Source organism: Lycium barbarum, chromosome 1 (assembly GCF_019175385.1).
Source record: "Lycium barbarum isolate Lr01 chromosome 1, ASM1917538v2, whole genome shotgun sequence".
In the NCBI taxonomy this organism is placed as follows: Eukaryota; Viridiplantae; Streptophyta; class Magnoliopsida; order Solanales; family Solanaceae; genus Lycium; species Lycium barbarum.
In genome coordinates, this window is record NC_083337.1 from 124,850,768 (window position 1) to 124,920,349 (window position 69,582).

General features: G+C 39.3%; 2 protein-coding genes across 8 annotated transcripts; one reads left to right on the forward strand and one right to left on the reverse strand.

Moving 5' to 3' along the window:
* Positions 1–20,787: 20,787 nt before the first annotated feature.
* On the forward strand, positions 20,788–27,114 carry LOC132637383 (3-phosphoinositide-dependent protein kinase 2-like). Of its 4 annotated transcripts, none has more exons than XM_060354483.1 (12): positions 20,790–21,171; positions 21,555–21,830; positions 22,690–22,870; positions 23,010–23,062; positions 23,464–23,565; positions 23,645–23,753; positions 23,862–23,940; positions 24,209–24,374; positions 25,068–25,202; positions 25,305–25,471; positions 26,379–26,592; positions 26,772–27,114. In XM_060354483.1, exons 2-12 carry the CDS (start codon positions 21,675–21,677, stop codon positions 26,853–26,855), a joined length of 1,446 nt encoding a protein of 481 aa, XP_060210466.1. In that variant the 5' UTR covers positions 20,790–21,171; positions 21,555–21,674; the 3' UTR covers positions 26,856–27,114. The 4 variants fall into 4 exon arrangements, with proteins under 4 accessions (XP_060210473.1, XP_060210466.1, XP_060210462.1 ...); XM_060354479.1 differs by having other exon boundaries at positions 20,792–21,171; positions 26,379–26,601; XM_060354487.1 differs by lacking the exon at positions 20,790–21,171 and adding an exon at positions 22,465–22,539 and having other exon boundaries at positions 21,692–21,830; positions 26,379–26,601.
* Positions 27,115–32,091: 4,977 nt separating this feature from the next.
* LOC132637405 (uncharacterized) lies at positions 32,092–36,534 on the reverse strand. 4 transcript variants are annotated; one of them, XR_009581551.1, is made up of 2 exons: positions 32,394–36,534; positions 32,092–32,318 (listed from the first exon to the last, which is right to left on the reverse strand). XR_009581551.1 is itself a non-coding variant. In XM_060354507.1 (2 exons), exon 2 carries the CDS (start codon positions 33,591–33,593, stop codon positions 32,505–32,507), a length of 1,089 nt encoding a protein of 362 aa, XP_060210490.1. In that variant the 5' UTR covers positions 33,594–33,603; positions 36,241–36,534; the 3' UTR covers positions 32,092–32,504. The 4 variants fall into 4 exon arrangements, 3 of the variants coding, with proteins under 3 accessions (XP_060210490.1, XP_060210486.1, XP_060210479.1); XM_060354507.1 differs by having other exon boundaries at positions 32,092–33,603; positions 36,241–36,534; XM_060354503.1 differs by having other exon boundaries at positions 32,092–33,603; positions 33,983–36,534.
* Positions 36,535–69,582: the final 33,048 nt, after the last annotated feature.

A 69,582-nucleotide genomic window follows, 5' to 3' on the forward strand; every position in this document is an offset into this window, starting at 1 on the left:
TCAGCTTCAGTGTTTCAGCCTCCGACATCTAGATCTTTCTATGTTTGTGGTGATCCCGGGCACATTGCGAGAGAATGCACCAGATCGAGACAGGGTGGGACCCAGTAGGGTTTCAGTTCCAAACCTCGAGGACTCCAGCATCTTCTATTAGCCAGGATAGTTCTTCAGGTAAAGATGGTGCTCCTACAGGCTGTGGTGGTTCGCATTCCTCTAGGGGTGGATATCAGTTTGGTAGAGGTGGTTTTCAGGCCTCCAAGGGAAGAGCTCAGTTCAGCCAGAGAAGCAGCGGTGGTGCTTATTGTTATGCTTTTCCCAGTAGGTCAGAGGCCGAGGCATCAGATTTTGTGATCACAGGCACCATTTCTGTTTGTCATCGGGCAGCGTCAGTCTTATTTGAACCAGGGTCTACTTTCTCTTATGTGTCTTTCTACCATTCTGTGGGTTGGGATTTGACTTGTGAACGACTTGATGTACCTATTCACGTGTCTACTTCGGTTGGAGATTTGGTAGTAGTTGATCAAGTCTATCGATCTTGCTTGGTTACTTTATGGGTTATGACACGCGGGTAGACTTGGCGATTTTGGATATGGTAGATTTCGACATTATTTTGGGCATGAGTTGATTGTCCCCTTACCATGCGATCTAGAACTGTCATGCCAAGATAGTCATGTTAGCCATGCCAGGTATTCCTAGACTTGAGTGGAGGGGTACTCTTAGTTCCGCCCCGAAGAAGATCATTTCCTATCTCCGCGCGAAGAAGTTAGTTGATAAGGGGTGCTTGTCCTACTTGTCCCATTTTGTGATACTAGTCTTGATTCCCTGCCACTTAAGTCTGTGCATGTTATGTGTGAGTTCGCGGAGGTACTCCCTTCAGATTTGCCGGGTATGCGACCCGATCGTGACATTGACTTCTGTATCGATCTAGAGCCGGCCACTAGCCCTATTTCCATTCCCCCATAAGGATTGCAATGGCCGAGTTGAGAGAGTTAAAGGAACAGTTGTAGGATCTTTTGAGTAATGGTTTCATCAGACTGAGTGTCTCTCCTCGTTGCGCTCCCGTGGTATTTGTGAAGAAGAAAGATGGGACGATACAGATGTGTATTGATTATCGCCAGTTCAACAAGGTCACCATTCGAAATAAGATTCCTATTCCCCGCATTGATGACTTGTTCGACTAGCTTCAGGGTGCTTCTGTGTTCTCTAAGATTGATTGGAGGTCAGGTTATCACCAGCTGAAGATTCTGACTGAAGATATTCCGAAGATGACCTTTAAGACTTGTTACGGCCATTACGAGTTCCTTGTTAGCTTACGAATGCCCCGATAGCTTTCATGGATTTGATGAATGGCATTTTCAAGTCATGCCTGGATTCCTTCGTCTTAGTCTTCATCGATGATATTCATGTTTATTCGAAGAGTAAGGAAGAGCATGAGCGTCATTTGAGGATTTTCCTTGGGTTATTGAAAGAAAAGAAGCTTTATGCCAAGTTTTCTCAGTGTGAGTTTTGGCTCGATTCAGTGGAATTCTTGGGCCATGTGGTGTCAAAGGACGGAACTATGGTTGATCCTAGGAAGATTGTGGCTGCTAGAGATTGGGCGAGGCCCACTTCTGTGATAGAGATTCGTAGCTTCGTGGGTTTGGCTAGTTACTACCGTCAGTTTGTGAAACGGTTTGCTTCAATTGCTTCTCACCTGACTCGATTGACTCAAAAGAAGGTACCTTTCCAGTGGTCCGATGCTTGTGAAGAGAGCTTCCAAAAGCTCAAGACCTTGTTGACTACATCCCCGATTTTGGTATTACCCGGGAGGGTAAGGATTTCTCAGTATATTGTGATGCGTCTCGTGTTGGTTTGGGAGTCGTGTTGATGTAAGAGGGCAAGGTTATTTCTTATGCTTCTAGGCAGTTGAAGATTCATGAGAAGAACTAACCTACTCATGATTTAGAGTTGGCAACGGTAGTCTTCGTTTTGAAGATTTAGAGGTATTATTTGTATGGGTTCCATTGTGAGGTATTGATCTATCACCGCAGTCTACAACATGTGTTCAACCAGAAGGATCTCAATTCTAGACAACGTACATAGATGGAGCTGCTTAAGGATTATGATATCACCATTCTATACCATTCGGGCAATGCTAATATGGTAGCTGATGCATTGAGCCGAAAGGCAGTGAGTATGGGCATTTTAGCTTGGTTGATTGCTTCAGAGCTTCCTTTAGCCATGGAGGTTCAGAATCTGGCTAACAATCTTGTGCGACTTGATATTTTGGATCCGGTCAGGGTTTTAGCATGTGTTGAGGCGAGATCGTCTCTCTTGGAGTAGATCAGGGCGCAGCAGTTTGATGATGCTTAGTTATGTATGATTCGTGATAAGGTGTTAAGTGGTGAGGCCAAGGAGGCCATGCTTGATGATGAGGGAGTCCTGAGGATCAAGGGACGTATGTGCGTTCCTCGTGTAGGTGGTCTGATTCGTTTGATTTCAGAAGAGGCTCATAGTTCTCGATATTCTATTCATCCAGGTACGACTAAGATGTATCGTGATTTGAGATAACACTACTAGTGGGGCAGGATGAAGAGAGATATTATAGATTTCATTGCTCAGTGTTTGAATTGCTAGCAAGTAAAGTATGAGCACCAGAGACTTGGTTGTGTGCTTCAGAGGATGCCCATCCCGGGTGGAAGTGGGAGAGGATTGCCATGGATTTTGTTATGGGTCTTCCGAAGAGCTTGGAAAAGTTTGACTTAGTTTGGGTTATCATTGATAGGTTGACTAAGTCTACTCATTTCATCCCAGTTCAAATTACTTATAATACAGAGAAGTTGGCCAGGATTTACAACCGAGAGATAGTGCGATCGGACGGGGTTCCAATTTCCAATATTTCAAATCGAGGTACTCAATTAACCTCCTATTCTGGAGGACTTTTTAGAATAAGTTGGGTACCTAGTTAGACCTTAACACCGCGTTTTATCCAGAGACGGATGGTCAGTCCGAGAGGACTATTCAGGTGCTTGATGATATGTTGAGTGCTTGTGTTATTGATTTTGGTGGTCATTGGGACTAATTCTTACCCTTGGCAGAGTCCGCGTACAATAATAGCTTCCACTTGAGTATTGATATGGCACCATTTGAGGCTTGGTAGGAGGTGTCGTTAGCCTATTGGGTGGTTTTATGCTTTTAAAGTGAGACCTTGGGTATAGATTTGCTGAGGGAGTCTTTGGACAAGGTGAAGCTAATTCAGGAAAAGCTTCTGGCAGCTCAAAGTCGGCAAAAATAGGGACAAAGTGAAGCTAATTCAGGAAAAGCTTCAGGTTCTTCTGAAGATTTCACCTATGAAGGGTGTCATGCGATTTGGGAAGAGGAGCAAGTTGAGCCCGAGGTACATTGGTCCCTTTAAGATTCTCCGTCATGTTGGTGTAATAGCTTATGAGTTAGCTTTGCCATCAGGCCTGTCAGGTGTTCATCCGGTATTTCATGTTTCCATTCTGAAGCGGTACCATTCAGACGGTTCTTATATCATTCGTTGGGACTCTGTGTTGCTTGATGATAATCTGTCTTATGAGGAAGAGTCTATAGCTATCTTGGATAGACAAGTGCGAAAGTTGAGGTCAAAAGAGATAGCTTTAGTTACGGTGCAATGGAAGCATTGTCCTGTTGAGGAGACCACATAGGAGACCGAGTCCGATAAGCGTACCAGATATCCCCAGTTGTTTACTGACTCAGGTAATTTTCCCCATTCTTTTCCTTTGTCGTTTGAGGACGAACGATTGTTTAATTGGTATCTGATGTAACGACCTGTTTGGTCGTTATAGTGCTTTCAACCCATTTACCTCCGTTGACCCTTCCCCAAGCCCTGTTAGTATGATTTTGACCCACGGGGATAGGTGGAATGGTTCCCGAGGTAATCAGGCAAGGTTTTATGATGACTTGTGAGAAATAGAGCCATAAAGTGAAAAACGATTGACCGATAGTTGACTTTTGGATAAACAGATCTTTTTGGAAATTTGTCGATTCTGAGAGGTTTGGATGGTCGATTATGACTTGGAGGGATGTCCAGTTCGGTTCCCGAGGCACTTGGGAGCATTTTGGGTTATTGGTTGGAAAGTTGGTATTTGGCCATTGGGTGTTGACCCGGTCAAATAGACCTCTGTTGGGAATTTCGAGACCACAACTGAGTCTGTAGCATGTTTTTATGTATTTTTACATGCTGGTTTGCATCTGGAAGGTCTAGGGTGATTGCCGGATTTTGGGAAGAAATTGGTGAAAAAATAGAAAGTTCTGGTGTTTGATGTCCCGCCCCAGCAAGACATTGTGCGCCACAGCGGACCCTCCTTGGCGAGGCCTGGTCCTATGGCGCATGATCTTTAGGTTCTTGAGGAATCCGCTCTAGCGAAAGGTTTTCTGCTTGAGCGGATGCGCTGAAGCGGGTGTGAACCGCTGCGGCGGAAAACGCTGATTCAGAATATATTTAATGCTAAGTTAAACCCTTTATCTCCCATTACCAAAATTATTTCTCCAAAGTGTCTTTAAGTCCATTTGAAAAGGTTCTAGGTGGATTCTTCTTGGGGTAAGTCTCTCAAACCTTGCTTTCCTTTAATTACCTTTCCTAAGCTTGAATATATGGAAGAAAATCTATAAAACAAAAGGAAGAAGATGAGTTTTGACCTATATCTTGTTAATTGAATTTTAGTCTTGCAATACGAGACTAATTGATGGATTTGACTAATCTAAGCATGGAATTACATGAATTAGTAACCAATAGGCTCGAATCTCGAATCTTCCATTCTAGTTGAGAAATTGAAATGCTAAAAGTTAGGGTTTATACCCAAATTGGGGTTTGGCCTTGAATGATGGAATTGATCAATACTTGAGCTAATTTAACAATTGAGGAGTAGAATTGAACTTCTAGAAAATTGGTTTGTCGATTTCGCCTTTAAAATACCCGTTTTATCCTTGTGGGCCCATTTTCCCTTTTTTACTTAGTTGATTTTGATTCAAACGAATGTATACCAGTATGGGTACCGTTGTTCCGCGTTCCTAACTTAAAATTTGATAATGGCTAGACTTTGAGTATTTCGAGGCTCTTCGGAGATGCAAGGCTCAGATCTGATTGTTCGTGGCTCCAGCTTGGCGGCGAGGTAGGTTACGGCTTACCTTTTGGTTAGACTCCGGTTAGCGAAGCATATGTAGATTTAGTTATTGTCAGGGAAAGCATGTTACGCCTTCGGGTATTGAAGTTGGGATGGATTACTTAGGATTGGTATTGTTGTTGATTTGTGGGCTTGTCGCCTCTTGTTGTGTATTGTCTTGTTGCCACATGTGTGATATTGGACTTGTTACTTAGTTGCCATATTGTGGTTGTGATACGTTTATCTCCCACTTATCTTGACATTATTATGGATAGAGGAAAGAGCTTGATTTGATATTGACATTGTGATATGTGTCCATGTATGGCACGATTGGGATTGATATGATTTCACTTGATATTGTTATTATGCATTGCATTCATCCTCATTTTCATGATACATTGATACTACCTGTGATTGCTGCTGATGATGATAAGTGAGAAGGAAACATTTGACATTCTTTCGACATACTTGATATAGTAGCCATCTCTGGGTTGTGTGCGAAATGGCTAGTGATATGGAACCACCTCTGGGCTGTGTGCGGAGTGGTTGGTATAGTAGAGTCATCTCTGGGCTGTATGCGGAGTGACTCGTACAAGGACATCACGGGTTCCCCATGGGTAATGACGATCGAGACTTGGAGGTATTCCGTCCTCGTGTGTACGGAGAAAGGCATTTGGCCAATGCATATCATCTCATTGCATATGCACTCAATACTTCATCCATACATCACATTGATTCCGTTGATATTCCTATTCACTAGCGTTACCTGATTCTGGGATTGTGTTGTAATTGTACTTGATTTCTAGCATGTCTATTCTTCAGTTCCTTTCTTTGTTATGTTATCTAACTATTGTTGACCTATGATACCTATCAGTACATAGTGTTTGTACTGATACTACCTTCCTGTACACTTTTTCTGAGTGCAGAGTTCTTGACAGGCTTCACTTCTACTCCTCGCGAGTGATCATTCCGAGGCCAGGCATTCGAGTGTCTACGGGAGCATCTGACGAGCCGCTGCTTGGAGACTCATCTATCTTTTTCTTTACTTACTTCCATTCAGGCAGATATTTTTCACTTTTGGACTTGTATTTCTAGACATTTACTTAGATGCTCTTGTATGATTCAGACCAGATCTGGGTGGTTGAATTTAGATTCTGCACTTATATATATATCTATGATTTAGACTTCTACTGCTTCTATTAATCTTAATTGTTTTTTTGGATTAATGATTAAGGGACGGGTTCATCTACCAGGTGGGAATGGATAGGTGCCCGCACGACTAGTGATTTGGGTCATGACACAAATCTACCCCATATAAGGTCAAATTTGAAACATAAGTTCCAAATTCTTAAAGAACAAACCACAATAATCAATTTGTCAAAATAACAACAAATATAACAAACTTATTTTGCAATAATGGTGTCAATATTTTCAAGCTTTTCCAATAACACCCACTTGATTAAAACTTGCTTTTCATATTTGCAATTCAAGACTCATTTCTTCATGATACTTCAATTGCTATAAATTCATAAATAGAAGAAGAAAGAGGAGGAGGAGATGAGGAGGATAAGGAGTTATAGAGAAGAAGAAGTTGTTTCTGTTTAAATTACTGATACTTTAAGTACCGGTTAAATGTTTTGAAAAAATGGATGTAGATTACATAAGGGTGACCAAATAGGACGCCCAGTGAAATTTTTACTATTCAAAAATATTTGGTTGGTCACTTTATTTAAGTTCTCACATTCTTTTATTCTGTTTCAATGTGAATCTTCTCACTTGTCAAAAGTACAAACTATTCCAACACAATAATGAATAATAACAGTATCGTATTGCCACAATCTAAATTTGTGAGCAATGACGGGCACCTGAAAATCCACTATCCCATAGGCGAATCCTCCAAGTAAACAACTCAAGCCTTCTCAAATCAAGAGAACTCATAACACAACGAATAATATCAATAGTACTTCATAAGATAACAAAAGTTAATAGTTTAATGGTATAAGTGTGAAATAATACCCATTATACAATCACGGGCAACTAAAGTAAATTGAGTACCAGAATTCAGGGCATGACTGATGACGTCCAAATTCACTCTTCAAAGGGAAAGTGTACACGATCGTCGTAATATAATTTGTCCAATTAAAAGTCAGAGTCGAATCCATAGGGAACAATATACTAGGGCAATTAAGCTAGTTATGACATTGTCACCAATTAAGCTAAACCAAATAATTTTCAGATATTTGATTTTATTTGAAAATGAATACAGATAAAACTAACTAATGAGAATGTAACGACCCGTTAGGTTGACCATTTTACCCCTGTTGACCAATTTTTGAGACTACGAGCGAGCCTAGTGAAAACTGAAGGATTTAGAATCCTTAAGTGTAAGTATTTGACCAATAGTTGACTTTTGAGTAAACGGACCTTTTTCTGATTTTCGTTGACTCCGTGAGGTCCGGAGGGTCGATTATAGCTTGGTGGGGTGAGTGTTTAGGTTCCAGAGGCGTTAGTTGTATTTTGAGTACTTGTTTTATTCCGTTTGGAGGTTGACTTGGTAATTTAGACCTCAGTTCATAATTCTGAGGCCACGGGTGAGTCCGTAGCTTGTTTTTACATATGGGTGCATATCAGGTTTTTGTGTGTGGGGCCTCAAATTGATGTCGGGATTTCAAAAAGGTTGGTGAAAAACCAGAAGTTTCTAGTTCTGGCGTGACCGCCGTAGTCGGTTTGGTGCAGCTACAGCGGGACCGCCATGGCAGGGTATCAATCGCCATATCGATGATCTAGGAGTAGGGAATGTCCGCCATAGAGGATAGTGGGTCGCCATAGCGGGACCGCTACGGCGCAGTCTTGAATGCTATGGCGAGTGGTGTCTTTTAATGAATACAGCTATAGCGGTAGCCCGACCACTACGGCGGGATAGCTGGGGCGATCTGGTGATCGCTGTAGCGATCGACGGGAAACAGAAATCCATTTTTATATTGTTAAGTTCGAGTCATTAGTTAAAAACTCCCAAAAACAGTTCGTAAGAGCAAAAGAGGCAATTTATTCAATAACTTGGTGGAATCATCCTTGAGGGTAAGTTCTAACCATCACTTTGTTCATTTTCCTTTCTCCCTTAGGTTCTCATTTTAGTTCTAGGTTCTTTAATGGTGTCTGAAAATCCTAGAACCCTAAATTCATGAAACCTTTATTTAAGTTATAGAATGTTGATTAGCTTACTATTTATATCATCTAGAAATGTAGGTTGTCACCTTCTAGGGTTGAATTGCTTGATAGTCCAAGAATCTAATTATAAGACTTAAGGTGTTACACCCCGTAGTTTCGTATATTGAGATACGAGCTACCTTTCAAGAGGTATGTGAGATGATATGTGTTTATCTTATGGTTATGAGGGTTTAAGTTCATATAATAAGCCATGAGAGGATTGGGAGAAAGAATATCTTTTAATATATGTGAAGTTTTGAAAGGTACAACTATGGGAAGCACGTAGCAATGAAGTAAAGGATGAATTACGACCTCTCAAGTTATAACCAGGAAGGACAACCTTGGAACCAAAGGACATGACCATTATCAAGTATGATTAATGATAAATATCATGTACGGAGAGTTTCGGAAGATTCCGGGACCAATAAAATCGAAGAAAATAAATTTGTCGAAAATTTGGAAAACGTTGGCAGAATTTTGGGTCAACTTTGGAGGGGTATACCTCTGGGTATATTAGGAGTTTTAAGGTGTTTCAAAAGCCTAAAATGAAGTTCGTCGAGTCTAGTTTCCAACGCAACAAACCGCTTATCGATACAACATCGGAGTAGAGAATTATGGACGTTACAAGTTAGGCTGATAGAGTAGAAACGCTGCTACAGTAACCGAACTTCTACAGTAACCGAGCTGCTACAGTGCTGCCACAGTACCCGAACACTCTAGGTCGGTCCAAACCGACCCTAGAGCTATATAAAAGGGGTTTTACCCCTCATTTTCATCCAAACACCCTCCACAAACATCCCCAAACCTCTGGAATGTTCTCCCAACTTTCATCCACTAAATTTGAGTTAAGTGAAATCCCCGAATTTGGGTCTGGACAGCATATAGTTGTGATTATAATATCATATTGTGGCGAAAATTGGCTTGGATTCAAGGTGATAATCGAAGATATTGCAGTTCTAGCGGGTGAAAGGTATGAATCTTTCTATATTAATATTGAATTAAGCTTATTTACGGAGGAAAGGCTATTATGTGATCGTATAATGAATTTTTTAATTGAGAAATTTGGAAAACATCGTGTGGGATGTTTTATGGAATATATTGGTATTGCTAATATTGTTGTTAATGTTGGTATGGTTGTTGCTGTTGTTGGTTGTTGGATTGTGATTTCGGGCTAGGCATATAAACAGGGGAGATGCTGCTCGAATTTCGGCAGATTCTAAATGGATTTAAATTAAAGGCTTGAGACAAGTGTATGATGGTGAGCCTGAAAATAGTATGAATGGTTTTATATGTAGATTACGAGACTATAAACGATCTTAAGTAGATTGCAAGACAAGAGGTAGGTTGGAAAGTCGGGAAGTGAGCTTCCAGGTATGTTAAGGCTAAACCTTTCTTTCTTAAGGCGTGATTCCTTTGTTGTGAACCTATACATGATATCTTCAATAACCCTGTTACTAAAAGTACCAAAACTTATAGTTCCCGATGTTCTTATGATATCATTGAACTCGTTTCATGACTATAGATGTTATTCATTGTTCTTGATCTCATCTTATGATCTTGTTCCTTCAAGGTAAGATATGCTTATGATGACAGTTCCATAATGTTAATCGGAGGTTTACCGACCTTATGTCACTCTGATGCGTTTAGAAATGTGTACTTAGGTAATGTTTTGTGGGATATGAATAGAGTGCTAGCAAAGGATCCTCAATAAGTATTTGATGCTAGAAGAGAGGCCTATGATTTGTCTCAAAATTTAGTTAATGTTTAGTTAAGCGGTAAGAGGTCCTTATGGCCCAGAACTGTGCTTATAAGACTTATGTGATTGTGTATGCTATAACGGATAAGTGATGACCATAAGAAGTGTATAGAGATTACTCAGGGAGGCCAGGTCATGATGTTGATTATATTTACCACTGGTCCACGACCAGTTGGGCAGCTATGTATTTACCACCATACTACGACTGGTTGGGCAATTATTACCACTGTGCTACGACCGGTCGGGCAGTTACCACTGATCAGTCGGGCAGTTGCGCTCTACCGTCAGACGATAATCGGACAGGCAGTTACCGCCGTGCTACGGCCGGTCGGGCAGTTACCACTGATCAGTTGGCAGTTAGCACCAGGGCGATAAGTAAGTTAGAGACACAGTATTTTACATAGATGTAGTTAAAGATATGAGAGTATAGAGAGATATGCATACTAGATTCTCATTAGTAAGTTAGATGTGCCAGGTTGATTCTTATCCTTCTTGTTTGCAACATATATTTATTGTGTTATATTTTCGCCTTACATACTCGGTAAATTATTCGTATTGACGTCCTTTCTTGTGGACACTGCCTTCATGCCCGCAGGTGTAGACAGACGGGACGAGGATCTTCCCCGATAGGTTGCTCAGGTACCAGTTTTGATTGGTGGGCTCCGCTTCTTCCGGGAGCATTACCAGGCCTAAGTCTATATATATGTATATATGAATTAATTTCTCATTTTGCCTTCGTGACTCGTTAGGGGTATTTTGAGTAACCTTTCCCGAATTGATTTCTCGTTCGATTAGTTGGTTGTCGTGGACATTTACTTATTTGCGAGGTTATTTACTAGACTAAAATCATTCTGAGGCGCTTTGGAAATAGAAGGCTCGTGTGGAGTAGTTCGTGGCTCTTGTTCTGCATTCGAGGTAGATTACGGCTTACCTTAGTTAGACTTTGATTAGCGAAACACATATATTGCGTAGAATTGACGGGAGAAAGCATGATTAGGTCTTCGAACATGATGTCTGGTTGGATATTACTTAGGTTGGTATGACTTCTGATTATGTGGGCTTGTCGCCGTTATTTACGCTTTGTGATGGTATATTTGTATTCGTACTGTGGTGATTTGGGATGGTATTCTATTAGGTTGGTTGATTGTGGCTTGTTGACTTGTTATTTTTATTAGGCTTGTGGCCTTGATTGCTGTGTTGTGATATGTGTTGCACTTATTTCTCTCTCGTTGTGTCATTTATCATCGGAGAAAGGAAGGATAATGAGATTAGGCTTGAATCGTGTTGTCTAATTATGATAATATACGGTTGAAATCTTGATTATGATTTACTGTTAATGATGATATCATGCATGGCATACATTCTCATTTCACATGTATATTGATATCGAATTATGACTTGGTACTGATAATAATAAAAGAGAAAATGGAGCACTTTGGGACACAAGACTTAGTTGTGAGGTATACTTGCTATATTTGGAAGTAAAGGGTGTCGTAGAATTTTTATGCTGATTGAGATGGTTTGTATGATTCATTTCATGATTGAATTGATTTATCTAAATCCTGATATGGCTTACGGCATTGTGACTTGCAATTTTATTGGCATTTGATTTCATTGATTTATCATGCTTACTTTTGAGTTGATGTTTCATCTTGGGGTTCTAGACTTGAACCATATTTTGAATACTCATCTTGCATACAATATATGTACAAAAGGCACATCTGAAAAGGGGTGAAGATGTGGCCTATCCTGATATATATATATATATATATAAGTCACATTTGACAAGGGGTAAGGATGTGGCCTGTTTGTGAACTCATGATCCGAGGTCTGTTCCAGAGCGAGTGGACTCGTGATCCAAGGTATATTCCAGAGCGAGGGGTACATGGACTTTGCGGGTCCCCCGTGGGTCATGACTATTGTGTGAACAATGCTTTTAGCATTTGTGTACAGGTTTGAGGTATTTGGCTAGTGCATTGCATTGCATTGTACATCATTACATTTTATTCTGCATCATCACATAGCTCTTCACGTCTGATTTGGTATGATCTGTTCGTATCATTGTGGTGGCATAGATCGGATTATGGATTGGGTCAGATTGTGGAGTAGTGACTCTGCCTAGGTTCAGAACTTGGATTTGTGATTATCGTTGAGATTACTGACACTCGACAGACTTGTAGTTTAGAAGCTTCATCTTAGGTCGTATTAGGTTTTGGGATATTTTGTGATCTTGGTATGGGTATTATATGCCTATCTGCTTATCTTGTTGATGTTATGCTTATATGCGTGAACTAATCTTAGTCGTCCTATATTGCTTACTCAATATGTGTTGTTTGTACTGATGCTACTCTTGTTGTACTCTTCTTTTGAGTGCAGAGTCTGTTATTAGATCCAGTTCCCGTCGTCGAGAATGATCCGAGTCTACGTGACAGCAATTCCAGGGTGAGCTTTGGGCTAGATCCGCACTCGAAGACTCTTCTTGTATTTAACTGTCTACTTTGTATTCTTGAGACAGTATTGACATTTGAGATTTGTACTTCCTATCAGACTTGTATCTATGTAATAGTGTCTCTCGCACTAGTCCAGACTAGATTTTGGGGTTATTACTACTTCAACACTATTATTCATATGATTTGAATTTGTTGGCTAAATTGTTCATTTCTGTATAATTCTTATAAATGACTAAAATGATTTGGGAATGGTTCGCCTACCTGGGGGAACAGTGTAGGTATTATATCCCGCATTTTGTACATTCGAATAATTCAAGATAATTGCGAGAAGTTAATAGCAAGACTATATTTTTTATCTTGTTTAACACACAAGTTGTTTATGAAAGTTATTGATGTGGAAATAATAAGAGAGGCTAGGGGTAAAAAGGAAAATTCGCAAGATGGCTCACAGAAATATGGAGGAAGGCTAAGGGCAAACTTGGAATTTGGAAAAATAAATTTTCATGAATTACAAAACAAAACAAAAAAGAGTGGGCTTGAATTAATGGGGCAAGTGGCCGGCCAAGTGGGGTGGGCCTTGGCCCATATGGGAGCTTAATATTAATGCATACAAGATGATTAAGAGAGCCCATTTTTCATTCTTCATCCTTAGAGTATTCAAGAAACTTGGAGAAAGACCAAAACATAAGGGCCATTCGGCCAAGAAGCAAGAAAATTGAAGACTTCAATTTTGATCCAAAAAAATATTTTCTTCAAGCATTCCTACTAATTTGAAAGTCCTCTTTAACGTGGTATAATTGTTAGAGCAAGTAGACCCCTCTTTGTTGCAAGTTCATAACCATAGCCAAGTGAGAAGTTAAGGGAAAAAGGTAAGAATTAATCTTCTTTTATATGTTATGGATGGTTGTGTATGTTGTAGTATGTAGAGATGGATGAAATTTATGAAAATATGGATGTTATGTTGTGGCCGTGTATATATAGTATTGTGGCCGTGTGGTTGTTGTGTGGTATATAAGAGAATGAATCAATTTTATCTAGTGTTTTGGTTGTTATTGTTGTGGATTCTATATTGATAATGAAAGTTTGATGATTCTAGTTGAAGTTGTAAGTGTTGGAGAGTTATTTTAGAAGCCAATGTAATTTGAATATATACTTCTTGTATTTGTGGAAGATAATGTTGTTAGTGTGTGAATTGTTGATGTAGTTCATGAATTTGAAAGAAGGAAATATGTTGTTATTGTTTTGTTGAATTTGGAAGGTTTCGGGTGGAGTGGAATATCGGTTAGATTATTTTGAATATTGTGCGGATTGTTTGAAGCGTTCTTAATTATTGTTTGAATGGTTTCGGATTAGTACTTGAATATGTGAGCAAATACGAATTGAATATAAGTGAAACGCCGTTGAAGTTTGTAGAAAGAATGTTGCTAACGTTGGAATGTGTTTTGAATTGACTGTTGGTATTGTTGTTGATAATTTGGCCGAGTTGAATTCTCGGATTTGTTGTTGTATTTTTGGCCGAGTTGAATTCTCGGGGTTGTTGTATTTACAGGGGAGATGCTGCCGAAATTTCTGTAAATAAAGTGTTGGTTTAGAATTGGACTCTTAAGTGGTTATGGCTAATGTTTGGTATGTACGAATATTGTTGTAGATCTTGCGAAGCCAAAGACTTAAGTTCGGATTAGCGTAGGAAGCGAGCAAGGTATGTAAGGCTTACCCTTTCTTTCTTTCTTTCTTTTGGCATGATCCTTGTGAAACGAACAAGACGATATGTATATGATTCCAAAGAAACTCCCATTCTTAGAGCCACTAGCATGGCTAACGTTCTTGATTTCCATAAGCTATTTCGTATGGTTTTGATGCGTATCTATGATGTCCGAAGTTCTGTTTGATATGTTTCCGAATGGCATTCGAGAAATAATTGATATGACTAATGTCTTGATTTTCAAATGATAGCACGTTTGATTATTCCATTGAGTCTTCGATATATTTTGATACGTACATATGGTTCCAAAAGTTCTATTTGATTTGATCCATAACGATATTCGAAAGGTACCTAACATGATTGTTGCTTTGATTTTCCAAAAATGGCTTCTGAAACGTTCGTGGAAGGTTCTGTACTAAAACGTCCATAACTTTTTCATACTAACTCGGATTGACTTGAAACGTGTTTATGAACCTCAAGTGTCGACCTAAGCACTTATTCATCGAGTCTAAAAGTTGTTTTATATGCATTAGATGAGGTTTAAAGTCTCAAATCATTATAATTAATCTAATCCAACTTTGATTTGCCTCTCTTGAGTTTAAATCAAAGTAAATGAGCAAGTCCTAGTGTTAGCTAATCCCTTTGAAAACATTCAAGAACAAGATTTATTCAAGCAACAACATGATTTCTTCATAAATAATTGTAAATAAAATGTTACATAAGCAACATGAATCAAATACAAAGTACTAGTCAACATGTCTTTCAACTTTGTGTCCAAAGTCATCACCTACACTAAATATTACAATATAAAACAAGAAAATAAAGTGATAAAGTTTTAAGAAATGCTTGTTAATGGCTTCAAATCTTCACTTTCAAGGTGATGGGTATGAAACCCTAGCTTTCAAAGCTTGTTCTCCGTCTTTTACGCTCTCAAAATGTGTTGGAGAATGAGTTGTTGTGAGTTGGTATGAGTTTGTGGGGCTAAAGTTCTATTTATAGCCCAAAAATAATATTTTACAAAATCCACCAAAAATACCCTTTTCCCAATTCGCTACCCATTCAGCAGCCGACAGAATGGTCAGCAGAATGGGTCAGAGGTAGCAAAATGGTTTAAACTTTTTGTCCGATTCCGCTACGCATTCTACAGTCACCAAACCGGTTCCGCGACCAGCAAAATAGTCTTTTTCTCAATTTTTGCAATTCTTGACGCTTCAACTCCAAATTCTTAAATACACAAAATAAACATAAGAAATGACATTAAAATTATTTAAAATGCTAGCAGAGCTTAAGAAAAGGGTATAAAAAACACGTAATTTCACAGTACATCAATGACCCAACTATTACTAAAACAAAATCGAAAGATAGAGCATAGATGCCACCATGTTCTAAAAGCGGTTGGCTCATCTTAACTAGATCTCAAACTACCTCGAACGGGATCAAGGATGTCATACAACTATACTAGTACTAGGATCTGTATAAACAAAAACAACAGTAAGGATGATGTCACGACCCGACTAGGGGGCCGCGACGAGCACCCGGTGCTAGCCCACCCGGGCACCCTCTTAGCTCTCTTATGCTTACATCTAGGTGAGCCACATAATTAAACATGCATTTCCATTCATTCATCAAACTAGTCCCATTGGACGACATTACCATTATATCATAATTGGAATTTATGCCACATCAATGTACATGGGCCAACGTGGCCGACAAAATGATATACAACATATAGGCCGACAAGGCCAAACATAACTAACGACATACACGTGACTACGAGCCTCTAAGAATAGTATGATATATCACATGAGTGGGACAGGACCCCGCTATGCCCATAATTATATACACAAAAGAATAGGTACCCCAAAAGGTATGGCTCCGAAGGAAGTGGAGCTCTCTATGCAATCTTAGAATAAGCAGCTATGGATCAAGTCTGTCTCCCTGTGCACCTGCGGGCATGACGCAGCGTCCACAAACAAAAGGACGTCAGTATGAAGAATGTACTGAGTATGTAAAGCATGATCAACATCGATATAGAAACATAATAAACAACATATGAAGTAGCATAGGAGGGGAGACAATAATATCATCGTCATAGCACTTACTTGCCTTTCATAGGGACTTCCCATTTCTCACACATACTCGTGCCATATTTGTGCTCGTATTCGTATCCATATACATGTCCTTATCTGTATTCTTATACATAGTCTTATCACATTCATATTCATATTATAAACATAGTCATTTTATATACATAACATTTACATAGCATACCCGACCTCATAGGATCGGTGTTTCATACATGCTTGGCCAACCAAGGCTCAAGGTCATACATACCTGGCCCTACCAAGGCATCAGGGTTATCCGTACCATCTGCAGAGGTGTGCACGCGTTACGTAATCCTATGCATACTTTATACATATTCATATGCATATATTCTTACCCGGCATTATAAGCTCGGGGTTTCATTATCGCCCTTCATAGGCACATATAAGTATACTAGCCCGTAGGCACCTTTAACATCATTATTATTACCATCGTCATCACTATCATCATCATTTTCGCTACATTTGTATCTTAGGCTTACTCGTCATATGAGGGGCGTAGTACAATCGTAATACATATCAAGGATCGTGAGCTTATGAGCTCGGAATATCAATCATTTGGAAACAACATACTCATATAGAGGAATTAGGAATTTGGCCAAGAAACCATGCCTTATGAAAGAAGGGTTAGCCTTACATACCTTATCGTCGGACTACTCTACACTTGCACGTACTCCTTCGATGCTCACGTTTCTACCTTCATTAGGGTCATACTATCATTAGCACCGATAACTAGTACACATGGCTAAAGCTAGAGAAAATCGGACAGCATCTCCTTTATTTATACAACATTTGTCCATATCGTAATTCAACTCCCAAACGTCAATAATACATTCATAATGTCATATCAATGGCCATTAATCATCTACATTATCCACAATCATGATTCAATTCAAACTATTTCTCGAAACGTCACTATTCATCATTCATAACCCATTTTTCTATTCTCTTCTAATGACCAAGCATTTCAACTCTCAAATACCTTAAACAACATATAAATATCATGAATATTACCTTAGAAGTTGTAGGAACAAGCCTTAGTCGATAATAATCCACTTTGATCAAAACCCTAGTTTTCTTCCATTTGGATTTCTTGACTTTGGATGATCTTTGATGGGTTCTTACTCTTGATTCACTTGTTTATGTTGTTAATCACTACAAACCCTTGAAAACTTATGAAATAGATGTAGAGAGATGTTTTAGAGAGAGGGGGTGTGGAAGGAAAATGAAATGAAATAACCTTGGTCCCTTACATTTATTGAGCAAATCTGTCCCGACCAAAATATACGGACCAACATACGGTTCGTATAAATTGTACGGGCCATATGTCTGGCCGTACTTTTGGTCCAGAAACTTTTGGCCATTCTGGGTTGATTATACGGTCCAGACTTACGGACCGTATAAATTATACGGCCAGTATGTTTGGTCGTATAATCCCCAGTGATTCCGAACTTCGATTCGTCGATTCGTTTTGTCTCCAATCCCTATGGAACCTTCTTAACACTTGTTCAACACTTCATTAGCAATCTAAGGGACGTTATCATACTTCTCCGAAACATCATTAAGTGCCCATTAAGTCGTTACTCGTATTTCCTTCCCGATACTTATCAAATACTTTGCCTTCTCTTGGCAATCCTCTTCCCTCATCTCTAACATCTTTAAAATCTTATCTAGAGTTGTCGAATGCCATCGCTTACCCATGAACATATTGTGTACTCGTACCCCTTACTAGTTCATTCACTTGCGTACCAACGGAAGATTTCCCGAGGTGTAACAGATGAGCCCAAGCTCAGCAAGTTCACTAACCCGCCCGTCGTCATACCTGGTGGAGCAAATCTTTAAAATACTATACGTTTTATGTACGTAGTATAACATCTAATAAAATTACAAATTCATGTTAAATTAACACAACATATATACATGATCATATCAATCTAATGTCACAGTGGCACCTATGCATTGCAATAGCTCGTCCATAAATCACACTCTTACATACATTGAACTTTGCGTTTGAATAGACAGTCCATAGTCAGCATTACCTCATTAAAAACCTAACCAACTATGCGTATCACCAGTTCGTCCACAACAATGGCTACCCCGAACTATGCGTGAATTGAGTACTTCCTGTAGCTGGTATGATGCTAGCACCATCTCAACTCATAAATCATATGCACATAAGGTATAATAGTGCAGTCATAATAATATCAATTGATAAAATTGAAACTATGTTATGAATCTCAATACATCATAACATGCATCCTGATTAATGATTATTGTATGCCATGTTCGATTTAGCAAATATGATGTAAATCATGTTGTGATATCGTAGCATTATCATATCAAAGCATACAATTTCATAGAAGAAATGTTTCAAATATCACAATATTTAACCCAAAATATCATATATGCCCTTCTACGCGATCGTCCCACAACGTACTAGGTATTTGAAAGCCAATAATGCAAGTTCTAAATTATGACGTTAGAAAAACAAGTAATCAAGAGGTTAAATCTCACTTGCCTTAAACACAATAAAACTTTTCTAACCTGGCATGGTCCGACCTCCAACGATCAGTTTAGGATAAACGATCAATTTCCACAATTTTAGGAAAAGTCAAATTCAAAGCCAGCCCCCCTAAAGTTAACCCTCAGTCAAAATTCCAAATAGATACATGAACGGGTTACCCATAAGCTCATGAATTCAATTTTATGATGAAGTTTTGATTTTGACTTAATTAGGTAGGTCAAATCACAAACTTCTAAATCGAAAAACTATGGCAAAAATCCTTCATTAAAGTCTTTTGAATTTGATGATTTATAGTTAAAATTCAACCAAAATTAAGTATAATAATATAAGGATATTGGGAAATCTTTACCTCAATGATTTGGATGAAACCAATCCAACCAGGAATCTCCCCATGAGATCCTTTTTGCCCAAAGAGTAATAATTAGGTGTAAAATTCAAAACTGTCCAATTTATACTCCTCATTTGCAATTAAAATTGCTACATTTATGGTCATAGCTTCGCATTGGCGAAGCTTCAGGACTCTGAGTTACGCATTTGCGGACATTACTACATTTTTTCTACCATTGCATTTGGGATCACAGGTTCGCATTTGCAGAGCTCAGTAAAATGGTAGACCTTCCCATTTGAGATAGAAGTATCGCAATTGCGGCTGCACTACATATCAAGATTTTTCAGCAACATGTTTTTAATTTTCAACTTGTTCGAAAATCATTCCGAGCCCTCGAGTCCCCTTCCAAACCATCCCCGCAAATCATAAATATTATTAATATCTTATATATATGCTCAAAACACAATAATTAAAAATTGAGGATCAAATTATCACAAGTATATCCCTGAGCGGTTTCGCACGGGCCAATAAGACGGTCAACTAATTATCTTTACATAGGGATTATCATTTCCTGTATGGCTCTCGGAGACTCAATATCAGAGGAAGATTTTTTTGCAAATTAGTCCTGCATTAGTATCTGAATTAGTCGAAGCATCATATGTTCACTTCATTTTTGAAATCTGATATTGAGAAATCGTTATCTTCACTTAAATATGTTTCAATATAATAGTTGAATGTAATTCTCCCTCTCACTTCGTTCAAGCTGAATTACATCCACCCTCTCACAGGGTATGAATTCCTAAATCCATTTACCTCGACCAGGATCAACTCCGTCTATGCCCCATAGGCACATTATTAAATATACGAGACTGATGTTGCAAAAAATTCGTGTATGAAATTTGACAAACTCCCAACATTTTTTGCCTGAAGTGTGTCCTTGTTAAGGCCAAACTTCAAACAATTTTGCTCGAAGTTTGGCTTGCTTCCAAGGACAACTTCAGACAGTTTTTACGGCAAGGCCAAACTTCAGATCTTTTTTTTTTACTGAAGTTGTTGCCTTGACAAGGCCAAACTCCAGACATATAATAGCTGCACTTCAGACATATAATGGCTTGTCAAGGCCAATTTTGATGTTCTTTCTAAATTTGGGACATTGGAAAGGTCAAATACAAACAATTTTTACTTAAGTTGTGGCTTTAGCAAGACCAATGTTTTTTTTTTTTTTTTGATAAATCCAGTTAAAAACTCATATTTCTAAAATAACAGTAAAATACAAAAAATATCAACTACATAGATGCTTCTTTTGGCGTATTTGTTTATCTCCCACAAACTACAACAAGAGAGACCAATCTTGTTGCCATTTGACACTATAGAGAGTTTCAAATAGAAAATGTTATCATTCAAGAGGTAGCAACAATATCACGTAGTTAAGTATTAAATTGACAAAACATGAATAACTTAGAGGGTGTTTTCGGTATTCTCTAATAAAAAAGACAAATTAGTCTTATCACAATTTTTTAAGATTAATAATAAATTTGTTAAAAGAATTATTATAAAGAAATTAGAACAAGGGAAACATAATAGCATATCATAAAATAGTTATTATTGCAAAATTAAACTCGAGGGGAGAATTCTACAAGAAAAGAATTTGCACCATTTACCAAATAAGGCAAATGGAGTAAAGTCTTGAAGCAAAAAAGATGGAGCCAAATTTGGAAAATCCGATGATACTGAGTCACAACTCACAAACCAAAGCCATGGCAGCATGCAATGCAATGTAACTGATGCCATTTTTGAAGGGCTCATCAATCATACACTTCTCAGATTTTCCTACTTTTCAGGCCCTTTACATTTATGCCCATTATTCTTTTTCTCACACAATTTTTTGAGGTTATTATAAGTGTTTCATCAGTTCAAAGAATTGAGATATAAAATCATCATTGAAATTGATTGGTAATGCAGTGTTATGAAATGAAAAGGTACCCCGTCATTCATTTCCATGTGTTCTTCAATCCCCAGAATTTCGTACAGCATTATATTTCATCCATGCCATTCATACCTTTCTTTATGAATTTATCTCAGCTTTGCTTTCTAGGGTTTTGAGATAAAAAAGATATTTAAAGTTCATACTTTTTTGCATATACATACATGTAGGTGGTTTTTTTTATCTTTTATATGCACAGATATCATATATGCATGTATAAGGAATCATTGTTTCTCATATGGATTGGCCTTATCAGGTTGGTCTTTCAGAAAATAAAAAAAGGAGTATAATATGAAGAAAATCTGACCTGATGTGTAATGGGTTCTCTTGTTTCTGTTATTCAATGGTAAAAATTGAATCTTGTGCCAAAATTTGCAGGGATTGAAAAAGTTTGGAGGGAGTGAAACCCCTGATTCTCTAGGGGGAAAAAGAAGGAAATAAAACAGATTAAAAGATATGAGAGAAGGAATTTTAGGGTGAAATGTTCGAGGGAAGGGGATGATGGAGCAAGAATTAGATTCAAAGCTTAGGATAGAGAAGAGTTCACCAAATCCTCAGAGATCTAAGAGCTTTGCATTCAGAGCACCTCAGGAGAATTTCACTATTCAAGATTTTGAATTGGGAAAGATCTATGGAGTTGGTTCTTATTCCAAGGTCTGATTTTTATCCCTTTTTTTCTGTTTATGTCTTTATTTGGTATTTGGAAGCAGTCTAGTCTGAGATTCTTCTTCTTCTTCTTCTTCTTCTTCTTCTTCTTCTTCTTCTTCTTCTTTTGGATTATGTGTGGTGATGTTGTCTTGTTTTTATTATCTTGCTTTATTTATTTTCTGCTCTAATGGTGTAGTGGTGTGTTGGTTTAACATGCTTCTTCTTCCACTTTTACCTTCCATGTCATTGGCCCCCCTTGGTGAGATGGAGTGGGGTTTGGTATTAGTTGGAAATGTCGACCATGAATTTTGTTTTCCAAGGTTCCATTTGTTATGTCATTACCATACTTGGTTGGGAAACTGTAAGAAATGTCACTTATACTTTTGGATAGAATGAGTTGTCTTGTTGATTTCAGGTGTCATTTATATTCTTTCAGATGTCTCTATTCATTTTCTAGCAATTTTCTCTGTGATTCACTTGTTGATAGTCAACAGCTGAAACCAGCAATATGCTTTTGTAATAAAGTATCTGCCAAATGCCCCACACAGTGGAAGATTATCTTTTTGTTGCAAACGTAGTCTCTTAGATGAGAGAAAATCTTTTTAGTGAGTAGTGAGTTCATCTTTGGAATGTGTTTTAGTTGTCAAGCAATGCTTGGTGGCATTAATTGGTGATCACACTCCTAAATCAGAGGTCCAGTTCAGGAATTGCACAGGTGAGGGTCGTCCTATTAGCCTATATCAGTAACTATCAAAAATCTTCTTATATGTGATCTTTCTTCTTTCACCCCTCTTGCTTTTCCTCTGGGGTAAATAGATCATGAATGCTAATTGAAGTTTTGGGTGCAAATTGTGTACACTACCAGGTCGTCAGAGCTAAAAAGAAAGACACGGGGAATGTTTATGCCTTGAAGATCATGGACAAAAAGTTCATCACCAAAGAAAATAAGACTGCTTATGTGAAACTAGAGAGAATTGTACTTGATCAGCTGGATCATCCTGGTATTGTGAGACTATTTTTCACCTTCCAAGACACTTTTTCACTATGTGAGTATTTTACACATTTTCTGATATGTTAGTATTTTACACATTCTCTGTTAAGAATCATTTTCCACTCTTTATGTCTGGCATTTCTTGTCGAACATTGATCTTTCTCCTTCTCATTTCATTTTACCCTCTTGTGAAGACATGGCGCTGGAGTCCTGTGAAGGTGGTGAGCTTTTTGATCAAATTACCAGGGTGAGGAAATGAAGAAACTTGCTAATAAAAAACAGTATGAAGAACCTTGATGCCTGTATTCTTTTAATTTCTGCCATAAGCATCGAAAGTCACAACATAAATCAGAAAAGAAAAATCTTATCACTAGTGAACCTCTTATAGCCTATTAGGACTTCTCTCAGTAACATATTTTCTTATTGAACTTTGTAGTGTGGTTGACTTCCTGAATCTGAAATTGTCTTCCGTTACTTCCAGAAAGAATAATCATCTCTCTAAATATTCCCCGTCCAGCTATTCTGATATCATTGCCAGCGAAGGATTTCTTATTGTGTGTGAACAATTCCACCATCCACTCCCATTCTTTTTTTGCTTGGAAAGCAAGTAAATTATATCCTATTAAACTTTTACTTTGGTTGGTGCAGAAAGGTCGTTTGTGTGAGGATGAGGCACGTTTTTATGTAGCTGAAGTTGCAGATGCTCTTGAATATATACATAGTATGGGATTGATTCATCGAGATATTAAGGTACCTTTACGATGTGACTGTTGTGGGCTTGTGGCAGCAGAATATACTAGGACAATTTTGAAAATTTTATTTATGGCAGCCAGAGAACCTGCTACTTACTGCAGATGGACATATTAAAATCGCCGACTTTGGCAGTGTAAAGCCCATGCAGGATAGCAGAATAACAGTGCTTCCAAATGCAGCATCAGGTATATCTTGCTTGCTGTGAGGTTACTTCCACAGAAATCACAATCATATAAGATAGGATATTTTGATGTCATTGTCTTTACTGAATTGGTGGCCTTTCTTTTATCCAGATGACAAGGCATGTACTTTTGTGGGGACAGCTGCATATGTCCCACCTGAAGTGTTAAATTCTTCTCCTGCAACTTTTGGGTATGGACCCTTGGAAAAGCCAAGTCTTTTACCTCATTTGTTTTGTATTAAAAGTCAGGTTGTAGGAAGCCAAATCTCGGAAATTTATATCATTCAACTAAGCCTTAGTCCAATTATATATCACCAAATGGAAACTGTATGTGCACTTTTTCTTCTTCTGAATCATAGCTGATTGGTATTAGTTTCTATACACTTCTTTGCTGGTGTTTTCTGAATTATGCATATTTGAATGAAAACGTAATTATTCCTTTTGCACATGTTCTACCAGAAATGATCTCTGGGCACTTGGCTGCACCTTGTATCAAATGCTTTCAGGAACTTCTCCATTTAAAGATGCCAGTGAATGGCTCATTTTTCAAAGAATTATTGCCAGAGATATCAGGTTTCCGAATTATTTTTCAAATGAAGCCAGAGATCTTATTGATCAGTTGCTCGTAAGCTATAATTCCTGTTTAATCTTTACTTGCATTTCCTTGTGGTTCCTCTTTTTTCTTCCCCATTCTTTCTTTTTTGTCTTTCTTTTCTGATATTCATATCAATTTATTTTATCAGTTAATTAATGATGAGCTTAAGCAAATGTTTTTGACTAATGCACTTTGCTGATGCACTAAGCTCATTCTATTCCACGAGTAGATCTTAAAGCAGGGATAAGATCTCAGATAGACTTATTTGTTTGTCTTTTCTCTTATCAGTCCTTTCAGTCAGTTCCTTTTCGGTTAGCTACTTAGGATGAATTGGCTGACACCCTTACTAAAAAAGAAGGAAAGATTTTTGCCAATAGTGGATTTTTAGCTTTATGAAACAACCAATGCTTGCGTCTGGCATCTTCTGCCATTTTGGGTTACACACTACAGTATTCTGGTCTGTAGGACTACATACCTTCTCCTTCTATCGTAGGTAGAGAACATACTGTCTCCAACATGGCACAAATGTGCCATCCTAAAATAATGCAGGATGCATTTGATAAACATCTTCAGCATTTTCAATAGAATGTAGTCTTAAAAATGTATCTTATTCCAAGTAAAAGAAGCACGTAAATTTTGCCTGTGCTTATATTTACAATAGTACACATGTTATACATTTGTGCATCTCTGTTTTCCCAACTAACTAGCATCCAAACGACACAGGATATTGATCCTAGCCGAAGACCAGGTGCTGGACCTGATGGTTACGCAGCACTGAAAAACCATCCTTTCTTTAGCGGGCTTGATTGGGATAATTTAAGGTTACAAACTCCTCCACGGCTTGCTGCAGAACCAAAAGTATTGTCAGTTCCTTTTATTTTTATCTTTGAAGCCGTATCTCACTTTGTTCAAAAAGATGATAGTTCGAAGAAGTATTAAAAGGGTATGTCGAATCTTCAGGCGCACTCTACTCGTAGCAGTGGTGAAGATCAAGATTCTTCATGGAACCCCTCACATATTGGGGATGGTTCAGTTAGAACCAATGATGGAAATAGTGGCACAACATCCTCTTCTGAAGCTAGTAGCATTACCAGGCTTGCTTCAATTGACTCTTTTGATTCAAAATGGTAGGTTCAACACCTCTGGAATATTTTAGCTGCAATTTCTTGGTATGACTTTTAACAATGACTAGCTTTATTATTTCAAAATGTCCCTGCTGCTGCTTGTTGTGGGAGCTACAAGTGTTATGTAGCAGAAAGAGCTCTAGTCAATCGGACCCAATTATGCCTTTTTTTCCATCAATGGAAAAAGGAAAAGAAACTATAGCTTATTTTCTTTGAATTGCTAGTCTACTCTGTACTTTGGTCTTTGTGTTTCAACATGTAAAAAGTGTTGTGATGCCCATGGCGGAGGGCAAGCCTCTGAAAAAGGGTGCACATTACACCTTTGGCGAATCCCGCATCGGAATGGAAGAAGAAAGTTAGGGACCTTATAAGAATGAGTTCATAATCAACTGTTGAGGTGCCTTTTGGGTAAATCCAATGGGACAAAATCCCTGCGGGCCTAAGTCCAAAGCCCAAAGCAGATAATATCTTAACAGTTGGACCGGAGCAGTTACAAGTGTTCTTTAGCTCTTGGTTGCCAGTTTCTTGCATATCTCTTCAGCTTTTGAAACTCTTTATGTTTCCTAATTGGGAAAAAAGGAAAGTAATCTTTGCTTCATTAATTAATCCGTACCAACTTGTAGTGCAAACTAATAGCCTTCAAGTATGTGGAGGAATGTCTTACATTAAGTTTCGTGTAGAAGGTTGTTATTACTCTGCTAAGCCTATGTTGATTTTCTTAAACTACTCCTCTAGAATTGTTAAGAGGGAAATGGAAACCCTAAATGCATGCTTCATTAAGGGCAGGGCTTGTGCGATAGATTGCTTTAGGCCGAATCCTGTGTTTTGTTATTTTCCTTAATTCTTTCCCTCTCTCATTCCTTGTCTATCGCTAATGCATGTCAACATGTTTCTCGTGATGCATGAACAGGAAGCAATTTTTGGAGCCTGGTGAATCCGTTCTTATGATCTCCAATGTGAAAAAGATACAGAAGCTTACAAGCAAGAAAGTGCAGCTTATCCTGACAAATAAGCCAAAGTTGATCTACGTAGACCCCTCAAAGTTAGTGGTCAAAGGGAACATTATATGGTCCGACAATTCTAACGATCTTAGTATTCAAGTCATAAGCCCCTCACAGTTCAAGGTTTGCACAGTTAAGTCGTGCTGCTTTCTCTGCAAACCTAATTGGCTGTTTTTATATTCTTAAGAGCCCCCGTCATTCTTACTTTTTTTTAATGTTTGCTTTTGGTAAATGAGTTGTTATGATTTTCCAACTTATCGGAGTTTTAACTCAATCTTTGTATGTACATGCTGATCGTACAGCCGAAGAAAGTTATGTCCTTTGAGGATGCTAAGCAACGAGCAACGCAGTGGAAAAAGGCAATTGAAGCTCTCCAAAACCGGTGATATTTATTTATCTGAATTTCGACCTTACATTCTTTGGAAAAGAAATGAAATTGTAGAGGCCATAGGGGATCCAAAGTGCTGGATTCTCCCACGGAATACTTATTAATACAACTGAATTTACAGGTCTAGAGTCTAGTATATAATTTTCACCACAGTTTTTCTTTTGTTTTTTCTTCTTTCTTTTGGATGAAGAACATCCACATTTGTAAGGCACAATCTTGTAAATGCAGAAACTGAAAGAAGATGGTGAGTTCTCAGTTGTTTTGCCTTGTCTGGTTTCAAAACCGCTCCTCACAAGAGTTGTTTTGGTCTGAAATCAAACAGCAATTATTCTGGTTTTCCAGAGCAAAATTTTGATTCTGAAACAAGAATTGTTATTTTCCAAAAACAAACTAGCCATCTTTCCTTTCTTTTAAACCATTTCTTATGGGGCTTCAACTATATTTTGAAACTAATAATTTCAAGTCAAGTTGAAGCTCACACCTTGTTATCCAAATACCAAACCTAAATTATGATTGTAGGGGAATATATGTGTAAAAGGTACTATAACAACAACAACATACCCAGTGAAATCACACAAAGGGGGTCTGGGGAGGGTGGAGTGTACGCAGACCTATGTGTAAAAAGTACGAAGGGAGAACATAGCTAATAGTAGAAGGGCAAATATGATCCTTTTCTGTTCACTATACCCCAAGATTTTTTGCCTTCCGTGATACCCCCAGGCAACATTCCAAGAATAATTACGAGTATTAAAGCCTATGGCCATTTTTTGAATCGGAAACATAACTTTTAGTAAAAAAAACACCTTAAATTTTTGAGATAAGGGTAGAAAACACACTCAACTATCACTGTTTTTTGAGTTTCATACCTAAACTATCAGAAAGTTGAGAAAACTACCTAGACTATCACTATTTAATTTACAAAACACACCTCAAATTATTCTTGAATGGCATGTAATCTACACTTTCCATTTTATATAAAAATGTTGCCAAGTGTTGTCCACGTGGATAAATAATGTCACAATGACACCTACATGGAAATAAAAAAAAACTATTTGTTTTAAAAAACAAATTGAAAAATAATAATTTTTGTAAAAAATATCAAAAATTATAGAAAATAAAAAAAAATAGTTTAAAAAATGGAAAAGTTGTTTTAAAAAAAAAAACTGATTATTTAGTTTTCACTTTTTTTTTTTTTGAAAAAAAAAATCAACTTTTCCATTTTTTAAATCTTTTTTTTTTCTGATTTTCTAAACTTTTTGATATTTTTTTACAAAAATTATTTTTTTTCATATTTTTTTTTAAAATCCAGATTTTTTTTTTAAAATGCTGATTGTTTTTAAAAATAATGCAGTTTTTTTTAAAAAAATATACACTTTGTTTTTTATAAAAAAATATTATTTTTTAATTTCCATATAGGTACCACTATAGCATTACTTATGTCATGTAGACAATTTTTTTGAGAAAATTTCACCTTCACTTTGGAGAGTGAGTTCACACTAGGGGTGTTCATGGTTCGGTTTAGGTCGGTTATTGGTTAAAATCATAACCAAACCAATTTAGTCGGTTTTTAAATGTCTAAAACCATAACCAAACCATGTAAAATAATAACCACCGGTTTGGTTATTATCGGTTTGGTTCGGTTTTTCGATTTATGACTAGCCGTGACAATTCAAATATTCTCTCTCTACATTCTTCAAATTTGCTCTTTTTTCCTCACGGCCCATAAGGGTGAACTTTGCTGCATATTGAGGGAAAGACACGCTGTTGGCAAATTAGGTGGACCAAACTTGCAACGCAGTTTAGATTCAAAAGAACAAGTCAAACAGAGGTTTCAAAATACAAATAACCCTTATGCTTACGACTTATTAGAGTTGGGCTTGGATTGTTGGACATATTTTTTTAAGACATGGGCCTTAAAAATAAGTAGACCAAAATTAAAAGGTATAAAATATCTTTAATTATTTATGAAAAGCTAATATTATACATATAAATAATTATAAATTTTATGTATATAATTATCGGTTTGGTTCGGTTATTTATTCGGTTATTTTTTACTATAACCATAACCAAACCAAATATTATCGGTTTTTCAAATTTAAAACCAAACTAAACCAAATGTCGGTTATTTTATTCGGTTTGGTTAAATTTTCGATTTGGTTTTGGTTTTAACCAAAACTGTGAACAGCCCTAGTTCACACATATAATTCAGGTGTGTTTTGTAAACTAGATAATGATAGTTTAGGTAGTTTTTTCAACCTTATGATAGTTCAGATATGAAACTCAAAAAAAAAAAATGATAGTTAGGGTGTGTTTTTGACCCTTATCTCTAAATGTTTTGACCACTGAGCTAGGCTATTGAGTTGTGTCAAAGGGGTTCAAAATATAATACATACCAGAAAATAAAAGTTTTGACCTTATATACTCAGTGTAATTTTTCGACGAAGCAGGTTTGAATAAACCCCTTCTGCCCCCTTGGGTGCGCTCTTACTGGTAGGGGTTTGGCTTGAACCCCTATCGGTATATTAATATCCAGAAACTTGTATAAAAAGAGGGAGACATTTCCAACCTGTTCATCCTATGCGAGGAATGAACAAATCATTCTTGCACAATTGAGCATCCCACAATAAAAACCTATACAATGCACTAGACTATTATAGATTTGCTAATATACATGTATAGATTTGGCTCGAACCGCTATCGGTATATTAATTATCTACAAAAGTGTAGAAAGAGGGAGACATAATCCTAACCTCTTCCTCAATGACCAAACTAGTTTTTGTATGATTGAGCATTCCACATTAAAAACCTATACAATGCACTGGACACTTATAGACTGTTAATATACTGGTAGGGGTTTGGCTCAGACCGCTATCGATATATTAGTATCTAGAAACGTGTATAAAAAGAGGTAGACATTATATATAATTTACCTCTTCATCCTAGGCGAGTAATGAACAAACTCTTTCTCTCTATCTCTATTTCTTTGTTTGAAAAAGAAGTGGATGTCCTTGAATTTTCTCTTTTTCTCATCATATGTTTTACTTATTCTACATGGTGGCAGTGGCGGACCTAGTAAGAGCCCAGGGGGATCCGAACCCCCTTCGGCGAAAAATTGCACTGTATATACAAGGTGAAAATTATTTTTTATGTATAGATAGTAGACGTTGAACCCCCTTAGCTTCTTCATTTATGGCGTCTTTATATTTTTTAACCCTCTTGGCATAAATCCTGGCTCCGCCACTGCATGGTGGTACCATAAAAATAGATGGTGGAAATTAAGCTCAGTGCCAACAAATTGGCCTCTTCTTGGAACGTTGCCTGGGCTGATTCGAAATGCTCATCGTGTCCATGAATTTTGCACTGACATTCTCGTAGAAACTAGTAGCAATTTTGAGTTCCGTGCTCCTGCTGTTGCCAACATGAACATGTTATTCCCAAGTGATCCTGCAAATATCCATCATATTCTTAGTAGGAATTTCTCAAACTATCCAAAGGGTCTCGAGTTCCGTAAAATTTTTGATAAATTAGGAAATGGGATCTTCAATGTTGATTCTAAACTATGGGAGATTCATAGGAAGACCACGATGTCCTTAATGACTCATGCCAAGTTCCAAACTTTGTTGAAGAGGTACACGTGGTGCATTATTAAAAACGGGCTCGGACCAATTTTTGATTTTTATCAGAACAGGGCATGTCATTTGATTTGCAAGACATTTTTCAGAGATTTACTTTTGATGCTATCAGTAAATTGTCACTTGATCATGATCCAAAAAGTTTGTCTATTGGTTTACCTCATTTGCCAAGTGAAAAAGTGTTCAACGACGTTGCCGATGCACTTATGTAGAGACTTCTTGCCAGAATGTTGCTGGAAATTGCAAAAATGGCTTCGAATTGGTAATAAAAAGAATCTCATTCAAGCATGGGAAGCTTTAGATCAATATGGCTAAAATTTCGCAATGTGTAATTTCAAACAAGTTTTTAATTGCCACAAGTGATATTTTGAAAATTTGTCTAAAATTTCGAAATGTGTAATTTCAAACTTCGAAGTTATGAAAATCACCACTTCTTGATGCTTGTCCTTAGTAGTTGTGCTTAGCAGTACCAACGAAAAAAGAAGCACACACCCGGTGGGACTCGAACCCACAATAGCCTGATTAGAAGTCAGGCGCCTTATCCATGAAGCCACGGGCAAGCAGTAAAACACGGCAATAATTTAACTTTTTACGAACATTTTTTTTTTAATATAAAATTTCGGACATTATTTTAAATAAGTGTTTGTTTATAAAATTGGTCAATTATTTCAATTTCAAACTTGAAATATAGAAATTGAAGTTTGAAAAATAGGTTTTAGGAAGTTTTCACTCACAAAATTTAAACCGTGCTTTCAAGTCCAAGCACAAAATCAACTTCTGACTATCCTTTTTCAACTTAACTTCAAATATTATTTTTACTCCGACTTAAATTCCTAAAGCTTCACATCAGTAGTACATGACAGGAATTGACAATTCATATTATACCGCTTATTGAAAGAAAAAAAGAAAATTTTGGAGGTAATAATTTCAGAAATATTACCTCAAGTTTTCCTTTGATTTTTAGGTTTAATTTGGTCTTTTGCATCTTCGTAGCAGCATCTTAGGAGTCTTTTGGTTAGATCATTAACAAGATGATAATCCTGCATAGATATATAATCTTCAGAGAGGTAGGTGTTATGAAAAAAAAAATGAATATTGTTCTCTCTTAAATTATCCCAGTTATACTAAAATTTTAGGCGTTGCATAAACACATGACAATCATGACTCTTCATACCAAAGAGTTTAAGCTTGTTCATGTCAACACATCTTCCCATGTTAGACACATAACCATTAGAAAATCTCAACTCTTGCAACCACTTACAAAGCACTTCTCTTGCGTTATTGTCTAACATATAACAAGCTTTTGGATACTTTCTGGTTCTTTCATCCTGTTGTAACTCTGGACGATGGCAAAGTGCTTTTAAATCTGCTTTAGATTTAGCATTGTCCTTTGTTTTTCCCTTGACATTCATCACGGTGTTAAAAATGTTATCAAACACATTCTTTTCTATGTGCATCACATCAAGGTTATGCCTAATAAGATTGTCTTCCAGTAAGGCAAGTCCCAAAATATACTTCTTTTTTTCCAACCACAACCACTATTCTTTGAGATTCTTGCATTTATCGCTTCAGAACCAAGTTCTGTGATTTTCATGAACCCCAAATCCTCAATCTCCCCAAGTATTTGTAAACCCGCTTGTGCAGTAGATGCAACCTGATGGACTGTTTGACCTTTCTTGAACCACCTTTTTTCCTTTGCCACGGATGATCCGGTGGTAAGAACTTTCTGTGATTGTCAAACCATGAGATCTTTCTACCATTGGATAGAGAAAAAGCATCCAAGTCTTCCATGCAATAAGGACAAGCTAATTTTCCTGCTGTACTCCAACCTGATAACATTGAGTACGCTAGAAAATCACTTATTGTCCACGTCAAAGCAACTTTCATTTGAAAATTAATCTTACTTGAAACATCATATGTTTGGACTCCCTCCTCCCATAATTCTTTTAACTCGTCAATGAGGGGCTGCAAAAAGACATCAATTTTCTATTTTGGATTTTTTGGACCAGGAATAATCATAGATAAAAACATGTAGGAATAATCATAGATAAAAACATGTATTCATCCTTCATGCACATCCAAGGTGGCAGATTATATGGCGTAACTATCACAGGCCAAGAAGAATATTGTTGGCCTAATGGACCAAACGGTTGAAACCCATCTGTGGACAAACCCAATCTAACATTTCTTACTTCAGATGCAAAACATGAATATGTCTGATCAAAATTCTTCCAAGAAGGAGAGTCTGAGGGATGACGCATGACACCATCCCTTTCATGCTCAAAATGGCATCTCATATGCTTTGTTGTAGCATCAGATGCATACAACCTTTGTAGACGTGGAGTTAAAGGAAAATAACACATTTTCTTATAAGAAATAGTAGTTTTCTGCTTGGAACGTTGATGTTTTGATCTCTTAAATTGAGGGTGAGAACAAAATTTGCAATTGACAAGTTCATTATCTTCACGCCAATAAATCATACAACCATTTTTGCAAGAGTCGATCTTCTCTACCGGCAAGCCCAATCCTCGCATTAGCTTTTTGGTACTATAGAAGCTATCTGACATTATGTTATCAGTTGGCATCAATTCTGATAGAAGTTGACATAACTCATCATACAACCTTTCAGAAAAATGATGTTCTGCCTTTAGATTCAACAGACGAGCAACGACCGACAATTGAGAATGTCCGTGTGGGTTTCCCGCCCAAATTTCCTGTTCTGATGCTTTGAGCAGGTCATAAAGATGTTGTGTTGTTGGATTTGGGTCCTCTCCAAGTTTCACAGTTTCACCCAAAGATGTTGCTTGATGATAATCAAGCATGCTTGGATATGGAATATAACTTTCACCATGGTGATACCAACGATAATAATCTGGTACAAAGCCGAAATTCCCAAGATGTGACATGATTGTAAACTCATCTAAAATGTTTTTATTCTGACACTTACGATGATTACAAGGACATCTTAACTTATCACTGTCCAAGCACTGTGGATGTCTTTTAGCAAATGCAATAAAATTCTCCACCCCATCAATAAATCTAGGATTTATGAATCCATCTTCCAATATTCTATCATACATCCACTCACGATCAAAATTACTCATATTGCGCTCTCTGACACAGAATAAACATGTGTTAGACCAGTTGTTTCCATATGATACTAGAACCTAGAGGTACCAGAATCTAACGAATTTAAAGCCATTAGACTGTTCTTCACCAAAATTTACAGTTACTGTTATCCTTTTCATCATTTTACTAATAGCTTTATTACATAACTCAGAAATCATTAAGCCAAATTAAACATGATACATGGAACAATTTGATCATCTAACCAAATTCTCTATTGCATATATGCCCAAACCTAATCTTTGCAGATGACAAAGAGTGTGCTAAGATCAGCTATCACATGAATCCTATTCCTAGAGCACACAAAAGAATCCTTCAATCAACAACAACAACGAAGTTTTTCATAGGAGAAAGATGGATTTCATACCTGGGTGACCTCACAAGAGTAACAATGAAGCAGTCGGAAGAGTTGGAGCAGCAAATAGCACAGTCCAACAAGTTTGAAGAAGTAATTAAAAGAAAATAGAAATGAATAAATCAATCTTGTATTAAATTAATAATAATTTTTCATAAGTTCGGATAAAATTGTTCATCAAAGTACACTAAGTCCAGAATCATTAAGGATCTTCATATCTTAGCTATTATTATCCAATTACACATCCAATCCTCGATCGTTACACAACATTATAACAAAGAAAAAACGGAATTACGTCTAAGTTAATCGTTCAAGGATCTTCATATCCAAGACCTATTAAGTCTATATTATCCAACTACACAACATTATAACAAAGAAAAAGATTTTATAGCTTTAAAATGTTCTAAATTCATCAGTTTAAGCACGATGCTAACACAAACTGATCCTTCAGTAACGAATTAATAAGAAATGAACAACCCAACTCAATAAGAAAAAACAAAAAGAAAAACTGATTTTGCAGCTTTAGAATGTTCTAATTTCATCGGTTTTAGGCACAATGCCAACGAAAACCGATCCTTCAGTGACGAAAACAAAGAAATGAATAAATCAACTAAATAAGAACAAAAATCAGAGTACAACTAAGTCCAGAATCATCAAGGATCTTCATATCTTAATATCTAATTTCATATAGAGAGCAAAGTCGCAATCTAAATCAATCACAAAACATGTGATCAACTCAATCTATTACAAACAACAGTACAAAAATAAGGGGAGTGCTGGAGTTCAAAACCAGCTGATGAACTTTTGAGGGCAGCGCATCCAAAATACAAAAGGCCGATCAGCACTTGTGTGGGTGGGGTTTTCCCACTTTGGAAAAGACTATATATGTATTATAAGAGATTTAACGAAAAGGTGTGTCAAATATGAAAAGGTAACAATATAACTATTCCTCCCATTGCAAAATTAGGAAAAATGTAAAATGAGATGCACAACCTCATCCATATTTAGTTCCATGCACCGGCATAGCTAATTAGACGTTTTAATGAACTGTATCCAAACTAAAATCTAGGATGAATGCAACAGGAGACCCTAAACACCTTAACCTTCTTTAGTGATAAAAGGAAAGAACAACTTGATCTTCAAGAATAGATTGGAGAAAAAAGCTTTGGGGATGATAAGAGAGAAAAAGGACAACCAGTTCCTCTCTTCGGCTATAAACCTTGGTTCCTTGCAATCCAAAAAACCTTAAATTTAACGTAGAGCGTCACTATAGCTATGGCTAGGACACAATCTCAACCCAATATTACTCCCTCTAATGGATTCTCCCCCCAATACGTTGTAAATCCCTAGAAGTTGAACACATTCGCTTAGGAAAATCCCAAAACTACAAAACCAACTTTACACGTTGCTACAAATGAGCAGCAAGAAATGAGGTATCCCAAATACTAAAACGGACAACACATTTCTAACATCTCGAACTACTAATAGCCTCATTCCTCTTAATTAACACCACTTAGAAGCTATGTTAATAAGACTATACCAAAAGAGACCCACAAAATCCACCAAATACTTACAGAGTCTCTGAATATATTCTGAAAAGGCTAGTCATATAGTTCAACTAATAAATCAAGACCTACGCCAAAAAAGACAACCAAAGGAAAAGCTCATACGAGACGAATCCTATTCAAGATACAATTTCATCATATCTGATGAACTTAAACAACAGAACATGTGCACACTAGCACTACAAATATTATTAACGCAAACTTTAACAAAAATATCATTCAGAAATAGCGTAACATACCACTCTTAACATTTGAAAACATCAAAGAAATGTAAAAAAGGCACAAAACAGATCATGAACCTAGCAGTTAGCAAAATAATATAGCACTAATTTCTATCACTTAATATAGCACCAATAAGATTTATAAGGTTCACTTATCAAACTAAAATTAAAAAAAAAAATCAACAAATCGTATAAACAACTTATTAGAGCTGCTAATATATTAATACTCTTCAATTCAGTTAAGATAAATAACTTTTAGCCTATTATTTACCAATTTTTAGCCAAAATTTGCCTAAAATGAACCAAAAAAACTAAAATGAACAACATGCATCAGTTTTTTAGCCTAAATTTAGCAGAAAACAACATCAAAACCAACAAGGAGCTAGGATTTAGGTCAATACGAACCAATTTACACATGTATGCAACAGTGAACTCATATTTTGTGCTTAAAGAAGATCAATATACGTAATTAAAGAGCACTCACTGATTTCAAATCTCAGATTTTGAAATTGTAGTATCAAGCAAAACAAAGACCTAATAACAAGCATTAAAAGAGGAGCAAAAATGGCAGAACCCTAAAATGAACCAAATCGGATGACTCACTGATTTCAAATATCAGATTTAGAAAACTTAGTCATTGTTATGTTGAAATCGCCATCGTAAATTTGAAATCGCCATCGTTATGTTGAAAGAGAAAGATGTAGATTTTTGGGGAAGTGAGAGTTTTGGGCCTTGGAGTGGGAAAATTAAAAGTGTTAGAAATATTTGGAGGCAAAACTAATAAGTTGTCTAATTTTGTTATTGTGACGGAAATAAATCTGTCACAAATTAATATATTTATTATTAATTATCTTTATATTATATTTGTGACGGAATGTTCGATCTGTCACAATTTTTGTAACGGATTTGTGACAAATAGTTGTCATTTTTTCTCATCAGCCTTAATGTGATGGAAATAGGTCCGTTACAAAAAATATATTTAAAATCTGTCACAAATTTATCACAAATCCGTTACTCTCAGAATTTTTATGAGAAAAAAAAAAAAGACTTATAAAAATTTTTATTTAAGAAAGGTTGATCCGTCACAAACCCATCAAAATTCTATCACAATTTGTGACAGAATTGCTCCGTGTCAAACATTCCGTCACAATTTTGACATTTTCTTGTAGTGATAAGGAGAATGATGAGTTAAGATATTAGTCAAGTGACAGACAAATAATAAAAGACAATGTAACAATTTTTGACAATATTAATAGGCAATATAATTAAGTTAAGTGAGGTTAGTTTTTGAGTTGTAATAAAAGATGATGCATTAAAACTAAGTATGATTTGTTTGGAAATTTGAATTGGAAGATTATATTAAATTTGAATTAAAAGATAAAATTATATTCCCATATGTTAACAAATTAAATAGACAAATATAGAAGTCAATTAATTAGTAATTATTTTTTAATATCATAACCTTTTTTAAATATGTCAATGAGATATGATAAGAATATGTTTTTTCATATAAAAACGTCTAAAATAATTGCAATTGTGATAGAATATTAAGTCTCAATTTAAATTTTTAGTATAAAAGTTTTACTTAAGTATAAATCATTGATGACGTTAAATTTAGTATAATTATATTGATAGTTATATTTATTAGGGAAAAGGACACATAACCATCCGAGTGAAACTATTAACATCCCACGGCCCAAGAATCTTAGAAGTCCTTTTTTAGCCTTTTCAAAATAATTCTATTTTCTAACCATTTTCAACTAATTCCAGCATATGTATATAAACTGTATCATTGTTGTATATGTATCACTATTGTATATGTATAGAAATTGTATCATACGTATTTAAACTGTATCATTGTTGTATATGTATAAAAAAATATATCATATGTATAGAAACTGTATCATTATCGTAAAGAATATGTATCCTTAAAATATATGTATAGAAAATATATCATTGTTGTATAAGTTGTGTATAATAAATGTACAATCAATGTATAATTAGAAAATGTATCATTGGTGTATTATTTCTGTTTAATAAATGTATAATTAATGTACACATACTAATTTTACACATATTATACAAATTTTGGGAAATTTCTTGAAGGCTCAATTAACGTATACTTACTAATTATACACATATTATATATGTTTTGGGATATTTTTGCAAGGCTCAATATGACTTTTTTTCCTCGAGCTCGCCACAAGTCATGTTCTTTTTTTGTAGGGAACCTTTTAGTGACGACTTTTCGATCGCCACAAATAATCTGATTTTTTTTTAGTAAATGGGCTGCTAGGCTAGCGCTTGACAATACTTTGGGCCAAACGGCCAACTCGGGCTATTAAGCCCAAACGTGGGCCGAACAAATTTCTGATGGCCACAATGCCCTTTTCCCTATTTATTATCCCAAAATTTTGTTGATTTTAAATATGTCAAAAGTTTTATTATATCAAACAAATAAGTTAATATTTTTTTATGATTAATTTCCTTTGAGACCCGACGCGCATCGCGTGGGTATGAATACTAGTTAAGAAAACAAAAGGGAAGTTATACAGTTGTTCGGCCAAAAATATTTATTACTTTCTAACCAATATACACACACAAACACACACACATTGTATGCAAAATTTTCTAGTCAGCGGTTATTTATACTTTCTCCACACAAAAGAAAACCGCATAACCAATTTCATGTTTAATTGTCGGTATTAGTTTGCATTATATCGGAGGACCTACGTGTTCGCTGCAACTGGACTTTGACGACATTTTACTTTCACTATAATTTTCCATGTAAATTTTATTTCAAAAAACTTAAAAATTTCATATCTGAATTTACTATCAAAATTAAATTGTTTGTCTCTCGAAATGCGAACTATATCACATAAATTGGGATAAAGAGAGTACTATATACTGGCATTGCACACTCAAGGAAGGATGTATTAGGTGTAAGATATGGGGAACCATTTAGCCATTTTACCGCCTCTATCTATAGCTGGCTGCTTTTGTCTCCAATGCATGTAAAGTTGTTCCTCAAATTGAATTTTTGGGGATTCAGAAAGAGAAAATGGCTCTTGATGAGAGTTGAGACACAACTCCAGTTTTGATTCTTTACTATATCCTCGGTTTTCAGCTGTTTGTGCCCGTCAGTTAGGTTATATTTTCTAATTAAACATCGCAGTGATCAGTTTCGGTTAAGATGAACCTTTGAAACGCTTATCTATAGCATGAGACGCTATATCGTGTTTTAGAGAAGTGAACTACCCTTTCGTGGAACCTAAATGATTGGACTGTTATTGTGCTACTAGCAATTGCCTATGTAGTTTCATCAGAGAGATTTTCTGGTGGGGAGGAAATACAAATTCCTACTATTAAAGTATCTTTCATGAAAATTTAAACAAATATTCTATTGAGAATATTTGCTGGATTTCTTGTTTTAGTATTTGGATGGAGTTCAGATATTCCTCCATTCGATGCCTTCTGATTAGTTTGTTTATGGCTGATATCGAGTAAATTTCACAGATGGTCACTTAACTATTAGTTTTTTTTTTTTACAAAAGTCACTTAACTATCGTTTCTAACGCAAAAGTCACTTAACTTTGAGTATGCTAACACAAAAGTCACTAAACCGCTTTCCGGTGTCACTATGGTAGAGCGCACTGCTCGACTGATCAGTGGTAACTGCCCAACCGACCGTAGCTCGATAGTAATAACTGCCCAACCAGCCGTAGCATGGTGGTAAATACATAACTGCCCAACTGACCATAGACTAGTGGTAAATATGAATCCATTTGTTGCGGAACGTCCAACCCGATCCAGATATGAAAGCATGTGCTGCGAAACGTGCAGCCCGATCCAAATATGAATGCATGTGCTGCAGAACGTGCAGCCCAATCCAAATATCCCCTATAGGTACCCTTTATATACTTCTAATGCTCATTCTTTATCAATTAGCTTCTATGCTCTTCTCATGATCATTACTTATCCGTTAACGCCTACATGATCACATAAGACTTATAAGCACATTCCTAGGCCCCGATTAACTAAACCTTAATCAAATCCTAAGATACATCATAAGCCTCTCTTCTAGTATTAAATACCTCGTTAGGGATCTCATAACTAGCATACGGAGTGACGTAAGGTCGTTATACCTCCGATTTCCATTACGGAGCTAGCATCATTGGCATATCGCACCTTGAAGGAACAATAATCATAAGGTGAGATCAACATCAATAATATCGTAAGAACATCAAGAATGTAAGCTTCTATCATTTCTATGAGAGAAATCATTATGGACATCATTTGTGAAAGTTCATAACAATAGGATCATGCCTTAAGAAAGAAAGGGACAGCTTTAACATACCTTGCTGCTTACTTAGCCACTCAAAGTCTACTTCCGAGCCTGAAAATCTACATCCAAGATGATTCATACAACAATCAGGCCATAGGAACACTTTCACACTCAAACTTAGCTAGTTAATAAGTTAACGGAATTCAGACAACATTTTCCCTATATTATCTACTCCAACCAGTTCTAAAACAGCTCTCAAACATCCATAACAACATCAACAATAACATAATCAACATACTACATGACAAGCATATACAAATCCGTCCAAGACTTCCTTCGAAAATCAGCCCATAAGTCAACAACATCAACATATCAAACTATGACCTTTAAACTATGTTCCTTCACTTTAAACCATTAAAATCCTCCAAAAACAACTCAATATAGAATTCAACATGAATAACATACCTTATACTTGAAGAATTTAGCCACACTAACTTTCTTCATGACCAAACTAACCACAACATCAAGTAGAAGCAAGAACAATCATTTTTCATGAACTAGTTTAGTGTAATCTTGTTGAATTCTTGATCTAAGGGGCTATAAGTGTTTAAGAAATGTTTATGGAGGTTTCTAGAGCTCAAGGGAGTGTAGAATGATGATAAAATGAGGGGAATGGGGGTATTTATACCCCTTGAAGATCGGTTCCACCGACTTTCCAAGTGGGCTCGCGGAGAAGTCATCTGACAGCTTATCTTGAAACGCCCATAACTTTCTACTCTGGTGTCGGGTCGACGAACAGTTTGTTGAATTGGAAACTAGATTCAATGAACTTCAATTTAAATAGGTTATGCATTCGATAAATCCTCATATTCTAGGAGATATACCTCTCTCAAGTTGGACCAAAATTCCTATCCAATATTCTGCCAAGTTTTTCCCAAATTTTCAACAAACTTAATTTCTTCGATTCGCTTGATCTCGAAACCTTTAGACACTTACTTATCACTTGTTAATATTATTCCTTAACTTTATACGGGTTCCATGACCTCTTCGAGCTTACGTTAGTTTACGTACAACGCAACGACCCAAAATTTTCGAGGTGTAGCATTCTTCCCCCCCCCCCCCCCCCCCCCCTCCCCTTAAAAACATTCGTCCTCGAATGTTAAACTCTCAGAGATCTTATGGAAATTTTGGCAGAGCTTCCTCTATAACTGTAATACTATCAACCTGTCACACAGCACACCAACAACACAATGCTTCCCAGGCCCACAACAATCAGTAACAACAATGGCCCCACACGACTAATGACGGTAACTAACAATATATACGTACCTAAAGGCTATAATGTCTTAGTCTGAACCTTCTCTGGGAGTGAAAGAAAATGTGGATACATGAATCTCATATCTCTGTATAACCCACTTGCTAATATACTCTATATAATAAGGAGGCCTTCGTCAATATCTAGCTCATTGAGTGACATACATCGCTCTTTTACCTTTTTCTAACCAATCATATCCCTTTTAGAGATTAGGCATCATCATCCTTATAACCAATACTCTTTCCATTTCCGCAATTCCTATTTCACCTCTTTCTGCTCGTAAATCATTGGCATATTTACACTCAAGGATCATATTTAAACACATACATATCCTTTCCACTTCTTACCTCGAGGGAAAAATACAACTCCCATCTAATCATATCTATGTCTCATTAATAAAACACTTCTAAGGTTGATAACCATTCACAGTATATCCATAGTCCTTTGCTATTACCCAACTGAAAATTCCATCAAACTTCTCTTCTTTTTAAGTCCCATCAGAATACTTCAAAATTTATCTTAACAAAATTGCATATAATATATCAATACTACCCTCGAGGGTGTACAAACAATATTACCACAATAATTGTTCCTGACGTCATTGCTCATCTCCTTGTACTGTACTATCTTCCCTTACTCACAAGTCATTCATATCTTACTGATTCCCCTTAATATTTATCATTCGTAATTCTGTAGATATAGTCTCTTCACCGAACTATGTTCTTCACACATGCCCTTCCCGATTAATCATACTTTTGCCTTATTACCACAACACCGTACAATCAACATATTCACAATTTTAACCCATTGTCTAAACACAGATTCCACTCTAGGTTCCTTTTTAATATTACTCCTTTTCTTTTCCCCTATCATCATTGCAATCCTTGAATCACCCGTAGTCCTTTCTGAAGGAGTCGTCGTCAAACTATAAGACAACAAAGGTCAGGGTTGAAGATTTACACCCTATGACTCAGCTCTATAGCATGATCTAAGATATAAAGAAGGGTAACCATCCTAAATTCCCTGCAGCCTCATGTTTATAAGTGTGGCATGCTTCACACCCATAAACAAGACTCTACTGGACACGGCTCGTAGACAACCTTAGAACAAACTGCTCTGATACCACTTCTATCATGACTCAACCGGAGGGCCATGACAGGCACCCGGAGCTAACCTACCGAGCATCACAAAACATACACACATCACATAAAAATACCTGAGTGGGCCATCATGCTAATTCATAAATATCATAAACTGTATGGGACACAATCCCAAAAGATAATATACTTACGTCATCAAGATAATCCCAAGTACATATGCTAGCAAACTATCCATATTAATGATATAACAGAGTATAAACCGAGATGACCATAAGACATCTAACTGTGCATATCCGTCTACGAGCCTCTACTGGAGTACATGACATAATGTGGCTGGGATAGGGCCCCGCTATACCCATGCAAATGCATATGCAACCATGCTAACGCATAGAGCAACTCCGGAGCAAGTGAAGTGCCACGACACTGCCTGCTAAGCTGGTATCCTACTGAGAGATCTGTCAACCTGTATCTCAAAACCTTTGGGCATGAAACGTAGCACCCCCAGCAAAGGGACGTCAGTACGAATAATGTACCAAGTATGTAAGGCGAAAATATAACATAATAAACGTATACTGTGAGAAGAAGGATAAGAATCAACCTGACACTTCTGACTTACCGATGAGAATCTAGTATGTATGCCTCTCTATACTATCATGTGCTTAACTACATCTATCTACAATACTCTGTCTCTAACCTACTTATTATCCTGGTGCTAACTACCCAATTGATCAGTGGTAACTGCCCGACCGGCCGTAGCACGGTGGTAACTGCCCATCCGATTATCGCTCGATGGTAGAGTGCACTGCCTGACTGATTAATGGTAACTGCCTAACCAGCCGTAGCTTAGTGGTAATAACTGCCCAACCAGCCGTAGCATGATAGTAAATACATAACTGCCCAACTGGCCATAGACCAATGGTAAATATGAATGCATTTGTTGCGGAACGTGCAACCCGATTAAGATATAAAAGCATGTGCTGTGGAACGTGTAGCCCGATCCAAATATGAATGCATGTGCTGTGGAACGTGAAATACGATCCATATATCCCCTATAGGCACCCTTTATATACTTCTAATGCTCATTCTTTATCTATTAGCTTCTATGCTCTTCTCATGATCATTACTTATCCGTTAACGCCTACATAATTACCTAAGACTTATAAGCACATTTCTAGGCCATTAGGACTTCTTCCCTATTAATTAAACCTTAATCAAATCCTGAGATACATTATATGCCTCTCTTCTAGCATTAAATACCTCGTTAAGGATCTCATAACTAGCATACTATTCATGTCTTACAAAACATTCCTTGAGAACAAATTTCTAAATTCATCGGAGAGACGTAAGGTCGTTATACCTCTGATTTCCACTATGGAGCTAACATCATTGGCAAATCTCATCTTAAAGGAACAATAATCATAAGGTGAGACCAACATCAATAATATCATAAGAACATCAAGAATGTAAGTTTCTAGAATTTCTATGAGAGGAATCATTATGGACATCATTTGTGAAAGTTCATAACAATAGGATCATGCCTTAAGAAAGAAAGGGATAGCCTTAACATACCATGCTGCTTACTTAGCCACTCAAAGTCTACCTTCCGAGTCTGCAAATCTACATCCAACATGATTCATACAATAATCAGGCCATAGGAATACTTTCACACTCAAACTTAGCTAGTTAATAAGTTAACGAAATTCGGACAGCATTTCCCCTATATCATCTACTCCAACCAATTCCAAAATAACTCCCAAACATCAATAACATAATCAAGATACTACATGAAAAACATATACAAATCCGGCCAAGACTTCCTTCGAAAATCATCCCATAACTCAACAACATCAACATATCAAACTACGATCTTTATACTATGTTTTTCTTCACTTTGAACCATTAAAATCCTCCAAAAACAACTCAAAATCAAAGTCAAGATGAAGAAAATACCTTATTCTTGTAGAACTTTAGCCACACCAACTTTCTTCAAGAACAAACTCACCACAGCATCAAGTAGAAGCAAGAACAATCACTTTTCATGAACTAGTTTAGTGTAATCTTGTTGAATTCTTGATCTAAGTAGCTATAAGTGTTTAAGAAATGTTTATGGAGGTTTCTATAGCTCAAGGGAGTGTAGAATGATGATAAAATGAAGGGAATGGGATATTTATACCCCTTGAAGGTCGGTTCCACCGACTTTCCAAGTGGGCCCGTTGAGAAGCCATCTGGCAACCTATCTTAATAGGGCAATTTGCAGGATTGCCCTTCGCTAGAGGTGGTCTTTAATTTTTGTCCCTCAAAATGGTTGTCTTTAACTTTTGCCCTTCAGGCAGAAGTTCAGCGAAATTCTGCCTTAAGGCAGAATTTGGATATGGCCAGAATTTGCATGGGCATAATTCTTCCTTAAGGCAGAATTTTACAACTTCTGCCTTGCGATTTTTTTTTTACGGAGTTGGGTTCGAACCCACAACCTTGGGGTATTATGCGAAGGGCAAAACTTAAAGACCACCAATCTGAAAGGCAAAAATTAAAGACCACCCCAAATGAAGGGCAATCCGCACAAAAAACAGATCTTGAAACGCCCATAAATTTCTACTTTGATGTCGTATCAACGAACGGTTTGTTGCATTAGAAACTAGACTCAATGAACTTCAATTTACATAGGTTATGAATTCTATAACTCCTCATATTCTAGGAGATGTACCTCTCTCAAGTTGGATCAAAATTCGTGTTCAAAATTCTGCCAAGTTTTTCCCAAATTTTCGACAAACTTAATTTCTTCGATTCGCTTGATCTCGAAACCTTTAGACACTTGCTTAGCACTTGTTAAAAGTGTTTCTTAACCTTATAAGGGTTCCATAACCTCTACGAGCTTACGTTCGTTTACTTACAACACAAAATTTTTGAGGTGTAACACAGTGCAAGAAAAAAAAGAGTACACAATAATTACTGATGTCAATATTTCCTAAAGCAAGCAATGTAGCTATTTGTCATTGATTGTTTGAAGAATCAGAGTTATGGTGCTTCTATGCATTGGTCAAAGTTAAGGGGAAAAATTCTTTGTCTAAGAGTTCAAGCAAATTAAAGAAACAAAAACAAATCTTACTTGTGATAATCATATCAGCTGCCACGTTACAAAATAATTGTTACTCAGAGAGGACCAAGTAAATATGTATCCATCCGTTAGCAGAAATATCTGCAGATGGGGATTTGTTCGAGTCTTGTTATGGTGTGAGTGCATGCTGGGCAAGGCAAGAAGGCTGGCTCCGTGAACCTGTTGGTTGCGAGAGCTGACTCTTGCCACGGTCTCCAGATAATCTGCAATAGTCATGTTATGTGGCAGATATATGTAAAATTTAAGAGGAACAAATTAAAGCTATTCCAGCAATGCTTCTATATCTTATCTGTTGTTATCAGAGGAGGACGGAGAACAGCACATAATATGAAATGAAGAAGAACATGTTTATTTGAAAGGTTCTATTGAGTTGACCTCAGTGTGGTGATCAGCATTTTCTGTCTTGTATGTTTGGAAAAGATAAACTGAAATTATGTAGGATTCAAGAGTTCAGGTTTACTGTCTGCTTGTTGCGATCTAACTTTGATGGACAAGTTCCAAAGTTATATTCCTCTTTCTCCCTGTTGATGTAGTTTCATGATGAATTTTCTCTCTGTATAAGGACATTGAAGAATTCAGAAGTAGCATAATAGGTCATCATAAATGGAAAATAGAGATATTTTTCAACATCATGTCTTCAATTAGGACAAAGGCTCGCACAGACAGAGACATTCAAATTGGACACGGTCAAAATTTTGCGTTTTCTCCTACTGGTTCTTTTCCTCTGTCCCTCGTTTAACATTACCAAACTATTTCTGTATTTCAGATTTATGCTATTGGAGGGTTGTTTATTTTAAAGTTGACATGGACCAGATGGAACGAGCGTTGTGGGAAAAGGAGGCCATCTGACGAAGAATCTCCTCCCAGCCTAGAGTAGTCTTTGGTACATCTTTATTGCAATAAATTAGATGAGGGAAATAGAAAAATGACAGTTGGGGAGGGGGTTTAGTGTTGGGATCGAAATAACAGGGCGTAATGCAAAAGCTATCAATTGCAAATCTTGAATGACAATGAATAAACAGCAATGAAAAACTATAAAAAGATTGGTAATATGATATGGGTTTGGCCAATTGACCTACACATGATAAAACTAATATAAAAACTATTCTAAAGCTATTGGGAGAATTAAGTCTCCCTTTAAGCAAAACTCTCTGAAGGACTACATATGTGGATGCTATTGTGTTGTCCTATATGAGAAGAGTTCTTCAATTTATAGAGGTTCAAAACTTTTTCCTTTAAGAAAAGGACTAGCCAAATATGTAAGAGTATTGTATTTTCCTTTCAGAAAAAGTAAAACGATTATGGTTATAATTTGACTTTCCTTTCAGAGAAAAGTAAAAATAAAATATGGTAAGAAAATCAGGGCAAAACCCTACCATTTTGCTAGTGTCAAGCTTGTGAATTGTTGAACTAGTTATAGTTTTACAACGTTAAAGTGTTACAGTAAAAAGCCTAAGTTATTTAGCTTTTCAGTAATGAATCAAGCCACATTAGTTGCTGTATTTCGGCCATTTGTTTTCTAGGATTTTCTTAATACCTCTTCAATTGCTAGAATGAATCCAAGATATGTGCAGGAGTTATGATAAACCTGCTACTTTTGTCATCTTGTTCATTTGAGCTTCTTATACTACAGTTGAACAGAGTTGAGAGTATTGTGACTGAAGTTCAATCCAACTTCATTCAAATGCATGAGTTGGGAAATAAGTGAAAGGGGACATTGCAAATTTGAGTAAACTAATTACTTAATTAATGTTTTCTTAAGGGAAATGCAAAATACAAATTGGACAAGTAAAAGGGAACAAAGGGAATAATACTTATCATCTTTCAACTTGATGTAGAAATATATTGTAACACTTCTAATTACTGCTTTCTTGTGTGATTATTTAGATCTAATTAATGACTGTTTTATTTCGTGTAGATATATTTATTTACATATGATATGACTAGCTCTTATGATAAAAGTTGACTTTTGCAATTTGTCGAAAGTCTAATGTCCTTAATATGATGCTCCATTAATGTAAGTACAAAGGAAAGAACGTGCCACATGATTACTGGAATAGATAATGTGGACCTGAAATAAGTTGACTAAGCAAATAATTAATGACAGCTGAAAACCATTGATACCTGATTATAAAATTCCTAACAAGAGGAAACAACCAAAGAGAAGAAAGAAACTTTAAAAGTTTGTATCAAAAGTCTGATTTTGTACCTCATTTTCTCTTACAGTTCTTTTTAATCACAACTTCTGAGAAAGTGGAAGATATGTCTTCAGCTACAAAGAAAATTGATCATCCCCTTGAAACTCTACAACTGATTGAAGATGAATGTTGTTTACCCCAAATTTGGATAATCAATTAAATTTATGAGTGAGGTATAGGATATGTGGTTGAACTTTAATCTATTTTTGATTTAAGAGAAAATGGAATAGGACCAACTGTGAGTATTCTAACTAGTAATCGACTATCTATACTAAACGTATGTGTCAATATATTGAATATCGTTTGATTGAACAAATCTAAAGATGAACACAAATAAATCCGGACCAAAATCAGATATTGAGAGGGAGAGACTTATATATTTTTGCTATTACAAATGTTCTAGAACTCAAGAAGCCAACCCTTAAAAGTAGGATAATGCTCCCTATTTATAGTTTTTGCCTCATGGGCCTCATACAGAAAAACCCTAAAAAGGATAAGGTTGAGTCGTGCGGTCTGACACCCGTACGATTGGTAGTACAATGTGGCAGAACGGTATTGACGCGTGGCAATTGTGTAACGGATCTCCCGGACCAACAACCACGATCAACCGGACCAACGGCCACGATCAGCTCGGCTAGGAGAAACCGGACCAAACGATGTCCTTCACTTTCTTCGGATCAAGCACTCCTCCGGTCCCAAAAGAAAGTCTACATACTCGTGCTTGTTTCTTTCTTCCCTTGGTCTCCGGTCTCACCGGTCTAGCCATTGATAATCTCTATTCTTATTTTTAAAACTCAAATTAAACGTATTTTGATTGACCCAGGTAGCTCGGCCAACATCATCCGGTGGAGAGTGGTCGAACAGCTAAGGCTACTCGATCAAATCGTACCGGTAGCCCGGGTACTCAGTGGGTTCAACATGGCGAGCGAAACCACAAAGGGGGAAATCTCATTGCCGGTAAACATTGATGGCACTATCCAGCAAACGGTGTTCTATGTAATCGAAGGAGATATGAAGTATAATGCATTACTGGGTAGACCCTGGATACATAGCATGAGGGCCGTGCCGTCGACATTGCATCAGCTGCTGAAATTCCCGACCTCGGAAGGGATAAAAAACATTCGAGGTGAACAACCCGCTGCAAGGGAGATGTTCGCGGTCGAGGAAGCGACACCTCAGCCCAAAAAATCGGATCAAAAGGAAGAAGATTCAATCGGGGGAAAAGGCACCAAATAGCAATCAAAGCACTCGGGGTTGGATCCGGGGTATGAAGAGGATGATTTCGGTGTACCCAGATCATTCGTCATGCCTGATGACTCGAATGCAACCAAGTCAACAGTAGAGGAGCTGGAGCAGATCATCTTGTTCGAATATCTACCGGACAGAAAGGTATACCTGGGCACGGGGTTAACCTCGGAGCTCAGGAACAAGTTAATTGAATTTCTTCGAGCTAATGCCGATTGCTTCGCATGGTCCCATATAGATATGACAGGTGTGCCACCGGAAGTAACAACTCACAAGCTCAGCTTAGACGGGAGGTTTCCCCCGGTGAAGCAGAAGAGAAGGCCCATGGCAGAGGCAAAACACGCCTTTGTGAAGGACGAGGTAACGAAGCTTTTAAAAATAGGCTCTATCCGGGAGGTAAAATACCCGGACTGGCTAGCTAACGTAGTAGCGGTGCCGAAAAAAGGTAATAAGTTTCGAATGTGCGTCGATTATAAGGATCTAAACAAAGCATGCCCGAAGGATTCATTTCCATTGCCTCACATCGATAGAATGATCGATGCGACGGCCGGGCATGAGATGTTAAGTTTTCTCGATGCTTACTCCGGGTATAACCAAATCCGGATGCACCCGGAGGATCAAGAGAAAACATCCTTTGTTACCCAATATGGGACTTACTATTACAATGTCATGCCTTTTGGATTAAAAAATGCCGGTGCAACTTACCAACGCCTAGTTAATGGGATGTTCGAAGAACAAATAGGGAAAACAATAGAAGTTTATATTGACGACATGGTGGTCAATTCCCTGGAAACAGAGGACCATTTGAAGCATTTGCAGGAAACCTTCGATGTACTCCGCAAGTATAACATGAAGCTCAACCCGAAAAATGTGCCTTCGGTGTCCGGTCTGGTAAATTTTTGGGTTTCATGGTGTCAAACCGGGGGATTGAAATCAACCCGGACAAGATCAAAGCCATCGAGGATATAGAGGTGGTGAATAACGTCAAAGGAGTATAGAGGCTCACCAGAAGGATAGCGGCGCTGAGTCGTTTCATATCGAGGTCCTCGGACAAGAGTCACCGATTCTTCTCCTTACTGAGGAAGAAGAACGACTTTGTTTGGACACCGGAGTTTCAAAGAGCTTTACAAGAATTAAAAAGGTACTTGTCCAGCCCACCGCTATTGCACACACCAAAAGCAGACGAGCAGCTTTTTCTTTACCTTGTTGTCTCCGAGGTAGCGGTAAGTGGCGTTTTGGTCCGAGAAGAATCAGGTACGCAATTCCCTATATATTATGTAAGTAGAACTTTGGGGGATGCGGAGACCCGTTATCCCCACTTGGAAAAATTGGCATTGGCATTGGTAAGTGCTTCTAGAAAGCTCAATCCCTACTTTCAATGCCATCCGATATGTGTAGTGACTACTTACCCCCTAAAAACGTCATGCACAAACCGGAATTATCGAGTAGACTAACTAAATGGGCCGTAGAAATTAGCGGATATGATATTGAATACAAGCCTCGGACGGCTATCAAGTCCCAGATCTTGGCCGACTTCGTGGCGGACTTCACCCCGGCTATGGTCCCCGAGGTTGAGAAAGAACTTTTGCTAACCTCGAGGAAAACTTCGGGTATTTGGTTGCTATACACGGACGGAGCCTCAAAGCTCAAAGGTTCCGGGCTAGGAATCATCCTTAGAACCCCGGCCGGGGATGCCATTCGACAATCCATTAGAACTGTTAAATTGACTAACAATGAAGCCAAGTATAAGGCTATGATTGCAGGTTTGGAATTAGCCCGGAGTATGGGGGCCGAAATTATCGAGGCGAAGTGCGATTCTCTTTTGGTCGTTAACCAGGTGAATGGCGTCTTCGAGGTCAAGGGCGAACGGATGCAAATGTATCTGGAAAAAATCCAAGTGATACTACACCGGTTTAAAGAATGGACCATGCAGCATGTACCGAGGGAGCAGAACAGCGAAGCCGATGCATTGGCCAAATTGGGATCTTCCGTCGAAGGGGAAGAAATCAACCCCGGGACTACGGTGCACTTGATGAATTCAGCAATAGAAAACGGACATGCCGAAATAAACTCAATGGGTTTAACTTGGGATTGGCGCAACAAATACGTCGACTACTTAAGAGATGGAAAGCTCCCGAGTGACCCAAAAGAATCACGGTCACTAAGGACAAAAGTTGTGCGTTTCTGCTTGGTAGACGGCCAACTGTATCGACGGTCTTTCTTTGGACCCCTGGCCAACTGTTTGGGTCCCGGAGAAACGGAGTATGTGATAAGAGAGGTGCACGAGGGGACCTGCGGAAACCACTCCGGTGCTGAAGCCCTCGTCCGAAAGATTATCAGAGCCGGTTATTACTAGAACCGGATGGTGGAAGATTCGAAGAATTTTGTCCGAAAATGCGATGGGTGCCAAAGACATGCCCCGATGATTCATCAGCCCGGGGAGTTGCTGCATTCGGTGGTGTCACCTTGGCCTTTCATGAAGTGGGGAATGGACATTGTTAGTCCACTGCCATGGGCACCAGGTAAAGCCCGTTTTATTTTGTTTATGACTGACTACTTCTCCAAATGGGTTGAAGCGCAGAACTTCAAAAAATTAGAGAGAAGGAAGTCATTGACTTCATATGGGACCACATCATTTGTCGTTTCGGCATTCCGGCCGAGATAACTTGTGATAATGGTCCTCAGTTCGTGGGCGGCAAAGTCAATGATTTTCTCAAAGGGTTGAAAATCAAGAAAATCGTATCAACTCCATACCACCCGTGTGCGAACGGACAGGCGGAATCCACGAATAAAATAATAATTCAAAATTTGAGGAAAAGACTTGAAGCGTCGAAGCATCACTGGAGGGAAATACTACCGGAGGTATTGTGGGATTACAGAACCACATCGAAACTAAGTACGGGGAACACCTTTCTCGTTGGTTTACGGGGCTGAAGCCGTCATTCCCGTAGAAGTTGGTGAACCGAGTTTTCGATTCAGGTTTACCACCGAGGAGTCAAACGAGGAGGCCATTGCCGTAAAACTTGATCTCACGGATGAACTTCGCGAAAACGCGTTGGTTCGTATTGCAGCCCAGAAGCAGAGAATGGAAAGATACTATAATCGGAGAGCCAATTTTCGACATTTTCAAGTTGGGGACTTGGTACTTCGGAAAGTTACCTTGAACACCAAGAACACCAACGAAGGAAAACTAGGTCCGAACTGGGAATGGACATTGTTGGTCCACTGCCATGGGCACCAGGTAAAGCCCGTTTTATTCTGTTTATGACTGACTACTTCTCCAAATGGGTTGAAGCGCATACCTTCAAAAAATTATAGAGAAGGACGTCATTGACTTCATATGGGACCACATCATTTGTCGTTTCGGCATCTCGGCCGAGATAACTTGTGATAATGGTCCTCAGTTCGTGGGCGGCAAAGTCAATGATTTTCTCAAAGGGTTGAAAATCAAGAAAATCGTATCAACTCCATACCACCCGTGTGCGAACGGACAGGCGGAATCCACGAATAAAATAATAATTCAAAATCTGAGGAAAAGACTTGAAGCGTCGAAGCATCACTGGAGGGAAATACTACCGGAGGTATTGTGGGCTTACAGAACCACATCGAAATCAAGCACGGTGGAAACACCTTTCTCGTTGGTCTACGGGGCCGAAGCCCTCATTCCAGTAGAAGTTGGTGAATCGAGTTTCCGGTTCAAGTATACCACCGAGGAGTCAAACGAGGAGGCCATGGCCGTAAAACTCGATCTCACGGATGAATTTCGCGAAAACGCGTTGGTCCATATTGCAGCCCAGAAGCAGAGAATGGAAAGATGCTATAATCGGAGAGCCAATTTTCGACATTTCCAAGTTGGGGACTTGGTGCTTCGAAAAGTTACCTTGAACACCAAGAACACCAACGAAGGAAAACTAGGTCCGAACTGGGAATGGACATTGTTGGTCCACTGTCATGTGCGCCAGGTAAAGCCCGTTTTATTCTGTTTATGACTGACTACTTCTCCAAATGGGTTGAAGCGCAGACCTTCGAAAAATTAGAGAGAAGGAAGTCATTGACTTCATATGGGACCATATCATTTGTCGTTTCGGCATCCCGGCCGAGATAACTTGTGATAATGATCCTCAGTTCGTGGGCGGCAAAGTCAATGATTTTCTCAAAGGGTTGAAAATCAAAAAAATCGAATCAACTCCGTACTACCCGTGTGCGAACGGATAGGCGGAATCCACGAATAAAATAATAATTCAAAATCTGAGGAAAAGACTTGAAGCGTCGAAACGTCACTGGAGGGAAATACTACCGGAGGTATTGTGGGCTTACAGAACCACATCGAAATCAAGCACGGGGGAAACACCTTTCTCGTTGGTCTACGGGGCTGAAGCCCTCATTCCTGTAGAAGTTGGTGAACCGAGTTTCCGGTTCAGGTATACCACCGAGGAGTCAAACGAGGAGGCCATGGCCGTAAAACTCGATCTCACGGATGAAATTCGCGAAAATGCATTGGTCCGTATTGCAACCCAGAAGCAGAGAATGGAAAGATACTATAATCGAAGAGCCAATTTTCGACATTTCCAAGTTGGGGACTTGGTGCTTCGGAAAGTTACCTTGAACACCAAGAACACCAACGAAGGAAAACTAGGTCCGAACTGGGAAGGACCGTACAAGATAACCGAGGTAACGGGAAAAGTATCGTATCAGCTGGAATCCCTGAACGGACAACGGTTGCGCAATAACTGGAATGTGGCCCATTTGAAGAGATACTACTGCTAAGGTATGGGCACCTCGTGTTTTATTATTAACCCTTTTCTTTGTTGCAGGAAGTCAAGTACCGGATAAAGTTAGAATCTAGGTCTGAAAACACGTGTTGCACTCTTTTCCTTAGTACGGTTTTGTCCCAAAATGGGTTTTCCGACAAGGTTTTTAATAAGGCAACAATTACAACGTGTTACTTGACAGAGACAAGGACAAACGCCTGGAAAGTCACGGCCTACGAGTGGGGGCTTAATAGCACTTGCCCGACCTTGCAGCTCGGACAAGCACTAGAGGACTATTATTCCCACGTCGAGGTTTACCCTGGCTAGTGGAAAACGGAGGAGCTCAACAAATCAAAACCGGACATTCTATATTAGGTTTCGATGTAAGGACCAAACGATCAGAATGAATCGTGTCCACTCAGTATTTGCTACGGCAAAACCAAGACCGGACCTTCTGCATTAGGTTTCGATGTAAGGCCCAAACGATCAGAATGAATCGTGTCCATTTAGTATTTGCTGCGGCAAAAGCAGAAGGCAACAGAATTCTCATATCATGTATGTACAAATACTTGCAATACAAAACTTATCGAAAGTTCGGATTATGGTATTTCGGATGTCTTCTTGCTAAAACACCCTACCCCGGTGATTATCGTCGTATTTCAGCATTTACATCATTCATATACCCTATTCCGGGCACTACAGTCAAAATTTGACAAAGGCAACAAGGTCACAATCAACCGAGCCAAAGTCTGTAAACTCCCTCGAGTGGGGACTGCTATATCATATTTTGCTAAGGCTGGGATCCAGGTGTCCAAAAAACACCGGCCCTAAAAAATAGCCGAAAAATACCGGCCCTAAAAATGCCTATCGTGATTCGGAGACGTCTGAATTCACAAAGCATAAGATAAGTCCCACGGGCAAAAACTCGATCAAAATCCCGGACAAAACGTACCGGACGAAGAGAAAAAGCCAAAATTCAGGTACAGTGCGGAATAATGACTCCGAGTCTGCTTGTCCTTAAAACGGACCGACAATTCGGGCAAAAGTCATAACTAACATTCAAGCAAAAGAATAAAGAAAATCAAGAAAAATGCATATTCTATTTATACAAAGGTTTTTACATCGGAAACCCCTACAAAGGATAAAAACAAAAGGCTAAGTACAGGCCTTAGTCTATCCGGTATGGCTGGATCCGGAGTGTTCGGACACTGTCCGCTCGGAGTCGTCGGAGTCAGCCCCGAAGGCTCCCTTAGCCTCTTCCTCGACCCTTTTAGCTTCGAGTATCAGGGCCGGAAGATCCGTAAAGCCATGCCCGGCTTGCTCAAGGGTGTTCCTCCGAGACTTCCACTTTTCATACTCCACAACAATAGTAGTATGAGCCTCGGCACCCTCCACGCTCTTAAGGGCTTCTTCTAAATCGGCCTCGGCCTGGGCTAACTTTGCCACCAGAACATCCCGATCTTCTTCAAGGACCTTTTGGATTTGAGTGGCCGACTCGAGCTCGGCCTTGATAAGGTCATTAGCATCAACCGTCCCCTCGAGCTCGGTTTTTAGCTCATCACATATTCGGGCCCTGTTCTCTGCCTTCTCCTCAAACACCCTTATACGCCTTTTGTACCGGGCACTCTCAGATTCAAGCAACCGATGCCTCTCGGCCATGCCCGTAGCATCAGAATGGACCGAATCCAGCTCCCCCCGGAGTTGAGAGATGGTGGTTTCGAGCTCACCAAGCCTTGAGGAAAACGAGCATTGTCCTGGCTAAGGCCGACTTTGTCCGCTTCTAGTAGCCAGTTCTTTTCGACCATCCCGGCCAGCTCATCCTTTAATCGAAGTTTTCGGTCTTCGTCGCATCGAGCTTAGGTTGGAGGTTGGAAAGAGTAACTGCTCAGTTCAGCTCATCCTCCTTCACCTGCAAAAGGTGCTGAAACTTCTCCGTTTCTCGACCTTGGGCATCCAGTTGGCCCTTGAGATCGTCAACCTCTTGCTGAGCACGGACGAAGGCTTCGTTAACAAGCTCCACACTCTGTAAAAGAAGCAAGTTAAAACTCGGACAAGCGAGAAACTAAAATTCTCAATGAATTATGCAAAGGATGGCTAATAAACTTACTCGATTGCCCGCGTGCATGCCCTCGTTATTGAAACACTGCCAGGGGACTCCATTCATCTTCCGTTTGTCCGATTCCGAGACGACCAGACTCAGGTACCCCCATCCGGCGAGACAAAAAGCTACAGTCCTCGGGAATGGTGATTACGGCCGATTTGGTCCTCCTGGGTTCCACGCTTAGGGCCGGGAAGACACGCACCAGGCTATCCCTAGCTCCAGTCACGATGGTCCGGCTAGCCGCCCTCGTCGCTCGAGGGATTGGGAGATGTCCGAAGCCAGCAGCTTCGCCGGTAGCAGGAGGAGTGTCTGAGAACATGTTATCAAACTCATCCGACCTTAAAGCCAGAGTTGGAGAACTCGGAGCGGCCTCAGCAGCTTCGGCAAAGGTAGGGATTTCCGAAGTTGCAGCAATCTCATAGTCGGGCAGCGGACCAACAGCCGTTGGAACTTTGGCCTCGGGAACCAGCTCAGTTCTTCGACCGGCTTCGGCGGCATGTGCCTTCCCCGATCTTCTTGTCCTTTGCAGGGGGTTTCTTCGGAAGAAGCATCACCTGAAATATCAACGAATTCAATCTACCTTAGAGGAGTCGGGTAATGACTTTCTTCCCCACCTGTGTGTAATGCCGGAGCTGAAGGCCCTTCCCTGGCTGAAGGAAGTGATGAAACGGTGATACCCTCCTGCGGAATGGAAGCCACGGAAGGGGCCACACTGATCCTCCGAACGAGGAGCTCGGGCTCTGTTTCATCCCATAAAGTCCTAATGACGCTCGTCGCCCTTTTCTTCGGTTTCTGCCCTTCGTCCGAGGGCTTTTTTATTTTATTGGCGGCATAAAGGATACGGCATATACCCGCTGAGTCAAACTCGGGTGCCAACGTAGCGGGTTCAGCTACTGATTCCGGTCTCGGGTCCACCGAACCCGTGGGCAATAGAAGCAAAGTATTATCGTGGTTTTGAGCGACCCATCGGCCACAAGAAAGGAGTCCCCATGTCCGATCGTCGTGGGTATGTTGGTTGAAGAGAGCAGTAACCCATTCGTTGAGGTTCCGGATAGCCGGAGGTATCCAACCCACGGCTAGTATAAATAAGAGGACAAGTAAAGAGAATGTGGAAGAACTGCAGTTTGACAAAACATTCAAAAGCAATTATTAGAAGAACTGGGACTTACGATTATCATTCCACCGCTCCGGAAAAGGCATGTTATCGGCCAGAATAATGTCATCGGTCCTTACCCGAACATAACTCTCCAACCAGCCCCGGTCTCTGTCTTCATCCATTTTTGAAAATATCGAATTCCGGCTACGCTTAGCGAGTTTTATTACACCGCCCCGGAACAACCTTGGGGAGTATAGCCGTATGAAATGGGCCAGCGTGAACTCTTTTTTCGTATTATTGGCCAACAGCCGGAGGCAGGCCACGGTCCTCCAAACTATCGGACCAACCTGGGCAAGGGTAACGTTGTAAGTCCGGCACATATCTAAAATGATCGGATCAATCGGGGGGTCGAGCTTGAGGGTGAAAGGATAAGTATAAATGTACAAAAAGCCCTCCCGATGGTCGATGACTGACTCATCTAGTCCGGGGGCGAAAACATGAACCGGACGGTTATCCCATCCGCAATCGGTCCGGACTAAATCGAGTTTGTCCTCAGTAATGGACGAGGGATACCGCCTTACATCAAACCCTCTATCGGAAACCAGAGAAGGTTTCTCGAACTCGAAATCTTTGCTGTAATTAGGTTTGGACGGTACAATGTCCAAACTAGTAGGTTCGAAGGTGATCTTCCCCTTGGGTTGAGAAGTTGGCTCGGTTCCTTGAGAAGAAACCGAGAGAACGTTGTGGGAGGTGGTTTCGGTGTTGGCAGACATTCGAAAATATGGAAAGGGAGATTGGGTGAATTCGAAAAAGAAGTTAAAAAATGAAGTAGGGGAGCAGTCAAGAATTCAAAATGGTAAAGAAGGAGAAGCAGCAGCAGCAACACACTCTAAAACAAGAACAACTAGTGAAGAAGTTGGCAGAGTTGTTTCCTTTCATGTAATATAAGCGATGAATCAGAGGGGATAAATGATTGAATCAGCAACAAACTTGATATGGAGGATGATTAAAAGGGACGAGATGAAGAAACAAAGCAGAGAATAAGTGAAATGAAAGAGGTAAAATGTAAAAATGAAGAGGAGAATGGCGTTATATAGATACGGGATCGAGGCGGTTTCAAACCCCAGCCAACCGGGGATTGCCACGTGTCTCGTAATTAATGAGAAATGACTTGAAACGACGTGCGTTACGGCGGTTGTCACAGCTGACCATCTGGGATGAGACACGTGGCCGATGACAGAGGGACGTGACACAACTGTTCCCGCCAAAATGAAAAGAGAACAACGGACAAATGGGGCCACCGGTTTCTTGATTCATCCACTTTCCGTTACTCCGATAAAAATACGGTTCGGAAAGTGTGGGGACTATCTGTATATGGTAAAATCGGATATATGCTAGACCGGTGAGACCGGAGACCGAGGGAAGAAAGAAACAAGCACGAGCATGAAGACTTTCTTTTGGGACTGGAGGAGTGCTTGATCCGAAGAATGTGAAGGACATCGTTTGGTCCGGTTTCTCCATAGCTGAGCTGATCGTGGCCGTCGGTCCGGTTGATCGTGGCCGTTGGTCCGGCTGATCGTGGTCGTTGGTCCGGGTGATCCGTTAAACAATTGTCACACGTCAATACCGTTCTGCCACATTGTACTATCAATCATACGGGTGTCAGACCGTACGACTCAACCTTGTCCTTTTTAGGGTTTTTCTTTATTCAAGGGCTAATGTTGTATGAGGCCCATGAGGCAAAAACTATAAATAGGGACCATTACCCTACTTTTAAGGGTTGGCTTCTTGAGTTCTAGAACATTTGTAATAGCAAAAATATATAAGTCTCTCCCTCTCAATATCTGATTTTGGTTCGGATTTATTTGTGTTCATCTTTAGATTTGTTCAATCAAACGATATTCAATATATTGGCACATACGTTTAGTATAGATAGTCGATTACTATTTAGAATACTCACAGTTGATCCTATTCCATTTTCTCTTAAATAAAAAATAGATTAAAATTCAACCACATATCTTATACCTCACTCATAAATTTAATTGATTATCCAAATTTGGGGTAAATAGAAATATATTGTAACACTTCTAATTACTGCTTTCTTGTGTGATTATTTAGATCTAATTAAATACTGTTTTATTTCGTGTAGATATATTTATTTACATATGATATGACTAGCTCTTATGATAAAAGTTGACTTACTCCATTAATGTAAGTACAAAGGAAAGAACGTGCCACATGATTACTGGAATAGATAATGTGGACCTGAAATAAGTTGACTAAGCAAATAATTAATGACAGCTGAAAACCATTGATACCTGATTATAAAATTCCTAACAAAAGGAAACAACCAAAGAGAAGAAAGAAACTTTAAAAGTTTGTATCAAAAGTCTGATTTTGTACCTCATTTTCTCTTACAGTTCTTTTTAATCTCAACTTCTGAGAAAGTGGAAGATATGTCTTCAGCTACAAAGAAAATTGATCATCCCTTTGAAACTCTACAACTGATTGAAGATGAATGTTATTTACCCTAAATTTGGATAATCATTTAAATTTATGAGTGACGTATAGGATATGTGGTTGAACTTTAATTTATTTTTTATTTAAGAGAAAATGGAATAGGATCAACTGTGAGTATTCTAAATAGTAATCGACTATCTATACTAAACGTATGTGCCAATATATTGAATATCGTTTAATTGAACAAATCTAAAGATGAACACAAATAAACCCGAACCAAAATCAGATATTGAGAGGGAGAGACTTATATATTTTGCTATTACAAATGTTCTAGAACTCAAGAAGCCAACCCTTAAAAGTAGGGTAATGGTCCCTATTTATAGTTTTTGCCTCATGGGCCTCAAACAACATTAGCCCTTGAATAAAGCAAAACCCTAAAAATGATAAGGTTGAGTCGTACGGTCTAACACCCGTACGATTGATAGTACAATGTGACAAAACGGTATTGACGCGTGGCAATTGTGTAACGGATCAGCCGGACCAACGGCCACGATCAACCGGACCAACGGCCACGATCAACCGGACCGACGGCCACGATCAGCTCAGCTATGGAGAAACCGGACCAAACGATGTCCTTCACTTTCTTCGGATCAAGCACTCCTCCGGTCCCAAAAGAAAGTCTTCATGCTCGTGCTTGTTTCTTTCTTCCCTCTGTCTCTGGTCTCACCGGTCTAGCATATATCCGATTTTTACCGTATACAGATAGTCCCCACACTTTCCGGACCTCCCACGACGTTCCCTCGGTTTCTTCTTAAGGAACCGAGCCAACTTCTCAACCCAAGGGGAAGGTCACCTTCGAACCCACTGCTTTGGACATTGTACCGTGCAAACCTAATTACAACAAAGATTTCGAGGTCGAGAAACCTTCTCTAGTTTTCAATAGAGGGTTTGACGTAAGGCGGCATGCCTCATCCATTACTGAGGACAAACTCGATTTAGTCCGGACCGATTGCAGATGGGATAACCGTCCGGTTCACGTTTTCTCCCTCGGACCAGATGAGTCAGTCACCGACCATCGGGAGGGCTTTTTGTACGTTTATACTTATCCTTTCACCCTCAAGCTCGACCCGCCGATTGATCCGGTCATTTTAGATATGTGCCGGACTTACAACGTTACCCTGGCCCAGATTGGTCCGATAGTTTGGAGGACCATGGCCTGCCTCCGGCTGTTGGCCAACAATACGAAAAAGGAGTTCACGCTGGCCCATTTCATACGGCTATACTCCCCGAGGTTGTTCCGGGGCGGTGTAATAAAACTCGCTAAGCGTAGCCAGAATCCAATTTTTTCAAAAATGGATGAAGACAGAGACCGAGGCTGGTTGGAGCGTTATGTCCGGGTGAGGACCGAGGACATTATTCCGGCCAGTAACATGCCTTTTCCGGAGCGGTGGAATGATAATCGTAAGTCCAGTTCTTATAATAATTGCTTTTGAATGTTTTGTCAAACTTCAGTTCTTCCACATTATCATTACTTGTCCTCTTATTTATACTAGCCGTGGATTGGATACCTCCGGTTGTCCGGAACCTCAACGAATGGGTTACTGCTTTCCTCAACCAACATACCCACGACGATCGGACATGGGGACTCCTTTCTCGTGGCCGATGGGTCGCACAAAACGATGGTAATACTTTGCTTCTATTGGTGTTCATGACATTTTTCTACCTGTCCTTTGTGTAACATCTTCAGCTTTCAGGTTTGCCCAAGGGTTCGGTGGACCTGAGACCGGAATCATTAGCTGAACCCGCTACGTTGGCACCCGAGTTCGACTCAGCGGGTACATCCCGTATCCTTGCTGCCGCCAACAAAAGAAAAAAGCCCTCGGACAAAGGGCAGAAACCGAAGAAAAGGGCGAGGAGCGTCGTTAGGACTTTAAGGGATGAAACAGAGCCCGAGCTCCTCGTTCGGAGGATCAGAATGGCCCCTTTTGTGGCTTTCATTCCGGAGGAGGGTATCACCGTTTCATCACTTCCTTCAGCCAGGGAAGGGCCTTCAGCTCTGGCATTACACACTGGTGGGGAAGAAATTAATTACCCAACTCCTCTAAGGTCGATTGAATTCATTGATATTTCAGGTGATGCTTCTTCTGAAGAAACCCCCCTGCAAAGGACAAGAAGATCGGGGAAGGCACCTGCCGCCGACGCCGGTCGAAGAACTGAGCCGGTTCCCGAGCCCGAAGTTCAAACGGCTGTTGGTCCGCTGCCCGACTATGAGATTGCTGCAACTTCGGAGATCCCTACCTTTGTCGAAGTTGCTGAGGCTGCTCCGAGTTCTCCAACTCCGGCTTCAAGGTCGGATGATTTTGATGACATGTTCTCGGACACTCCTCCTGCTACCGGCGAAGCTATTGGCTTCGGACATCTCCCGATCCCTCGAGCGACGAGGGCGGCTAGCCGTACCACCGAAACTGGAGCTAGGGATAGCCTGGTGCATATCTTCCCGGCCCCAAGATTGGAACCCAGGAGGACCAAATCAGCCGTAATCACCGTTCCCGAGGACTGTAGCTTTTTGTCTCGCCTGGTGGGGATAGCAAGCTACCTGAGGCCGCTCGTCTCGGACTCGGATAAACGAAAGATGAATGGAGTCCCCTGGCAGTGTCTCATTAACGAGGGCATGCACACGGGCAATCGAGTTAGTTTATCAGCCATCATTTGCATAATTCATTGAGAATTTTAGTTTCTCGCTTATCCGAGTTTTAACTTGCTTTTTTTACAGAGTGTGGTGCTTGATAACGAAGCCTTCGTCCATGCTCAGCAAGAGGTTGACGATATCAAGGGCCACTAGATGCCCAAGGTCGAGAAACAGAGAAGTTTCAGCACCTTTTGCAGGTGAAGGGGGATGAGCTGAACCGAGCAGTTACTCTTTCCAACCTCCAACCTGAGCTCAATACGACGAAGGCCGAAAACCTTCGATTAAAGGATGAGCTGGCCGGGATGGTCGAAAAGAACTGGCTACTAGAAGCGGACAAAGTCGGCCTTAGCCAGGACAATGCTCGTTTTTCCTCAAGGCTTGGTGAGCTCGAAACCACCATCTCTCAACTCCGGAGGGAGCTGGATTCGGTCAAGTCCGATGCTACGAGCATGGCCGAGAGGCATCGGTTGCTTGAATCTGAGAGTGCCCGGTACAAAGAGCGTATGAGGGTGTTTGAGGAGAAGGCAGAGAACAGGGCCCGGATATGTAATGAGCTAAAACCCAAGCTCGAGGGGACGGTTCATGCTAATGACCTTCTCAAGGCCGAGCTCGAGTCGGCCACTCAAATCCAAAAGGTCCTCGAAGAAGATCGGGATGTTCTAGTGGCAAAGTTAGCCCAGGCCGAGGTCTATTTGGAAGAAGCCCTTAAGAGCGTGGAGGATGCCGAGGCTCATACTACTATTGCTGTAGAGTATGAAAGGTGGAAGTCTCGGAGGAACACCCTTGAGCAATCCGGGCATGCCTTTACGGATCTTCCGGCTCTGATACTCGAAGCTAAAAGGGTCGAGGAAGAGGCTAAGGGAGCCCTCGGGGCTGACTCCGACGACTCCGAGCGGACAGTGTCCGAACACTTCGGATCCAGCCATATCGGATAGACCAGGGCCTGTACTTAGCCTTTTGTTTTTTGCCTTGTAGGGGTTTCCGATGTAAAAACCTTTGTATAAATGGAACATGCATTTTTCTTGATTTTCTTTATTCTTTTGCTTGAATGTTAGTTATGACTTTTGCCCGAATTGTCGGTCCGTTTTAAGGACAAGCAGACTCCGAGTCATTATTCCGCACTGTGCCTGAATTTTGGCTTTTTCTCTTCGTCCGGTACGTTTTTTCCGGGATTTTGATCGAGTTTTTTCCCGTGGGACTTATCTTATGCTTTGTGAATTCAGACGTCTCTGAATCACGATAGGCATTTTTAGGGTCGGTATTTTTCGGCTATTTTTTAGGGCCGGTGTTTTTCGGACACCTGGATCCCAGCCTTAGCAAAATATGATATAGCAGTTCCCACTCGAGGGAGTTTAAAGACTTTGGCTCGGTTTATTGTGACCTTGTTGCCTTTGTCAAATTTTGACCGTAGTTCCCGGAATAGGGTATATGAATGAAGTAAATGCCGAAATACGGCGATAATCACCGGGTAGGGTGTTTTAGCAAGAAGACATCCGAAATACCATAATCTGAACTTTCGATAATTTTTGTATTGCAAGTATTTGTACATACATGATATGAGAATTATGGTTCCTTCTGCTTTTGCCACAGCAAATAGTAAATGGACACGATTCATTCTGATCGTTTGGTCCTTACATCGAAACCTAATGCAGAAGGTCCGGTCTTGGTTTTACCGTAGCAAATACTGAGTGGACACGATTCATTCTGACCGTTTGGTCCTTACATAGAAACCTAATATAGAAGGTCCGGTATTGATTTGTTGAGCTCCTCCGTTTTCCACTAGCCGGGGTAAACCTCGGCGTGGGTATAATAGTCCCCTAGTGCTTGTCCGAGCTGCAAGGTCGGGCAAGTGCTATTAAGCCCCCACTCGTAGGTCGTGACCCCGTGTTTCCGAGCATTTGTCCTTGTCTCTGTCAAGTAACACGTTGTACTTGTTGCCTCATTAAAAACCTTATCGGAAAACCCATTTTGGGACAAAACCGTACTAAGGAAAAGAGTGAAACACATGTTTTCAGACCTAGATTCTAACTTTATCCGGTACTTGACTTCCTGCAACAAAGAAAAGGGTTAATAATAAAACACGAGGTGCCCATACCTTAGCAGTAGTATCTCTTCAAATGGGCCACATTCCAGTTATTGCGCAACCGTTGTCCGTTCATGGATTCCAGCTGATACGATCCTTTGCCCGTTACCTCGGTTATCTTGTACGGTCCTTCCCAGTTCGAACCTAGTTTTCCTTCGTTGGGGTTCTTGGTGTTCAAGGTAACTTTCCGAAGCACCAAGTCCCCAACTTGGAAATTTCAAAAATTGGCTCTCCGATTATAGTATCTTTCCATTCTCTGCTTCTGGGCTGCAATACGGACCAACGCGTTTTCGCGAAGTTCATCCTTGAGATCGAGTTCTACGGCCATGGCCTCCTCGTTTGACTCCTCAGTGGTATACCTGAACCGGAGACTCGGTTCACCAACTTCTACGGGAATGAGGGCTTCGGCCCCGTAGACCAACGAGAAAGGTGTTTCCCCCGTGCTTGATTTCGATGTGGTTCTTGTTATATCCCGTATTTTGTACGTTCGGATATTTCAAGGTAGTCGTGATAAGTTAAGGGAATGACCATATTTCAAAATTATTTTAATGTACAAGTTGGTTATGAATATGATTTATGAACATTATTAGTATGGAAATATTGAGAGAGGCTAAGGGCAAAAAGGGAAATTCACAAAATGGCCCATGGTAATATTGCGGAAGGCTAGGGGCAAAATGGAAAATTCACAAAATATTCAAGAGGGTTCTTGGAGGGGCCATGTTGGCCATGTGACATATAAGTATATGACCACATTTGATTTAATGGGGCAAATTATAGAGATATATGGACCAAAGCTTGCTTAAGAAGACAATTAGTCTTCTTTGGTTATTTTTAAGAAACTTCAAGAAAAGTAGAGAAGGGGCATGTGTCCACATGCTATTTGATGAGGCTAAATATATATATGGACAATTTCTCATAAAGTAAGACAATTATTCATGAAAAAACTCCAAGAAGAAAACTTGGAGAAAGAAAACAAAGGCCATTCGGCCATGGCTAAAAGAAATGAGGTCTTAGAAATTTATCAAGAAAAATTATTTTCTCCTAGTATTTCAACCAAATGGAAGGCCCTCATCAACATGAAGGATTTGTTGGAGCAAGCAAAGCCTTTATTGGTGTAATTCACAAGCCCTAGCCGAGTGGAGAAGTCAAAGGATGAAGGTAAGATTTAATCCCCTTTTCTATGTGTTGGAGATGGTTGTGAATGTTGTAGAATGTAGAAATTGATGAAATTCATGAAATATGTGTGTGTAGGGAGGTGGCCGTGTGAGTGGTTATTTGTGTAGAAATGATGAATTAATTTTATCAAGTATTTTGATTGTTGTAGTTGCGGATTCTATGATGTAAAATGAGGATTTAATGGTTGGAAATGAAGTGGTGATCGTTTGTGGATTATGGAAGAAGTTAGTGTGACATTAGTATGGTTTCTTATATTTGTAGGAATGATATTGCTAATGTGTAGGTTGGAAATATAATTCATGAACTTGGAAGTGAGACATTTGTTTGGAAGATTGTAAGTTGGGTTGTTGTGATTGAATTTGAAAGAAGGAAATAGGTTGTTATTGTCCTTGTTGGAATTGGAAGGTGTCGGGTGAAGTAGTATGTTGATTGAGTCGTTTCGAATGTTATGTGAATTGAGTTGAATATAAATGAAATGTCGTTAAATTGTATGACAAAGGTAGTTAATGTTAGAATGCGTCTTGAATTGATTGTTGATGTTGTTGGTATAATTGATGGTATTATTGTTGATAGTTTGGCCGAGTTGAATTCTCGGATTGTTGATTGATGATTTGGGCCGAGTTAGATTCTCGGGGATGGTGTATTTACAGGGGAGATGCTGCCGAAATTTTGGCAGATTATAAATGAATTCATTTGAAGGATTAAGACAAGTATATGGTGATGAATCTAATGATTGCGTCAATCTTCTTGAATGTAGACTAGCGATAACAATCATGGACAATTAAGCGTAGCGAATAGGACGTGGAACAGGTATGTTAAGGCTCGTCCCTTTCTTTCAAAGGCATGATCCCGATGTTATGATTTCATAATTGTTTCCATATTCTCCTTGTTTTCAAAAGATAGATGTTTATGATTTCAAGGCGTGATTCTTTTCCGACAACCCGTCAATGTTTTCCAAAAGTGTTCGTATTTTTCCAAAACAAAGGTCTATGGTATTGTAAGCTTTTATGACAGAAACGATGGATATGTTTTACAACGATATTGATGATGTCGAGGATGAGAATATTTCTATGATAACTATGATAAGAATGATTTCATGTTTAAAGGTACTTGGTACGATTACTGCTTGATTTTTCCAAAAATAGCTTCTGAAACGTTCGCAAAAGGTTTTGTACTTCAAGCGCTCATAACTTTCTTATACTAAATCGGATTGACCTGAAACTTGTTTCTGAGCCTTCAGGTGTCGGTTTATGTATGATGTTATTCGTTGCTCGTCTCATCTTATAATAATTGTTCCTTCAAGGTGAGACAAAGCGGCCATGGTTATTCCATAATGTAATCGGAGGTTACCGACCTTACGTCACTCCGATGGATACATGACTTTCTTTGGGCTCTCATGCATGCTGCTTATATGATATATGTATATGATATATGTATATGTATATGGGGGATATGGGGAAAAGGGTCATATGTTGCGCTATAGTCAGTTGGCGTAATATCATCCTGGACGCGGGACATATGTGGGGGAGCCGACGTATTCGGCACTATGACATGATATGCTCTATTTTCTATATATGAACAAGAAATGTTTTTCAAAGAGCTAAGCATGCATGGCATCCGCCCTAAAAGGCACTCAGACGTACAGGTTACTCTTTTATCTCATGATATGCTCTATGTTCCCATTCTGTATGGTTTAGAATTACATCCATCACTATGTTACTATTCATGCCTTATATACTCAGTACATTGCTCGTACTGACCCCTTTTCTTCGGGGGTTGCGTTTCATGCCGCGCAGGTACACCTAGATGAGTAGAAGCTATTATAGAGGATGTTCCAGCGGAGTTGGCAAGCTCCATTTGCCCTGGAGTGGTGCCGGGTCAGAGTGCTATGCTATGATGTCTTGTTCGAAGTTAGAGACTTTGCAGACAGAGTCGTGGGTGTAGTATGTCAATCTTGAAAGAGGCTTCACCAACCGATGTGTCTTTATATTTTATGTTACAGACTCCACATGACCACAGATTTTGTTTGACTTGAGAATGACAAAAGAAAGATTCTGGAGGCCTAACTATGTTTTTCATATCTCATTGATGTAAGAATCTACAGAGATTAAGTATGCAATAAGAGTCAGCGGGTTCGCTCGGCTCCTAATATGGGGTCGCGTGCCCATCACACCCTAGTAAGGTCGGGGTGTGACAGTTCTGTAAGCCCACAATACCTCCGGTAGTATTTCCCTCCAGTGATGCTTCGGCGCTTCAAGTCTTTTCCTCAGATTTTGAATTATAGTTTTATTCGTGGATTTCGCCTGTCCGTTCGCACACGGGTGGTATGGAGTTGATACGATTTTCTTGGTTTTAAACCCTTCGAGAAAATCATTGACTTTGTCGCCAACGAACTGAGACCATTATCACAAGTTATCTCGGCCGGGATGCCAAAACGACAAATGATGTGGTCCCATATGAAGTCAATGACTTCCTTCTCTCTAATTTTTTCGAAGGCCTGCGCTTCAACCTATTTGGAGAAGTAGTTAGTCATAAACCGAATAAAACGGGCTTTACCTGGTGCCCATGGCAGTGGACCAACAATGTCCATTCCCCACTTCATGAAAGGCCAAGGTGACACTACCGAATGCAACAACTCCCCAGGATGATGAATCATCGGGGCATGTCTTTGGCACCCATCGCATTTCCGGACAAAATTCTTCGAATCTTCCTCCATCCGGTTCCAGTAATAGCCGGCTCTGATACTCTTTCGGACGAGGGCTTCAGCACCGGAGTGGTTTCCGCAGGTTCCCTCGTGCACCTCTCTTATCACATACTCCGTTTCTCCGGGACCCAAACACTTGGCAAGGGGTCGGAAGAAAGACCGTCGATACAGTTGGCCGTCTACCAAGTAGAAACGCGCAGCTTTTGTCCTTAGTGACCGTGATTCTTTTGGGTCACTCGGGAGCTTTCCGTCTCTCAAGTAGTCGACGTATTTGTTGCGCCAATCCCAAGTTAAACCCATTAAGTTTATTTCGGCATGTCCGTTTTCTATTGCTGAATTCATCAAGTGCACCGTAGTCCCGGGGTTGATTTCTTCCCCTTCGACTGAAGATCCCAAGTTGGCCAATGCATCGGCTTCGCTATTTTGCTCCCTCGGTACATGCTGCATGGTCCATTCTTTAAACCGGTGTAGTATCACTTGGATTTTTTCCAGATACCATTGCATCCGTTCGTCCTTGACCTCGAAGATGCCATTCACCTGGTTAACGACCAAAAGAGAATCGCAGTTCGCCTCGATAATTTCGGCCCCCATACTCCGGGCTAATTCCAAACCTGCAATCATAGCCTCATACTTGGCTTCATTGTTAGTCAATTTAACAGTTCTAATAGGTTGTCGAATGGCATCCCCGGCCGGGGTTCTAAGGACGATTCCTATCCCGGAACCTTTGAGGTTCGAGGCTCCGTCCGTGTATAGCGACCAAATACTCGAAGCTTTCCCCGAGGTTAGCAGAAGTTCTTTCTCAACCTCGGGGACCATAGTCGCGGTGAAGTCCGCCACGAAGTCGGCCAAGATCTGGGACTTGATGGCCATCCGAGGCTTGTATTCGATATCATATCTGCTAATTTCTATGGCCCATTTAGTTAGTCTACCCCATAATTTCGATTTGTGCATGACGTTTTTTAGGGGGTAAGTAGTCACTACACATATCGGATGGCATTGAAAGTAGGGCTTGAGCTTTCTAGAAGCACTTACCAATGTCAATGCCAATTTTCCAAGTGGGGATAACGGGTCTCCGCATCCCCCAAAGTTCTACTTACATAATTTATAGGGAATTGCGTACTTGATTCTTCTCGGACCAAAACGCCACTTACCGTTACCTTGGAGACGACAAGGTAGAGATAAAGCTGCTCGTCCGCTTTTGGTGTGTGCAATAGCGGTGGGCTGGACAAGTACCTTTTTAATTCTTGTAAATCTCTTTGACACTCCGGTGTCCAAACGAAGTCGTTCTTCTTTCTCAGTAAGGAGAAGAATCAGTGACTCTTGTCCGAGGACCTCGATATGAAACGACTCAGCGCCGCTATCCTTCCGGTGAGCCTCTGCACTCATTTATTCACCACCTCTATATCCTCGATGGCTTTGATCTTGTCCGGGTTGATTTCAATCCCCCGGTTTAACACCATGAATCCAAAAAATTTACCAGACCGGACACCGAAGGCACATTTTTCCGG

Excerpts from the sequence above, each read along its gene's own strand:
- LOC132637383 (XM_060354479.1), top strand. The coding sequence starts at position 21,675 with ATGATGGAGCAAGAATTAGATTCAAAGCTTAGGATAGAGAAGAGTTCA. Across the intron at positions 21,831-22,689 it reads GAGTTGGTTCTTATTCCAAG|GTCGTCAGAGCTAAAAAGAA; the intron begins GTCTGATTTTTA and ends GTACACTACCAG. Across the intron at positions 25,203-25,304 it reads GGCTTGCTGCAGAACCAAAA|GCGCACTCTACTCGTAGCAG; the intron begins GTATTGTCAGTT and ends TCGAATCTTCAG.
- LOC132637405 (XM_060354507.1), bottom strand. The coding sequence starts at position 33,593 with ATGAGTAATTTTGATCGTGAGTGGATGTATGATAGAATATTGGAAGAT.